At 32.7% G+C, this 72,089-nt stretch overlaps 1 protein-coding gene across 1 annotated transcript; it reads left to right on the plus strand.

Moving 5' to 3' along the window:
- The first annotated feature begins 19,972 nt into the window (after positions 1–19,972).
- On the plus strand, positions 19,973–40,346 carry LOC145254701 (high mobility group-T protein-like). Its single transcript, XM_080113371.1, has 5 exons — positions 19,973–20,306; positions 26,718–26,889; positions 28,092–28,249; positions 31,449–31,623; positions 38,553–40,346. Exons 2-5 carry the CDS (start codon positions 26,737–26,739, stop codon positions 38,823–38,825), a joined length of 759 nt encoding a protein of 252 aa, XP_079969497.1. The 5' UTR covers positions 19,973–20,306; positions 26,718–26,736; the 3' UTR covers positions 38,826–40,346.
- Positions 40,347–72,089: the final 31,743 nt, after the last annotated feature.

The following is a 72,089-nucleotide window of genomic DNA, read 5'->3' on the forward strand; positions in this document are numbered from 1 at the left end:
GTTTTTAGATGGTGTCTAGTTGAGCAGGGAATAGTGTATTTGCTGAGAATGTTATGTATGTTAGTTATGCATTTTTGTAAAAAGAAAAAAAACTTTTGATATTTTTCTTTAACAAGAGTAATTTTGCAAATATTTTATGCACTGATTATTAAAAAGGTATGAATTTGAAACCTCCCCTCTCCTCACTGTGGGTAAAACAGCAATGTTTTATTTAGAGTGTCTTTCCAAGTTCATTTTTTAGATGGCAGGAGTTGTCTAACTTGTCATCTGATTTCCAATGTGTCAGCATTGATATAAAAATGATGATAATAAAATAACATAAAAAGGGTTGATATGTAGTAAAGCAGATAAACCAAAGCAAAGATAATTAGTTTTGTCAGAAGACATATTTTTTTAATGTTCATGATACTGTGCCTTCATTTCATTCCGAACGCAATATAATGTACAGTTGGTAATTTCTACACATATACACACACACATATATATATTATGTATAATGCACATAGGCATTCTGACATAATTGAAGTAACGAAAGATACCTTCATTATAATTGATTAAACTAGCTTCCATCTCTTTAAAATAAGCACCTGTCTAGACACATAATTTTAAGAAAAAGTCCCCTAAAACATTTTTCCTTTTTATTTATTTATTTTTTTTCTATTTTGTTTTCATTTTCATTAAATGACTGGCCTCAAGTTAGAACAGAGGTTTATTTGTCTCCTGGCGACGTCTTTTTAGACTGAAACAGTAGATTTATGTTAATGGTGATTTTGTTTACCTAAATGGAATAAAATAATATACTTATTTCATGGAGCATTATCAATAACCTTCTTGTTAAAATTCAATGGTTTTTACTTTTGGATATTTTTAACATAGAAAATATGTATATAGATATATAGATAGATATAGATAAACGAATGAATCTTAAGGACTATAAAACACATGTCCATAAATAATCAATATATATCTATGCTCTATAATAAGTAAAAGATTTTTTTTTATTCTTATTACTTTGAAGTTTAAAAGATTTCGGTTTATTTTTATCAACATTTTTCCTTCATCAAATTTTTTATTCCTAAGAAAACAAAAAACTCTTCGACTGTTCACCCCACCCCCGAGAAACATATATTATTTGTGTCCGAGTTGTTTGGTGAATTTCTGCTATTCACTGAAACACGTATAAGGCATGAATGCATCCTTGCAGTCATTCAGTTTCCATTTTTATAATATTATTGCATAGCTCTACAAAAACATTTAGAACACTATTAAATTATATGCTAATAAATAACAACTTTATATTGAATTATATTAATTTGGTTATATATATATATATATATATATATATATATATATATATATATTAGTTATGCATTTTTTATGAAATGTCTTACGTGTGTTCCATTGAATAGTGGAAGCCAACCAAACAACTCTTTAGAGACATGTATTTTACTCAAAAAAAAAAAAGAAAACGGAAATTTTTTTATATGAAATGAAAAAAGATTTAGAGAAGAAAAATATAAATAAAAGAAAATCAAGATATTTAAAGTCTGTAAAAACATTTAAAGAAAAAAAAAAAAACATTTATTGCAGTATTTATACCCCCCCCCCCTTCTTAAAAAAAAAAGTTGAATTCAAAACACATAAGGAAGCCATCTTATGTTGCCATATTTATTTTTATATAATATATGTGTGTGTTTGTTTGTGTTGGGAGAAATAAGCCAAAGTGTTTAATTGCATTTATAAGAATGTAATGTATTTTATGCTATATCATGCTACAGAACCCATTTCACATAATGGTTAAAGTGTTTTTTAATAGGCTGGGAGACCAGGGTTCGATCCTCTGTTGAGTTGTACCAAAGACTAATTAAAAATGTTTGGTGCTCTTTGTTAAACACTCAGTATTATAAGGTGAGGGTAAGCGAATCAATCCACAAATAAGTGTTCTCCCCTAAGTCCCGATGTAGTGGCCAATGAAGAGGTAGATTTCAGATTTTCTTCAACTAAGATCAGTCACAATAGCTGTTAACCACTGATTCCTCATTGGTAGCGACCCTTGGTTGTCACTGAAATTGGGGGGGGGGGGGCAATAAGCCTCCCCAAGGTCCCAGTCCCTTTCACACCTATCCAGTGGATGTCTGCTGGTTAGTGTTTTCTCTCCTCGGGTTTTTCCATCCTTCTTGATCCTCTACGACATTTTTGTGTGTTGCCGACTTCTTTTTTGGGAGGAGGGGAGTAACTTAGAATTATATTCAGTTTTCTTGATTCCATGTGGTGTTACTATTATTGTTGGAAATCTATTTTAAGAAAAATTTATTATGTATTGTTTGTTATGAATTTGGAAGGGGGAGTCAGTCAAACTTTTTCTTTCTTTCATTGGGCATTTTCATTTTTAAAATAAATTTTCCAATAAAGGGCAATAACCAAAGAAAGGCAGCAATATCATTTTTTTTATGCCAGTTTTATCAAATTTTGACACATATTTTCATATCCTTCCGCTTTTTTTTTTTTTTTTTTTATTTTGCTCCTCGTAATTTCATGACAGATGTAAGCATGCTTTCTTGCACAGGCGGCTCAGAGTCCTGCACCAGTTTTAAAGTTCAATTACCCAAACGATACAACAAAATAAAGACTATAAACAACACAACTTGAAAGCAATAATCATACACCCTGTAAATATGTCGGGTTAGAAATCTTTTGAATATTCTTCTTCTTTTTATGACACTTATGCATAAATGTACGCATCCAACATGCATCCAAAACACATTTAATAACTTCTATTATTTGGATTCTTCGGACTACTGTTCTCATCTTGAATGTTATTTTTACAATGTTTTGGTTGATGTAACCTCCGACCTTCTTCAGGGATATCTTGCCGAACTCCACAAGGACATGTGACATAGTGGATAAAGTACTTGGTAAAATTCAGTTGTAAAGGTAAACTCTTTTGGAAGTAGAAGGTTCAATCCTCAATTAGGGCTACACTCAAAATACAACTGAGAATTATTTAGGACTTCTACCCAGCCATGTCTGATTGAATGAGAGCATTCTACACTCGTAGACTAAATAAATGGTTCTATTCAAAATTCCCGAATGTGCAGATTCCTCGAGTTTGACAAGTTACGACTGAAAATGATCAGGGGTTACATTGACTGAAACATTGTGAAAATGACGCTCAAGATGAGAACAGTAGTTCAAAGAATACAAATAATCAATCCTCATCTAAAAAAAATTCAGAAACATAACGTTTCATAATTTTCATACCGTTTAGAGAAAACGAGCCTCACTTATAACTAATTTGAAACTTAGTTTTAAAATGAGCCTATAGACTATAAAAACTTTGAAACTTAATTCATTGTAAAAACGATTTTTTTCATTTTTTGTTTTTGTTTTTTTTCTCTCAAATAGACACTGGGTGTTATGTTAAATTAAAAATGTACCACTTGTATTTAGGGCCCATAAATGAGGGTTTATTTTCGAAACAATTTGTATTTGAAATGAAATGCATCGTTGAAAGTATGAAATTTAAAAAATTTGTTTTTTCATATTCAATGATAAACTGAAGTAATATATTTTTTTTTTCATTTGTTAGCAAAAGCTTTAGAGTCTTAATGATTGGTCTGAATTGCAAACATATAAACAATGTATCAAAACTAAAACTTATATGTTCAAACAAATTATACTTTATAAAGTTTTATAATTTTGAGTAATTAAACTTTGAAACAGTACAGGACTTAATGGAAATGTCCAAGATATATTTCCTTCATTTAATGGGAGAGGAGGGATGCCAACATTTTCCCGCCTATTTTCATCTTTTTAAAAACATTTTTTAGACTGCCATTTTTACCAAATGATTTTTTTCTTATTTTATACTTTTTTCTTTACATTTTTTTTTTAAACTAGTGTTTCTTTTTTTCTTTCTTTTTTTTTCTTTTATTATTTTTTGTGTGTATTTTTGCAAGGTTTTATAAACTTTATAATATGATTTCTTTGTAAAATAATTTGTCTTCATAATAAAACTTTTTAAAAAAATAAAACAAACGCTTTTTCGTTTAATATTTTATTGTATTTAATATTTAAATTGTATGCTCATGGTTGAGGAACACATGGATTCCAACACAGACTATGGAATAGTTTCAATTATGTTGGAATAATGTTAAGGAAATGTATAAGCACTCCTCTCCAGCTAAGTAGGGGTGTGTAGCAAATGTGTTCAATTAATCGTTCATGAACATCGAATTTAAAGATAATGTTGACATTCTGTAAAACGGACAATCTAAAAAGACATTGCAAAGGCTGCTGCAAATAAAGTGGGTTCCCTCTACTGTATTTGAAAATTATTCCCACCAACATTGATCATTTTCTAGTGATTCCATTTACAAGGATCGACTCTTTTCAAAAATGTTAATACAAAAATATAATACAACCATAAACAGTGTCTCCTGTATCTCTACAAGGCCACCATTCATCCATGCATGAAATATTGTTGCCATATTTGAGCTGGTACATCGACCTCTAATTTCTCTCTCTCTTAGACAGGGTCCAAAAAGGATTCGCCTGCACTGTCAAAGTTTCAACCCCTGTCTCATCGACACAATGCTGCATCTCTGTGCCTGTTTTACAAGTACTTTGATGAAATATACTCTGATGAACTCATTGCACTTGTACCCCCTCCACATGCATACCCCCGACAAACCTGTTTAGCATGAAAATCTCATTTCTTCATTGTAGAGGGCCCTAGATGCCAGAAAGCCTTTTACTCTTAGAGTTGCTTCCTTCAGATTGCTAGACTTGAAATTTCCTCCCTGTTACCTGTTTCCCTAACTGTACTGACTTTCAGTGCTTTACTTGTTCTAACCAAAAGTCATAGATGAATCCTGAATCGCGATTCCTTGGTTTATGACACTGAAACTTTAATACTAGCAAGAATACCCACCTTGGATGGTTCGTTATGCAGTCTAAACATTGATCATTTTCTGGCGATTCTACCCTTTTCAAAAATGTTAACACAAATGTTAACACAAAAATATGATATGACCATAAACAGTGTCTCAATATGTACTTTGCAAGACAGCAAATATTAGAAAGGGAGAGGCATTACGTCACCTTAACCCAGCAGGAAGTGTGAGAGAGAGGAACAAAATTTTAAAATTGCTATAGTCTGGAAGGATTTCTCCATTACTGTCTGAGAGCAGAATTAACTAAGTATATCAGCTGAACAGGCAGTACACTTTGGAGCCATGCATTTATGCTAAACTAGCCTGGGTGCCTGGCATTGCCCAGGTGTTTGGAGGTGTGTGTAAGGGTGTTGGTTGAGCAAAAAAAAAAAAATTGGTAGTAGGCGGGCAGACTCCAAACCCATAATGCGAAGGAGAAAAAAATATGACCTGATATCTTTGCCGTTGTGTCCATGGCCCGACCGAACGTTGAGAACGCCTAAATTAAGCGAAGTCAATCGAAAAGAAAAGATGACTTACAAAAAATGGTGATACAAAAACTGACCCCCTCCTTGTATAAAACTGAGTTGAGGGTGAAGGAATTAATGTTTTTGGCCAATTTTATGATATTTGCCGTCCGAGACGTCAAACTTCAAAACGATACCAGTCTCGTGAGGATCCGTCACGTGTGTCGAAAGTTCTTGGCAGACATACAAACACATATACATACACACATTTTCGCTTTTATATATATAGATTATGTATTTTTAGGAGGTCTGTTAATTATCTATTTGTTTGTGCATTCATTCTCTAACTTCTTTAGCTGTGTATTTCTTTTATTTAACTGTCTTATTTATCAGACTCATGACCGTCTAGTTAATGTCTATTTTAACGGCATGCTTGTCTAATTTCTGGATGTGTGTGTGTGAGAGAGAGAACATAGAATAATGCACATGCCGACATACCTATCTTCTGCTGGTGTTTCTTCTAGGAGGATTCGCTGATCATCTTGAGTGAAGCTGCAAGATATGGACCCAAGACAAAAGGTTTTTATCACAGCAGACTGGAGTGAATGGCGATCTTTTTGCTTGTGGTTCCATTTGACCCCCCCCCCCTCGTCGCCTCCTTATGGGGAGACTTGCTTTAACAAATCTTGTCTTTTCAATGTTCTGAACCCAACTCAACTAAAATTAACTAAGTTACTCAAAACCGGAACCCCTAACATGTAAGATTTGGTCCCCATTCGCAAACCTTTCCTATGCAACTTGATCGGTCACAGAGTTTGATTCATGTCACAGCATAACCGTTTGACCCTTCTGCACCTGCAATGGTCGCTCCTTATTGTTTCCCACAATTCAACTTTGTTATTTTGCTATATATATATATATATAGAGAGAGAGAGAGATAGCTGAATAATGCTTTCTAGTCGGCGTTACTCGGCCATTACATAACATTTAGCTAGGTTGTAACTTGTTGCATTAGGAAGGTACATTTGCAAAGCCAATTTACAAGAAAAAAAACAAATATGCTTGGTTCTTCTTCACACATATGGACACATACATACACACACACACACACACACACATATTAAATTGATAATTTGATGAGAGATACAGTAGGAGAAAAGAGGGATAAAGTTGTATGGGAAATTAGTTGCTTGTCATAGAATAGGTTTGCCTGCTTGCACTATGGTCTCTACCAAACAACTCTGTCAATATTTGATCTACAGACTTGAAACGATATATAGGAGATTTGGACCTATGTAACAAATTCCATTTGGTTTTTACCTAGTAAAAATAGCTGCTAAGAAGTAAAAATTGGAACTTGGCAGGTGTAAGTTGACTAAACATGTTACTTCTACACAAGCACAAATATACATTTATACTTTTAACAATGTTATTTTTTAAAGATTTTATATGCATATGGATTTAACTTGGATGGTAAAGAATAATGCTGGAGAGCTATATGCTTTGGTTTCGATTCTAGCTAATAGCACCCAAGCCATATATTTATATATTTTTGACTTTTTAAATCACTACTACAATCAATAGAGAATTGGATTTTTAATAATAAATATCAAATCTGTATAAATCAAAATATATTTAAGTGTATTTTACGAACAGGCAATGCCAGATGGCCTACTAGTAATATATAATAATTTTTTTATACCTACAGACAATACTATTTCATTTTTTTATTTTTTTTTATTTTTCTTCCTTTGAAGATTGTAATGCCGGGTATGGGGCAGCCAACCCAGCTGCCAACATTGCCCCGCTTTTTTATTGAAACCAACCGAGAGCTCTTTTTAGTATCCTCGCTGTTCCCTTAAGTGCAATTGTCTGAATCTCTTTTGCACTTGTTTCACCAGGAATATTAGTTAGGTAGGACTTCAGGTTCTTCTTCATAAGTCCTGTGGCACCTATGATAACTGGTATGATCGATATCCCCTTTAGGTTCCAGTTTCTTTTCATATCATACATGAGACCTTGGTATTTGGTCTGTTTCTCTCTTTCAGCTCTGTTAAGACCACCATCATTAGGAACACTCACTTCAATCAAGGTTGCAACTCTCTCTGACTTATTCCATATAACTATGTCAGGTTTCATAGCAGCATTTTCAAGGTAGGTAGCTGTAGGGATTACATGGTCGTAATGTATGGTATATAAATCATTTCCAACTGTTTTTTCAGATTGATGTTCCCAGGACTTGCTGCTACACTGTATGTTTAATTTTTTACAGATGATCCAGTGGAGGTACTTGCATACTCCATCATGTCTCGCTGTATAGTAGCCGTCCCGTAGAAGAACTTTGCAACTTGATATCAGATGACCAACACTTTCCAATTCTGTGTGGCAGAATCTGCATTTATTGTCATTACTGATCCCTGCCATCTTCTTGAATGCATTGGTCATCAATCCCTGGTCTTGGGCAGCCATTATGACCCTTTCCTGATCGTGGTGGAGGGATCCTCTTTTGAGCCAGTCCAAAGAACCTTCTTTATCTATGTATTCCCGAGAAAGTTCCCCCAGAAAATACTTTGCATGCTGATGTTGTTCCCATTCTTTAAGGTTCATCTGTTGAAAGGTCTCGGTATATTTCTGCCGGCTCTTTCTTGCTATTTCTGTGGCACACTTGTTTGGTGTTTCGTCCTCATCTGAGAGACAACTATGACCAAAATGTTTGGCCAGCTGGGTGACTGATGTTGTTCTGCTGGCTCTTGTCTCTTGATGTTCATATACTATTGAGAGGGTGTCATTCTGGGAGCTTCTCAGATACTGACCGGTGCTCACAATAGTTGCCCTATGTTGATGATTAATCTCTGAGAATCCCAGACCTCCTTCTCCCCTGGGCACATACAGCCTTGGTAGACACTGATTTCTATATATTATTTTATGAAGCGTTAGTAGCTTCCGTGTCTTTACATCTAGCCGGTTGATGTATTTTTGTGGCCAGTCAATGATACCAAAGCTGTATGTTATTACTGGCATAGCAAACTGGTTTATGGCAGTAATTTTATTTTTATTGGTGAGCTAGGTTTTGCATATTTTCCTCACCCGGCATACATATTCTTTACTAATCTTCTCCCTCATCTTGGCATGTTGTATGTTCTCGTTTTCCTCAATGCCAAGGTACTTGTAAGGCTCATGCTCTTCTAGATCCCTGATGTCGATGTTTTCATTAAGCTGCATATTTTCTGTGTGGGTCTTCTTCCCAGCTCTGAGTGTACATTTGGCACATTTATCAAGGCCAAACTTCATTCCGATGTCACAGGAGAATGTGTGTACTACCTGCAGAAGGTGGTGCAGATCGGTGTCAGAGCTAGCATACAGCTTAAGGTCATCCATGAAGAGCAGATGGTTTATTCTCTTGCTTGGATCTCGATGGCGTCCCTGACTCAAATTGTAGGCGCTCTGATTTTTATTCAGGAGCTTGCTTAGTGGGTCTATTGCCATACAGAAGAGTAAGGGAGATAAGCTATCACCTTGGAATATTCCCCTTTTGATTTTTACTTCAGGGATGATGGTTTTTCCTCCATTGTGATTTAATGATATTGTAGTTTTCCACATCTGAAGGTGAGCAGCCATTGTTTTTCTAATTACCGGGTGGACTTTGTATAACTCAAGGCACCGAAGTAGCCATGAGTGTGGCACACTGTCAAATGCCTTCTGGTAATCAATCCATGCCATGCTCAGGTTTTTGTGTCTCTTCCTACAGTCTTCTAGGACGGTCTTGTTGATTAATAGCTGGTCTTTGGTACCGAGGCATTTTCTTCTGCACCCTGTCTGCTCTTTTTCAAGGTAGGTCCCAGAAGATAGATGGTCATATATACCATCGGCTATCAGACCAATGAAAAGCTTGTAGGTAGTTGTAAGGCAGCATATTGGCCTGTATTTATTTGGCCGTTGTGTCTCCTTGGTCTTGGGTATGAGGCTGGTGTCCCCCTCTGTCAGCCAGGGTGGTGTTGCTTCTTCATCTCTTAGCATCCTGCTGAAGCAATCACTGTAGTGGGGGTGGAGTGCAGTCAATTGCTTCAGCCAAAAGTTTTGGACATTGTCGATGCCAGGTGCTTTGTGGTTGGATAATTGTGCCAGTTTTCTTGTTATCATACCAGGAGTTATGACTGGTTCTGGCATCTGAGGCTTGGTTTCATTGAGCCTAATAATATCTTCAATCCACTGGGCCTCTTGATTATATTTACCTTCTGTTTCAAATAGAGGTCTCCAGTAGTTTTCCAAGGCTTCCTCTGCAGGTGGACTATCTACAGTAATGGTGTCCCTTATCAGCTGCCTGTAAAAAGTCCTTTGGTTTGTTTTAAACTACCTATTTTGAATCTGGGAGTTGATCTTGTTCTCCTGGTTTTTAATTCTCTGGGAAAGTGCTGGTATTTTTCCTTCCAACTCCCTAGCTGTATTATGTAATTTCATGTGTATGCAATCATCGGTGCAGGAAATGATAAGTGCTACTGGTTGGGAGATTTTAACCCAGTCAACAAAGACAACCTTGGCTTTGTTGGTTAGTGTTTTTCCTCTTAGCCACTGGGAATTAACCTTTGAATGGAAGTGAATTTAAACACTTATGAAGTAATGTATGTGGGATTGTCATAATCAACAGCCATGAGAGTATTCAACAAATAGAAAGTTTAGAATGATGCATGTACGTGAATTGCTCTCTCTTTTCTCAATTCACTAAATAGGGCTCAATTTTAATTTTTCTTAAAGAGCTTTATAACTATAGTATTTTTTCAATACATATTAATAATTTTTATAACTACAAACACTAGTGTTTCATGCTTATGCAATAATTAGTGCAGAAAAAGAAAATCACTGTTTGTTGGGCGATTCAGGTCCAATCAACAAAGCCAACCTTAACTTTATGGGTTAGTGTTTTTCCTCTTGGACACTAAGGAAACCATTTAATTTAATGTTAATCTCACTTTTGTTATATAAGAGAATTGTGGTTAAGGTGATATACACCATTAATGTGATGACAACTGCTAACATGAATATTACCAACATCATAGTCCCAACCAATGTCATATTTGCTAACATTTAAAATTCTTATGTCAGATTCTTTTACAAATTCACGCATCCTTTTTTATGCAGATTAGCAAATATATATTCCTTCTTGCATATTTTTGGCTAGGCTGTATTGTATAATTGTAAAGGAAGTACATTCAATAAAGAAATATTTTGTTTCAATCTTTCAAATAATAATCAGTCCAGTTCAGAACCCTTCTTCAAACGGTCATCTTCCCAGTTTCTGCTGCTTACTTTTGTTATAAAATACTTTTACACTTCTCTATCTATGACAACATTTTACATAAACAATTATGCTTACAAGGTTTCTCCAAATTAGTTGTATATCATAATAGTATTTACAAATTTATTACACTAGCAAAAATATTCTCTCTTTGATCAAGTATTTTTGCTAGGATGAGAGGATTACATAATTATAAAAGAACTACATACAGTACATAGTGTGACATTCCTAATACCGGGCATCACCAGATTACCTTGCAATCAAATGCCACCATTGTCTTATTTCACTTCTTCATATAAGCAGATGGAGCTTTTGGAAATTTTAAGTCAGATGATAGAATTTGGCCAATCAAATTAACGTTTTTCGTTTAATGTATAGGCGGAAATTCATGCCGAGATCCAACTCAAGAAAAAGAAATTACTTCTGAAGCAGTAACGGAGACGAAACAAAGTCCCTTCATGTTAGCATCGTTGAGGGTAAAGAAAGAAGTGGAAATGAATCACATTGAAACACTTAATATCTGACGGACAGGAAAAGGCAGATGCAAGAAATGTAAAAGGTGTGTTTTGAAATTAATCAACCGTCTAGATGAGAATTTTATGAATACTTGAACTTTCCTATTAGGTTGGTGTAAAAATAATGTCGTTTTTGACGTTCAACTTCATGTCAAAAAACATTATTTTTGCACCAAACTAATACTTCCGAATTGGATGTCACAAGGCCTTACGTTTGGAGTTGCTAATTCCAAACAGAAAGAAATGGAAAGATATTTTATTTCAAACTGAAATAAAATTATGAACTTGGTCCAGCTCAATTTGGAAGTTAGCATCTTCCCACAACGACACCCTGCAACACGAGATCGTTGTGTTTTTGTGAGTCATGGATTTTACTTAATTTTTGCAAGCTGTGGATCCGACTAAACCAAGTAAAGCACAAGGCCTCAAGTTTTTGCAAGTCGTGGGTTTCCTTCTTTAGTAAGGAAAAAGAAAACAATAAAAAGGAAAAAAGAAATGAGGAAAAAGAAAAAAAAGAAAACACTATGGATGGCATGAGGTCATCATATGTGAATTAATATTCCTCGTATGGATTTAACCCCAGTGGAAAGGTTGCTGACGAATTCATTTTCATTCTCTATTTCTTTCAAGGTGCTCTCCTGTTAAATATCTTACGTGATGCTTTTAATGGCTGCTGGCTCAGCCTAAATGACTTTGGAACTGATGCATTTGGATGATTTCAATTTTGTTTGACTTTCACTTTGATATTCCGGCTCAATGATTAATCCTCCTGACTGAGGAAATTATTTGACTGTCAGCTTTTAATGCTTTGAGAATTTTAGTCACGTCGCACTATCCTGCAATTGAGAATTTTAAGAGACTTTCATTTTTTTTTTTTTTGCCTTTCTTTTCAGTTCCGTTGAGTTGTTGATTTTATATAAAAAAAAAAAAGTAAAGACAAACCACAAACCTATAAAATTTAATTCTCTGAATTTGTGTCCTCCTTTCCATTTTTTTGCATTTGTTGAACATTTATGCTTTTTACTAACCTGCCAATCTCACTGTCTTCTTGTAAACAGGAAGCTCCAGAGGCATATAAGCATATTAGCCCCGACCAGGCTTGATATCATTTGAAGATTTTCCCCACCGGTTTTTGTTTGGTGGGATAGAGCTGGGTGGCACATTTTCAGTGGTGGACTCCCCCATCCTTGATTAAACTGCAAAAGAGCAGATCTACATACCAATCCATGCATGGATTGAAAATAACCAGAGCGCTCAATACTGGATTGGAAATGTAACAGTAGCTAAAGTAAAATTGTTTGGAACTATTAAAATAATTTCCAACATTATTGATAATGTTGAACTATTTATTTACTTATTATTGCTTATGTTTGAAAAACGATGTAAATCTATGACATCAACTACACATATTGGTTTTAAGTTCTATTTATAAGAAAGTCCAAAGTTGAAGATCTCAAGGTCTCGGTTTCAATTTTTGGTCATGATATTCACTTTATTTATTAGGAATTTATTATTTACTATTAGGGTCATCATTCCTAAAATATAATTAAGATTTGTAATATTTCGAAATGAGACAAATTTTGCGATGTACGCAGTTTCTTCAATAAGCTTCTAAATTTTTTTTGTACGGGCACTTTTATTGATCGTATACACATGAAACTCTAGTCCCTTTCGAAGTAATCTCCTCTGGCTGCAATGCACTTGTTCTAGCGTTTCAACTACTTCTGGAAGGCCCCATGAATGTCCTTTTTATATGAGTGTGTCAAAGACCCTCATCACAGCGTCTTTCATCTTATCAATTGTCTCATAACGACAGTCTCTAACGTTTTCCTTGAGCTTAGGGCAGAACCCAAAATCGCAGGAAGTAAGGTCTGGACTATAGGGAGGTTGAGGAACTGTCTTCATGTCCATCTTGGTCGAATAGTTTGTGAGAAGTATGAAATTGTGGACTGGTGCATTCACGCAAATCTTCTATATTTTCAGTTATTCACGAATAATTATGTGTATAGTTCCCACACTGACATGAAACTGTGCACTTATTGTCTCTATAGACACACGACAGTCCTTACCTATGAACTTCTTTATTTGACCAATCAACTCTGGTGTTCTGACTTCCTTACTCCACCTACACCTCTCAAAATCCCTCACACCTACCTTTGTTGAATCTCTTATGCCACTCAAAATTCATTCAAGCAAGATTTTCCAAAAAACAGTCTTAAGCATTAGGTTTCTGCGGCATTTTCCCAAGTTTAAAATAGAATTTCATTGCATATCGTTCTTTAAAGTGTCCTTATGTCCGGATTGCATTTTTTAAATTCATCAACTGTGACAATCAAGTATGGTGTATTCCAATTCTTGTTGTAGCTGTTAATTTGAACCTGAAGTCATAAAAATAAGTCAGTCATTTCATAAGTAATAGTAATATAGAATTTTTATGAGTCTATAACAATTTTAAATGCCTATACAAAAAAAAGTCTGGAAACTTATTGAAGGCATCTTGTGTTTATTATGTTTAAAAACAATTTCCTAATGTATTTATTTTAAAAAAATGGTGACAAACGTACACAAAATCCTTTTTTGTTATTTTTTTTTTAATTTAAGAATTTGAAACTTTCTGTATATGTTTGTTCTATTTTTTGCTAACATGGGAGGATTGTATCATGAGAAACGAACATATACTACACTACCAAAACCCTTCCTAAAAAAAAAAAAAAACGGTGGTAATGCTTGGAAGGATGATATGACAACACAACTAATACTAAACTATCACCCGCCCCCCTGAAAAAACAGAATTTTATTATGATAAACGAGCATCCCCTACACCCAAAACAAAATAGAGATAATACCTGGGAGAGTGGTATCATGACAACAGAACGGATATAACGCAATCCCTACTCCCTAAATCGAGCATTGAAAGGTTGTGTAATTCATAGAAGTAATAGTATAGTTTTATATTTACTTAGATATTAAATCTTCATTGGTAATAGATTAAGTATTTATATACGGTATTTTATAAATATATATATTAGATGTACTTTCCGTGATTCAATGAAGTTATTTTAGTTTTTAGTTTTTATTTGATTATGCATTTTTATACTTACACAGGAAGACATACAGGCAGGCAGATACATAAAAGACAAGGCCATCAAACCAGATATTGTTATATGGAACAAGCTTGAAAGAACTGCACTCATTGTCGATGTCACAGTCCCAAATGATTTCGGCCTTAATAGAGCTGAACGGGAAAAGATAACAAAATATCAGGACCTAAAAAATGATCTAAAAACGACATGGTCTCTGAAAGAAAGAAATATTATACCGGTTGTGATAGGAGCAACTGGCTTAATAAAAAAGAATCTTCATTAATACTTAGAAACAATCCCTGGAAGACCAAGATGTAATGAAATACAGATAGCAGCCATAAAGGGAACAGTATCTATTCATAAAAGAGCCCTCGGATATAAATTTAAATCATAACGGAATCAAGTGTTAGCTCCAGGAAGGAGCCCCCTTGATCTCTTAAAACTTACTGAAGTAAAATACAAAAAAAAAAAAAACAGAAGAGACTTCCATTTGATGAGGAAAGACCCCTTGTAGCCGGGCAAGATCAGGGCTTAATCACAAATGGATTTAAAAGAATGGCTGGCCTACAAACAAATGGCCAGTGTAGGTTTTGCCACTCAGCGATTGAAAGCCCAAACCATTTAATGTCTGCATGCCCAATCTTATTGGCAGATGGCCATTACACTGCTTGTCACAACAAAGTATGTAACTACCTTCATTTGAAGATTTGTGGAGAGATACAACTTGACGGATCAACGAACATCTGAGAACATGAACCACCACTGATAACATCAAACAGAAAAGTGACCGTGTTCTATGACAAAGACATACAGGCAGGCAGATACATAAAAAACAAGGCCATCAAACCAGATATTGTAATATGGAACAAGCCTGAAAGAACTGCACTCATTGTCGATGTCACAGTCCCAAATGATTTTGGCCTTAATAGAGCTGAACGGGAAAAGATAACAAAATATCAAGACCTAAAAAATGATCTAAAAACGACATGGTCTCTGAAAGAAATAAACATTATACCGGTTGTGATAGGAGCAACTGGCTTAATAAAAATGAATCTTCAGAAATACTTAGAAGCAATTCCTGGAAGACCAAGATGTAATGAAATACAGATAGCAGCCATAAAGGGAACAGCATCTATTCTTAAAAGAGCCCTCGGATATAAATTTGAATCATAACAGAATCAAGTGTTAGCTCCAGGAGGGAGCCCCTTGATATCTTAAAACTTACTGAAGTAAAATAAATTAAAAAAAAAAAAAAAAGGGAATTGAATGCCTACTGGAGAGAACTTGAATGCCTACAAGACACTATCTGCGAACGTCTAAGTTTTCTCTGTCAGAACAACCTAGCATGTGGATACTTTTTCCTACAAGTAAACCCTGACTAAATATTCAAAATTACATAGTATTCGTGACCCAAATAAGATCTCCTTGGTATGGCTATCCAACACTGGCTTTTACGAGAAATGGTGCACCTTATCCAAGTGATGTTATCTTAAGTAATAACATGAAGTCGGATACCCCACCAGACTAGATGAATTCTTGTTCTAGAATCCAGTAAGACCAAGAGACCACCAGAAAGATATACTATAACATATTTAAATAATCAATTTTGGGAGAGGAAAATTATGTTTATAACTTCTTTACTAACTCAGTGTTTGAGATGTAAAGAACTTTAATGCAAACTAGTGGGATCTATGGAAATTCCACAGGGGACTGATTCATATGTAATATATTGATGTTGGCATTCTGTAGATATTCAGTGTAAATGGAGACGCTCTGATATTATTGCAGCTATTTTGTGGAAGCTGCAAAAGTACTTATCCAAGCTAGCAGGGACGTGCGGCGTAGTCAGGTCGTAAAATATGATATTTTAATTCTTGCAGATTTTGTATATATTATCATAGAGTTAATGTTCTATCGATTTTTATATATTATAAAGTTGTGATTTAAAAAATAAAAAAAATATATATATATATATATATATATATATATATATAACTTTAGTTCCTTCAGCTATAATCAAAACCAAAATCAAGACTTATGAAGAATTCTTGATAAATTATTTATAAAAAATAGATTATTTTGGTGCCATTAGCTATAATTGAAACCAAAACTTATGAGGAATTCTTGGTAAAATTATTTATAAAAAAAAGATGACTTAAGTGCCATCAGCTATAATCGAAACCGAAACCAAAATAAAATTATTTATAAAAAAATTAAATGACTTTAGTGCCATTAGCTATAATCGAAACCGAAACAAGAAATGGAAGTACATAACAATTAACCGACTCGGATGTAAGTGTGGCACAAAAAATAATACACATGCTATTGTATTAATATATAGATATCTATGTATGTCCTACAGAGATCAAGTGTTAGTAAAGAGACGTGTTGTCAAACTACTATCCAGCCTAGTTTGCATGCAGCACACACACAAACACAATGCACGACCACCTCCAGTTTGAGACATATATGGTTATCATTCCTTATTTCCAGCAGTTGCATATTTCAGCCTATAGATGGCGATATCGACTTCCTTTTCCTTTTCTCTTTCTCTCTGTCTCTTTCTTTCTCTCTCTCTCTCTCTCTCTCTCTCTCTCTCTCTCTCTTACCCCTGGGATACCAAGCTGAACAGACATGTTAAAAACATTCTCCTTCTGACTTTCTTATAAGCATGTCTTGCACTCGTTGCTCATAATAAATCCACCCAGTTTGTTAATCACGCAGTTAGTGAGCATTGTTTTTTTATTTGTTCATCTATAAATTTTACTTTTCCGACAACATTTAACGACTCTGCTACATTAGTCCTAGGAATTAATTTCGGAGAACTTTGACTGAACTAAAATGAAACAAAGGAAAATAAATAAAATTTTAGTTGTAAGGTAAACAACTCCTGTTATTATTCTTTGATTAACATATTAGTTATATCATTTGCTGACTTTTATTTTTAGCTGATTTTCTAAAATTATTTCATATTACCAGTCGTCTGGGCTGAATTATGTGATTTTTAAAATAAATTGTAGCAAAGTACATTATTATATTTCCAATAACATGGTACAACAATAATAAATGAAAATTGGCTAATCAGAAACAAAGTTTGCCTTTTCAGCTTAAATGCTACTTTGGTCTGACTTGAAAAACCTGTCAAGATAACTTTATATGTTAGATAAACTTTCTTGGATTCAGAATCCAATGCACACTCCACTCTCTACTACTGCCTGACTCCTGGTTTTCCCCCTCACAACCTGCCACTCCAGTTCCTGAATTCCTGAATCTGCTTCAACTCTGGCTCACTTTCAGTGACTCCAGTTACCTGCTCCAGCTATCCGTACCAGTGCCCGCTGACCTCCAGTTACCTGTAATAGTGCCCACTGACATACAACTACTAGTTCCTACCCCAAGGACTCAAGAATCTCAACCTCACGAGAGCCTGTTCTTGCTCCAGTTTATCCTATATCCATTGCCATACATTTTACCATTTATTTCTTGATAAAAATAAAACACAATACACATCGTCTTTAACCTATCATCTGTGTTTGTCATCCTTCTTTGCTATTACCGTTATGTGTTTGCCTTTTGTCTTATTATTATTGTTATTAATTGTATGGGCGATTGACACCTTCACACCACCTTTCAGCTCTCTACAACACAACTACATTATAATAGCGAAATTCGAAATTTTTAATATTGAATTTCAAGGCAAACCAATGGTCTCTACTTAATTGTCAAGTTACAGTAATGAATATATCGGAAAATTATGAAAAACGATAACGTAGAAAAAATTGTTGAAGAAAACATTTTTTGGTGAAAATTAGCGAAAATTAAATGTTTGGCTAAAAAATATTGGAGAATTCTAAAGGTAGCTAAATAGCGTGTAACTATTGCCATTTTTTTTTTTTTTTTTAATAAATTGTGCGTTTTGCCTTGTTTTTAGCATAACTGAGTTACTTCCTTTGTTATGTCTTCCCAAAGAAATATGGCAACGTTTTTTACAATAAAGATAGAAAACTCGTGCTTTTTTTAACAATGTGTTAATATTAAAGTATGGCATGTCTATTAAATAGATAGTATTGCTTTTAGTTGAAATTGGTACAAAAAGTCAGTAGATACCATTGTTTTTTTTTTTTTAATCAATATTTTCGTTTTCCAAATTTTGCTATTATAGTTTAGTTGCACCAAATACTTTTAGTTAACACGTTCCTGTGAAATCTTACTTGCTTTTGGATCATCTGGTGTCGCCAGGGATCTCGTCATATTGGGAATGAAGAGGAAAGTGAATTCCAACAAAGCGGAGACAGAAAGAGTGTAGCAATTCGAGCCGTTTGCATTTTTTACAATTGTAGAAATTGTGCGAGCCTTTTCTAGTCTTGCACAAAAACACACATTCACATTTCAAGCTATATTACTTGTCACATACATATGCGCACACAAACATACGCGCCTACGTCCACACACGTACATATATTCACGTTCGCGTACATACACTCACATTCACGTGTATATACACACACGCTGACGTACACACATGTACTCACACATGCACACACGCTGATGTACACACATGTACTCACACAAGCGCACACGAACACACACATGCGAAAAGACCACCGGAAACAAGTATAAACCAAAGAGCAATAACTGGTTTCTTTCTTTTAGGATCAGCTCTTGACCAGAGAGGTTGGGCTAACCAGCCGCCTCCCTTTCGGTAGGCGCACGCTCGCACGCGTCACGTCCCCTGCGACTATGTATGGGGCACGAGCTAACAGACCGTATGTACACATTCTCACTCTTTCTCTCTCTATCTACTACTGGTTCCTGAGAACACCTTCGCGTAGCTGACTACTAACTGATGTCAACTCTCTATCCTTTTCTTCATCTACACGCTGGACTATCATTCTCATTTTCACTACGTTACTCCTTTCTCTTCCCATGCGCGAACAAACGATAGTGAGATGAACACACATTTCCTTTTCTTTCTACAACACCAGTCCCGCAACGAACATTGGTTACACACGCGCGGACATGAACACATGTTATATCTAAAACATTCTTTCAACAGCAAATAAACAACGTTTATCTTATCCATCAATTGAGTCTTTGTTTCCTTCAATTCCATTCATTTCATTATTTTCTTGTGGCGAGTTAGCATATTATTATATCCTGGTCTTCTACAAAATCACTAAGCGATTCAGTCTCAGCTGCTCTCACATTCCTGCGAAAACCTATTTGCTTTGGAAGTAAGGAGGAAAGCGTATTTGCAACAGCCACGACAAAACGAATTGGAGAAAGAAAGAGAGTAACTTATGAAGGTATTTAATTCTTTCCAACTGCAAGAACTTAGACACCAGGGTCGGAAAGTGGGATTGAGAGGTCAGCCCCCCCCCCCAAGGAGAGGGACTCTGACCTGCAAAAAGCGCCTGGGTAGCCCCGTCGGCATTCCTTGGTAAGGGCGCCTCAGTTGTTTAGCAATAAACTAACTTCTTAAAGAGAGACAGCAAAGCCTGAGAGGGTGGACCTCTTAGAACTGCACACAACTAGCACCACACCGCAAAATCAGCAAGGACCAAATCATTACAGGAATGGTCTAATTTCTGTTGATTTTTTTTTTGGGGGGGGGGGAGGATAAAAATCCCTAGTCGGATACCTTTATGACGTCATTCCATTCGCCTTTTGTGACATCACCGAGTATGATGGATAACAAGATAGAAACAAGCAAGGAAGATATTATTCGCAGAGTTTCAGTAGAATAAGAAAGATATAAATAAATTGTTTGGGAACAATATTCAAACATATTTCACCGTAAATAATATCTAGCCATATATTAAGAAGTTACCAACAATAATAGGAAGAGTCCAAAGTATTAACATTGAATGACGAGACACAACTAATGCATGAATATAGTTAGCTAAATTATCGCTTACTTCCGACTGGCAGTCTCGTTTTCAACCTAAATGGTCGCTGACCTGGATTCCTAATCGACTAAAGAAGACAATATTTGACATTTTTGTTGTACATAGGTATGTATTTATATCAATGCATCTATATTATATTTGTTAATTTACTTGTGCATCTTCATTTTAAGCTTTTAATTATCACAAATTGGTATGAATAATTCATAAAAACTTGCTGATAATCACCATTTGTTTGTTTGTGGTGTTTACAAGTTAATTGTAAACATTTGAATTGTCAATTAAATTGTACTAAAAAGTTTTCTTTAAATATTTAGAAACATTTTTATTTATTTATTTCTAATAGTTCAAATATTCCTTATAATTCTGCTAGAATTTCAGTGCATTTTTTTATTACAAGTATTTAAAAAAAAAAAAAAAAAGGTGTTTTCTTTAATTTTTATTACGTACATGAAAACATTACGAGTATCGCCATGTTCTGTCTGTAATAATAGTAATAAATTACGGAAGCACAAAATGTTTACCATATTTGATGTTTATGCATGGAAAATAAGGCTCATAAAGAGAAAACCCTGAACGTAAAAAATGTTATGCGTTTCCGTAGTTTATAAAACTTGGCGTCACCCGAAAACGGTGCTAATGCAGAGAGTGATCCGCGCTACTTTTTAAATCGTATTTCTGGTTTGTATTACTGTACACATAGATTCGATAAAGTTGTCAAAAAACAAATATATAACAAATAAATGTTATCAAAGGTAAGATAAGTTATTTTTCTACCAAAGTGGACATATTTTTCGTGATTTTATTTAATGTAACATGTTTATTCAGCTCGAAAAGCTGACAGTGTTTACCGATGTATGTATTGGAAAATTCAAAATGGCGGCCGACTCTCTCTCAAAGAGGGCAAGTTTGGGAAAAGGTATTATAAATAATAAACTAGACAAAATACTGTTAGAAATTCGCTCAATATATGTTACCGTGACATAAGTTGACATATATTCGGTTGTTTTTTAATAGTATTTTGTCTAGTTTTTTATTTATAACATCTTTTGCCAAACTTACCGTGTTAAAGAGACAGTCGGGCGCGGGCGCCATTTTGAATTTTCCAATACATCGGTAAACACTGCATGTTTTTCGATCTGAATAAACATGTTACATTGAATAAAAACACAAAAAATATATCCAGTTTGGTAGAAAAGTAACTTCTCTTGCCTTTGATAACATTTATTTGTTATATATTTGTTTTTTGACAACTTTATCGAATCTGTGTATAGTAATACAAACCCCGTATTTCCACGTTTAATTAAAGTTTTTTTTATTTTTTTTTTTTTTATTCAATTGTAACAGAATAGGTACAAAACATCCTCCCCTCCCCATGTTAAGAATGGCTTTTTAAATAACGTTATTATTTCAGCACGGATTACTCTTTGCATGAGTACCGTAAAATCTCCACCTTAAAAAAAAAAAAAAAAAAGTTTCTCGCCACTTCGTGACATGTACACGATTAAAAAAATATGACTAATCGAATATTTATTAAAATAGCACAAAATAAAATTACAAAATTAAATCCACCAGAATGCATGCCAGTTTCTTAGTAAACAAGGCTGCAATTTAATCTTTTGTCAATGAATGAGTGACAAAATACACACACACACATATATATATATATATATTATACAGAACAGTAACACGGACCATGCTTTTTTTTTTTTTTCGATAGAATTTTCAAATTAAATTCATTTTTTTTTGGTATTATTATACAAACACCGTGACAGCGTTAGGGTTAGGGGTAGGGTTAATTCGCTGTCACGGTGTTTGTATAGTTTTACCTTTTTTTTTTTTTTTATATCTTTTGTTTATTAAATTGTTAGATGAAAATACAAAATAATTACAAAACGCCCCTTCCCATGTTAATAATCAGATTCTAAATAATGTTATTTCAACACGGTCCGAATTCTGCATAAGTACGGAAATGAATTTGTGAAATTTCGACATTGAAAAATAACTAGTAATTAAGCTTCTAACTAGTAATAACTAGTTAGAAGCATTTAATCTGACAAATAGGAAATCTTTCTTTTTTTTTTTTTTTTTTTTTTTTTTACTTCGGTGTCGCCAGTTATCAAGGCCTGAAGGCCACTCGAGGATAAGGGTTAATGAATGTAAAGTGGTGGTATAATCGTTAATGGTGTGAATTAGGTAGAATTTATCTACGACGATGGCTCAACAAGAACTTGTTTACATTGGATTTGAAGGCTACCATGTTGTATTCAACCAGGAAGCAGGCCAGAGCGGAACAGTGTTTCCACTGTTCCACAGGCGGGCAGTTATGGGAAACAAGCTTTGTTCATGGAATCTGCGTTTAGACATAAGCAGATAAAGAGTGGCGAAATCATATATAGTGATTGTAGCTAGTGGAGTGTTTTTTTTCTTTTGTGAAAGTTTGGGGAGGGGGGAACGATAGATTGGAGTTTTAACATTCTTAGCAATTCATTATGTATTAAACAATTAAAAGTTTTTATAGATTTGAAATCTGAAAGTAAAAACACTCGGACAGTGCCGAGCGCCGGTGCGTGCGGTGCGCCGGTTAGATATAGTTTTTAAATGAACAATACTTATTTACTTAATACTTATTTATCGAAATGAACTAAGAATTTTTGATCGAATAAAGGTGTCTATTTTGAGTACCCGCTCTAAAAGTTTAACAATAAAAAAAAATGTTGCATCTGAGTACACACACACCCACACCATATGCTAGTTCAGCCCAAAAGAAAGACTCTACACCCCCCCTTTTTTTTCGATTGCATATAAACAGACTGAAAAACTGGGCGATAGAAATAAATAAAACAAAATGTTAGTTTAGAGAGGGGGGGGGGCTTATAAGTTTAGCGTATAAATTTAGTATAAAATGAACACCCACTTTTTGATCAGATAACATTTTAATGGCGTGTTAACTAATTTTTTTTTTTTTTTTTTTTTTTTTTTACTTAAATCTTAGCCATTTTCTTAACTTGTTGGAAGTTGTCTTTTTTTTTTTCTTTAATTTTCTTAGCAATTCGTTCAAGCTGGGATGGAGCATCCTACCGGATGCAAAACATTCACCTGCTAACTCAGATATTCCAACCGAGAGATCTTTATAAGATTCTGACCATGTCTTTAAGTGCAATTGTTTGAAATCAATTGTGTGTGTGAGGTGTTGTTTTTGTTTTCATTTCCACCCGGACTTAGGGTTATGGTTAATTTTTTTATGCCTGTTTTTTCAATTTGCCATTTCTTGCTATATGTCCTTAAAACATTATCAAGTTAGAAACTCCTGACCAAAGAATCTGTAGTCATTTTGTTAAATTTTTATGTAAAACTGATCCCCCATCCTAAATTTTAAAATAATTTCTATAGTAAGTCTTGTTATCTCCAATGATCGATTCGACCTGTGTAATTGCTATTTTGAATAGGCAGCAATCATTCCACCATAAGTCTGCTAGAAATAGACAAAAATTTATGGCCTCAAGAAAATATTGTAACAGTATGATACCTGCAGTTAAAAGTAATGTGTACTGAGATGGCCAAAAAATACATGGAGTCACAGAAATTAGGAACGTGGTGTAAATTTTAGAAAATGTATAATAACATTATGAATAATGGGCAATCGACAATTTCCATCCAGCTTCCATGAGTTTGTTTCTGTGTTCTCGGTCATCTTCTTGCTTCTGTGGTAACTATAATAAAAGATAAGAATTAAAAACAATACACAAACACCAAAAATATTCTTGTTCAATGATTTTTTTTTTTTAGCATTTCTGAATTTTTGAGATCAGGTATGAATGTTTCCAATTATTTAGATTAATCGGACAATTGTTTTCACATCTTGAATATTATCTGCACAACGTTTCGGTCGATGTAACCTCCGACCTTCATCAGGTGTAAAAGTCGCCATGTTTTGGCAGGAAAAATAAAGGGACATAACTCTGCACTCTACGGTTTCAAATTTTTTTATCTAGTCGGAAGTAAGTTTACACGAATTATAAAAATAATTTAGTTATCAAGGAACCCCAAGGGATATAATTTTTAACTTATGATTCAATTTTTAATTAAATCCATCAACTAATTATGTTTTGTTTTACAGCACTGGAAAATTTATCATTCAAAAGCGTCAGGTGAAGAAAAAAAGAATTCAAATAATCAACTCACAGGTCACTTGCAAAAGATTTTTCTCTCTTCATCTGCAAGTCTTATTTCAGACTTCCTGTTCATAACGTTATATCCTGATATATAGTCCTACCATTCGACTCGACTTCTAATGAAATTTTCTGTTTAATTCCTATTCCTCTCTTTAAACTAACCTTATGTGAAAAATCTCATTTGAACACTATTTTTACATGTCCAAATCTAGATATTGCTGCACTGCGAATTTTGTTAAAATTGTTAAATAAATTTAATATTTGTTTCCTTATATTGTGTTTCTAATGAATGTGTCTTTAGTTTTTATTTATCTTAAAAAAACGGATTGTGGCGTATGAAGGTATAACTCCATAGAAGTACAAACATTCTGAGTCGCAGGAGTACAAACATTCTGACATTGACTCCTTATTTTTAAAGTTTTCCAATATTTAAACTGTCGATTCTTCACAAATTGAAAACTCACTTTAATTCTGCTTTCTAGCATTTTTATGACTCTGACTCCTACAAGTTCAAACTCTGACTCAGCAGCCCTGGGAAATAAAATAATGAAGAACCAAAATTTTTTTATTAAGAAAGAAAATCAGGCGGAGTCTATTGGAGTAGGAAATATGACAAAAGATGGTGTTATAAAAATTTAAGGTCAAAGCAATTAAAAAAAATTTGTTTTTAAACTATTTTATTTGATGTAATAAAAATGTTTATAATTTTCTTTTCTTTATACAGGGGGTGGAATGATAAATTTGTCACCCTAAAGAAAATAACATTACAGCTTTATTTTAAAACTTTTATTGAAAAAATCAATTCACATAACTTTATTGTGTAGTAGAGCTGACATCTATTGAGTGTAACCACCTTCAGCCTCAATTGCCGCATGAACTAGGAGTATACCTTTATCACAAGCGCCGGCTGGAGCTTGGTGATGGTGGCGATCAGGCTGTCTTTGGTGTTGTGGAAGGTCATGTTGGTGATGTTCTTGACATATCACCAAACGAAGTAGTAGGGTTTAGGTCAGAGAGGAGGGGGGGCAGTGAGAGAAGGGTACAAAGTCATAGCACTCCTTCTGAAGCAAAGCCTGGGTCTCTTTTGGACTTAAGTCTTACTGCCACACCCAGGGTCTGGCAGTAGCCACCTGATTACAACAGGGGATCACCACACTCTTCAACACATCTAGCTACACTTTAATGTTGACTTTCAAGCCAACTTCGAAGATGTGAGATGGCATAATGTGGCCCTCACTTGAAGCCATAACCGTGGCTCTCATTTTGAGCTGTGCCCTCAAGCGTTGAACTGCTCGGATTTGTATTTTAGGGGTCCTGGCAATCATCCTGTTGTAACTTGGATCATTAGAGAGCATGAGTTGTACAGTGAGGCATCTCGGATCTTGCTTGTTGAACATTGTGTCACTTTCAGACATGATAGGAGGCTCCTCTCACTCTTGGGATGTATACACAACTGGCCAACTAGTAGATGGTTTTCAACAACAAAAGAAAACTGGTTTTCATTAAACATGGCATTATGTCGTCTTTTCTAGGGCGACAATTTTATCGTTCCACCCTGTAGCATATTTAATTGCAGTTTTATCATCAAATGCTATTTAAAACCATGAATTTATCAAAAATCATCTTTCAATAGGCATAATAGGAGTGGAAAATAATTATGTTTTTCTTTGCTTAGTTAACATTTAGTTGCAGACTTTTTGATCATTTAATATGAACCAAGTGTAAATACAGCACCTCAATTATATTTAGAAAATCTAAACTTTCCAAATTGATTTTGTCTCTGAATACATATGGTTCTGGTTTGGAATTATCTTTTTATATTAAAAAACAAAAATAAAGAAAAATCTGTATGCACCAGTAACAAAATGAAAATATGTTCCAAAAATTACATAAATTGCTAAAGTATTTTTTATTTTTATAAAAATTTTTAAGCAATTAATGAGAATTCATAGGGATTACAACATTAATCTAATAGCAATGAAGTATTGCTGAGTTAAGTCCCTTTGTTAAGATTTTTTTTTTTTTAAATATCAAGATAATCACTTTTCAAATACTCAAATTTGATTTTCTTATTTAAAAATAAGACTACTTGATTAATTTATGTGATTTTTGGAATTTTTCATTTCGTTATGAGTCTATATACCATACAGATTTTTCTTTATTTTTTAATACGAGGGAATTCTGGACAAAAATGATATTAGTAGAGTAATTTGGTAGATGTCCGAGTCTGTGAATACGTTACTTGACTAATAGAGAGCGAGAAAGACTGACTCTTGCATAATACATTTTATTGAAATTCATCCATTTGTCTTTAATTCTAATCAGTTGATTCATTTATTTTCAGGTTTTATTAATCAGACCATATGGGTAAGAAGGCCGACCCCAAAGCTCAGGATACTAATTCCACAGCTTATGTTTTTTTCCTGAAGGCTTGCAAAGAAGAACATGAAATACAGCATCCTGGAGTTAAATTAGACTTTGCTGTCTTCTCTCGAAAATGCTCAGAAAAATGGAGTGTAAGTTGAATTTTTTTTTTTTTTTTCTTGACCATTTTTTTTTTCTTAAGAGAAAAGATTTTCCATATATTGAAATGAAAATTTCTCAAATAAGTTATAGTCAGCTAATGTACTTTTTAATTTCTGGCAAATCAGTTCCTCAGCTTACTCTCATGCCTATGTCTCTCCTGTGCATGTATTTTTTTATTTAATAATCATTGAAAAAAATTCTCGGTCTTATTTTAAGATGACACTGCATAACATTCGCAAGACATCCATTTATAAAGTCTTTTTTTTTTTTTTTCTTTTCAATCTCTTAAGTGGTTGGAAATAATTGTATACATTACATCTAATTCAGAAGCAAGTTCTCAAACAGTTGTGCATGGATTGGCTTCGACTAAGGCCCTTAATTGATCATTGTCAACATCTGATGGTTGACCATTATGCTCATCATCTTCAAAATTCTTAAACCACCATTGTGCTGTGCGTTCAATAGTGGTTCTTGGGCCAAATGCTTCGTTGATATCGTGAGCTGTTTCAGCAGTTTTTTGGCCTAGCTTGAATTGAAATAAGGAAATCGTGCGAATTTGCTTTTTCTATCTTGTATTCAACATTCTGAAAAGAAAATGCAATTGTTTTAAAATGATTGTAATTTACATGATCAGATAGAGCGAAATATGCTTTTTAAAATGATATATAAAGTAAAGGTATTATAACAAAAACTTATGTGAAAATGCATGATTTGAAATCCAAATTTAAAATTCTGCAAGAACTTTCTTGTCAACCTCATATCATACAGATTTTTCTTGTGTTTTTTAATATGGAGGAATTCTGGGCAAGTATAGATTTTTAAATCATTCTTACATAATATTGATTGCCAACCAAAGCTACAGAATCCAGTCTACTGTATTGATTTCTTACTCCTAACTGAAGCAACCTATCTAAAGAATTGATGTTGCTCTACTAAGGGTTAAGAGTTTAGTTTCTTCTACTTATAGCTGGAAGTAATGGGAAATATTTATACTTTTTTTTTTTTTTCCAATGATATTAGTTCAAAGTAAACATTGTAGTCTGTGCTTAGCTTGAACCTTGTTTGCTCAGTTTCAGTTTGCACTAACTAAACTGTCTACAGATTACACCTAAATACTTTTCTATGTTGCATAATTGAACCTTCACATTGTAAATCTGTTCCCCCCCCCCCGTTTTTGTTTTTTCTATTGTAGACAATGATACCTGAAGAAATAGATTTATTTGAAGAAATGGCAAAACGGCAGAAGATGCGATATGAAACGGAATTGGCCAGTCATATGCCTCCACCTGTCGAACAAAAGAAACCCAAGAAGAAAAGAGTCAAAGATCCAAATGCCCCAAAACGCTCCTTGTAAGAATCTGACATTTTGCTTTCTTCATTGATGTTGCATATGTGTGAGTGTGTAAGTGTTTAGATTTAAATAAAATCTGTAATTTTAGAAAGCCAGTACAATGCAAATTAAAAAGAAAAAAAGCATTTGTTTATAATCAGATTTTCAATGATATAACACCTTCTTCAGGAATAAGGTGTTACATCTTTGAAAACTTGATTATAAATAAAACGTTTATTTAAAAATAAAATCTGGCATTATTACTGGCTTTCTAAAAACTACAGGTTTTCAATTCAATAAATTTTGTAAAAAGAAAAAAATAAATAAAACTATCATGTTGCTATGTCTATCGGGGTGGGGTATCAGAAATTTATACAGAAGAGGATAGTGTCCTAATACTTGTCCAATTTTGCTTTGAACTGTTGCATCCTTGGTGCATTTATTATGTTTGTTAAAAGTTCAAGATGGAAAGTGAGTGAGAAAATGGCCCTCCTCTGGTTGGATTGAAATCCGTTTCTGGTAATTACCACGCAAATCTTTCAAGTGCAAGAGCGAATAGCAGATCCTCGAAAAGATAATAGAAAGTAAAGAGATTTTAGGCCAAAATAAGATCACCACATAAATGTTGGTATGCAAAGGAGAAAATAGTTCTCTATAGCATTGGTTTCTAACCTGTGGAACATGACCCCCACCCCCATTTAAAGTCATGACACCAATGCTATGGAGTTGCCAATTGATTTTGAGTCCAATATGACTTATATAAAACACAGTGGGGGGAAAAAAAATATTTATAAACTGCAGCTACAAGAATTTTGGGCAAAAGTTTCACAAAATTCCCAGTAATATCAAAAATCGCAATAAAGATTTAATGCCATTCCCAACAATTTATGTGAAGTAGCATTGGCCCAACTTCTCATCTTTAAAAACAAGTACTGAAATCAATTAAATGTGGAAGATGAATTGAGCTATGTCATATTGACAATGGAACCCAGAATAGAATTGCTGGCTAAAAATCTGTAATATAGTAGAACCCCGGATACAATGACCCTTAGATAGTTTTTTCCAGGGCACTATGTGGAATACAATGTTTTTCCAACCTCTGGTTACAGTATTTGCCTGGCCTTACGGTGTTATTTATGTTATTTGATTATATACATGTGTATTATATACTGTACTGTATTTTGTTAGTAATTTTTAATGCGGTATCCTAGGGTTCTACTGTTCTAGCCATCTCATTGAGGTCCGTTCATAAACATACTTTACATTGTTGTGGAAAATTTGTGTATTTTGAATCATTTTAAATTGATTTGCAATTTTTGTAGCAGATTTGAAATTTTTTTATGAATAAATTTACGAAATATATAGTTACTTTACAAATAATTAATCTATACTTCAATAATTGCAGTAAATGGCAGTTGGTTGGACTAAAAATGAATATATAAGATATTTTAAGGATTGACATTGCATTTTTTTTTTTTTTTACAAGGTGGTCACCATTTTATCAAGGCCTGGAAGCCACTTGGTGATAAGGGTTATTGCGTGTACAGTACATTAATGTTGAGATTTGATAAAGTGTCTACTTAAGGGGCGGTTCATCAAGAATTTGTTTATGTTGGACTTGAAGATATCCAAGTTGTAGTCAGGTGGGAAACAGGCAGATGGAACGGAGTTCCACAAGCGTGCACTTCTAAGAAAGAAGCTTTGTTCATGGAATCTACATTTTAATTTTAGCACAGATAAAAAGTGGGAAAAAATTTTGAGAGTGGTTTCATCTAGATGGGTGTTTTGTGAAAGATCTACGAGGGGGGGGCAGGGATTGGAGCTCAGACGAGCACCTGCCATGGAAGTAACGATAAAACAAAGACATGCTCGCAACGTCTCTCCCCTAGGAGAGAGGTTGCAGGGAAGAGAAAAGGGCATCCCCCACTAAGCCTATGTTGTACTCCGTCAAGGCAGGATAGAGTATTTTTAGCAGCTCCTACCCAGCTGTGGCAACAGTACTTCATCCTTGGATGTACTTGGCTTTTATACTCCTTGCTTCTTCTAAAATAGGTCACCATATTTGAAAGGTTGGGAACCACTGTTCTATAGTTTGCTTTCATAGGACAGTCCTTGCACTACCCGAGTCATCAAACGTTATTCAGATTCTGGATATCACATATTAGATGTGGAGCATATGTATAAGTTAGAAAAGCATTTTTTGCAAGACATGAAAATTGTTAAAGTTTTTTTTTTGTTTTTGTTTTTTTGTTTTTTTATTTAACTTTAGAAATTAAAGATTTAATTTATCAATTTTCAGAATGCACTTTTATAAACTTTACAAAGTAAAATAGAAAAATTTAATTTAAATGTAATCTAAAAATTACCTTGGATTTATGTTGTGTACATTTTGTTGCCTTTGAAAACAATTTTTATCTATTATTAGTAATAAATTTAGCAATTAATGATGTAGATGTATATAATTTTTTTAGCTACAATTTTTTAAAGTACAACAAATTGTACATAACATAAGATAAATCCGAGGTAATTTTTAGATTCAATTTAAATTAAATATTTGGTCCCCTGACAAAAGGAGGGTGAACCGGTAAATTCACCCTCATCTGTTCGTCTGTCCGCACTTTTCTCAATAACTATGCCTTGGAATTTTTAAAAAGTTTTGCACAAACATTAAACATGATATGAGTAAAAATGTAACGGAATGGATTTTCCGGGGAAAACTCTGGTTGTTTCACCATTTTCATGCCCTGCAAGAAATGCTTTCAGGTTATGGATATCGCATATTATTAATACATTCGGTGGTGCTAAATGTCAAGTTATAAATTTACTTGCTTCAGTGAGGTTTTTAACTTTAATTTTAGATTTACGTTTTTAAAAATTGTTATGAGGGTTTAAATTATTCCGGTTACTATTCTTATTTCGGCTAATGTAACTGCTGACCTTCAGTTACATCTTTTTGAACTCTGAAACCTTATAGTCAAACTTTGGAATCTGTATGGAATTTTGAACTGAACCCTTCATTTAATCAATTAAATAAATTCTGTATAGGTTCTCAAGTTCATGTGGAAGGTTTCCAAGTTTAAAAAGATGAACCTGCAAAAGGTGAATATAATCATCAAGGTGGAAATAGTATTCCAAATAATTGAAATAAATTGATCATTTTTAAAAAAAAAAATCCAAAACCTGTTGTTTTTTTCTCATGAATTGTATCTTTATTTTCAGGTCAGCCTTTTTTTTCTTTTGCAAAGATGAACGTCCAAAATCATTACAACAAAATCCAAACTTGAAACCATCCGAAATTGCCACAATGTTGGGTCAGAAATGGAAAACCATGAGTCCCGAGGTGAAGGGAATGTACGAAAAGAAGGCGACGAAGGACAAACTCCGATATAAAAAGGTGATGAAAAAGAAAAGACAAAAAATGCTAAAACTAAATGGTCAAGATTCATGACCTTTTAAGGTTTTATAGGTCTTTTTATTTTGTTATAAAATGATAATGTTGTTGAATAAAGTTAAAATGTAAGACAGGATAGTCTTGAAATCTGTCCCTGCATGTTTAGTGATTAAAATGCTATTTTCAAATTTAAGAACGACTGACAGAATCCGTTTTTTTTTTTTTTTTTTTTTTTTTGTATACTGATGAATTAGTTAACCGTTTATCAAGACTAAAAGCCACTTAAGGGTAAATGTTAACAACTTATGAAGACAGTTTATGGTAAATGTTTATTTACATTAAATTTGAAGAGAACAATGTTGTATCCCTCAGAAATAATCTTGTGGTAACGTGTGCCACAGGAAGTTCGTTTGATGTTAGGCACATGGAAGAAGAAAGGAAATTTTTTTTGCAGTGATTGTAAGAAGACAAGTTCTTATGAAAGTTTATTGTATGTTTGGAAACATATGAATCTCTTTCGTTCAGCTATAGATTAAATAGCAACTGATTGCATAAGGGTAGATCAGCCATAAAACAGACAAACCAGAGAAATCTATATTTTAAAACAAAATAAAAATAAAATGGTATCTTGATTGCTGCCAAGTAGGTTTTATATATTTTAAGCCAATCTTGTGTTTGAAGGCTGAAAGATAATATCATACTTAGAAGATTAATTATACGAATACTAATATATATATATATATATATAATCATTATATAAAATGGACGCTTTTGTCTATTAATTCTGTTTTTGATCCTTTCCAACTTGCAAATAATGGTCTTCTCTTCTGACAGGAACTGGCTGATGTGATTGCCATACTTATCATGTCTGAGTACTTTCCAATCCTTCTGGAGTCATCGTTAGGGATAGATGTTATATATATATATATATATATATATATATATGTAGTAATAGTGGTCACCGGTACGTTTAGTGTGTGTGTGTATGTATATATATATATATATATATATATGAGAGAGGTATTAAATGTACCAGTGACGACCACCACTACTATTTATTCTAGTTTAATGTCATTTTAAAATTCATAAACTGACATTTGTCATTTTTTTTTATCAAAATAAGTCTTTATTTTTATCTAATTGACGTGCTTGTTTATTGTATATCCAGGCACACTATGTAAATTAGATGGCAAAATAATTAAGAAACCATTCTAAAATAGATTTGCTCTTATCCTAAATAGTCACAGAGATATTAGAAATTATAAAATGGTTGAATCAACATACAGTAAATATTAAAAGTGAGATATGGGTGACTTGTGCTAATTACAGATGATTATAAAAATGAAAACAGATTTGTTTTCTTTGGTTAATATAGTTTTTGAATATATAAGGTCGTATCCATTTTCAATTTATAAATATCATAAAATGAAATTGTCTGGTATGAATGCAAACCCCACAATATTATTATATCCCCCTGCATCTAAATTACTTGCACTACTTGGATAAGTACAAGTTATATATATATTTAAAATCTTGGAATTCATGAAAAGACTGAAGGAACTACTTTTTTAATAAATATTTATTAAATTATTATAATTATTAGATGCCTCTATTATAAAGCTTTCTCTGAAAGGATATTATCAAGCCCCTTTTGTGTGCAGAATTTGCTCTGACTCCAAGTGATTGATATTTTTTTTGTTATTCATATATATTTATACTAAAAGAATACATGCCTTAGGACGATTTCACAAACAGAACAGTATTATATCACTTTTATGGCTTATGAAGAATAAAAACCATGATATAATATTACTAAACCGTATGTCTAAAATCCTTATTCCAATTTTTGATCAAAATGCATGATTTTGATTTTGAAAAAAATCTAAAATTTAAGGCTGAAATTAATTAAATTAGAAATTCAGGGAGATTTTCTTAATATCTAATTACTATGGATCAAGTTTAGTGCAAATCCGAAATATTTGAATTTTCAAGTGGGAGTTTGTATGTGTATTATATCTATTAAAACCCTTTAAAATATACCAAAGAAATGGAAACTTGAGGTATATTTATTAATGTCTAATACCCATCATTAAACTTTTACACAAATGAGACATCAAAATTTCCATGAATGACTTCCACCCACACTACCACTCCTTACACTTATCAGGTGTTCCAAAACTCATAAGCGATTAATTAGTTTAGGAGTAAATCCTGTGTGTACAAACATATACACGTACCTAGCTTTATATAGAGATATTAGTTCCATTTAAAACATATCTATAAAGGTTCTGTCTATTGATCAGTCTGTTATGCTTAAGTTTGAAATATCACTTATTTCTAAATATGTAGAAAAATAGATCCCTTTGTAAGATAATACTAATCTTTTTATATTATTTTTTTTAAATTTCTTTTTTGTGAAATGTCTTTTTTTTTATTTATGTTTAATATTTACAGAAAAAATAAATATTACAATTGTTCAAATAAATATTTAATTAACTGCTATTTTATACATTTATTCAAAGAAAAAATAAATCTTAAATCTATATTTTATTTTTATTTTATTTTTTTTTGTCAAATAAAAAAACAATTTAATGAATTTCCTTCTAATGAGTGGAAGAACTGTCGTATGTTTTTTTTTTTTTTTTTTTTTTAATTTATTTATTTATTTATTTTTTTTTTGAGATACTTTAATTTAATATTTTTCACAACATATAATACATAAGTATATTTTGTTTGGCAACTTTAAAACATTATTTATTTGAAAATACTTTCCTAGATGAGTAACAGATTTACACGGATGACGAGATCAAACATGTTGATATTGCTTTGAGTAAGCTTGCATACTACAAAAGTGACATAATGAAAAATAATTGCCAACCATTAAATATATGATCTTGTTGGTCTGTGAAGAACAAGCTCTACTAAACTGTTAATTTTTAGTCTACAGACTTGAAACTTAATATATATAGGGAATTCGGACCTGTGGAACAAATTCAATTTAGTTTAGCAAGTAAAAATAGCTGCTAGGAGGTCAAAATTAAAAAACTGGAACTTGGCAGGCATAAGTCGACTAAATGTGTCCCTTCTACACTTGCGCAAATATATATTTATACATTAAAGTCGGTTACTTTTTAAAGTTAAAATATAATAATCAATAGATTTATATTATATAAAAGTCACTTTGTGTGCGAGTTCCTTCCTCATGGGTTCCGAAATGGCTGAGCCTATCTTTTGTAAATTTCACACAAAATTGATTTATATCTGGCAGTGTTCTTAGATATGTTTTGTACAGAAATTCATCTGATAAGTATCGAATCAAAAATATCCAATCTTAAAAATAGCTTTTCTCTCTTCTAGATAAAATAGAATAATTTTCACAGGTGAATATTTTACACTTACACTAACCAAGGGAGATAATAAAATCTCAGGAAATCATTTCTTTAAAAAACAAAACAAAAAAAAAAAGCAGATTTATTATAATCTGGGAATATAGCTTTGATGGTAGAGCATTTGACTACAGATCAACTGATGTCCTGTTCAAACCTGGGTCTACCTCACCGTTTTATTTTAATTTTTTTTTCTCATTAATGAGTTCAATTTACAATAAAAGAGGTACCATTTTAAAATCGCCACAAATTATTTCTTTATTTGCATATTTTGAAATTAAACATTAATCAGAAGTGACTTTTCCAGGACATCAAATATCAGCTGGTATATTATAAATAAACACAAAAAATTTTTTTTCAAATCAGTCCACCGGCCAAATTAATCGTCATAATATATAATAATCATTAGAGGAATGATTCTATAATAATGCCAATGCAATCTGCATGAATTAAAATAACATGTTTAAGTGTATCATATGACCAAGCAATGCCGGGCTGCCAGCTAGTTGGCTCTATTATAATAATTATGAACCCTGCATAAATTAAAATTTACATATTTAAGCATATTTTATGACTGGGTCAGGCCAGTCGACTACTACTATATATTGGGTACAATCTAAGAATCAATAGAGAGTTGGCTGATTTAATAATAAATACAAAATCAGCATAAATTAAAATATCATATATAGTCATATTTTATGACCAGGCAATGCCTGACAGCCTGCTAGTGTCTATATTAATAAAATTGTGTGATCACTTCTTGTATATGTGGGTGAGTGCACATATTTCTCATGTTTTCATTTACTATTAATCAATTATTGAAATAAAAACTACAATAGTGTAAATAGTTTAGTTTTTACAAAATGATTGATTTTTGGTTTGTCAGTTTTCTCTTGTGAATCGTTACAGCATGTTGTTGGGAATAAAATGTAATTCGATTTGAATTCTTTGAGAAATTTAAGTTGGGATTATTTTAAAATGTGTAACGCTTTCAAAAGAATATTTTGGAAAACTTCCGATGACGCTCAACTGAATTTAATTGGAATAAAAAAAATATTTTGTTAAAAAATAAAAACAAACAAACAAAAAATCAACTCTGACATGGTTTACAAAAAAAAGAAAAGTAAAATAAATTGCAAATAAATGTATTGCTGGGCAATGCAGGGTAGGAACAGTTAGCTTAACATAAATAGTACCTGGTTAGCCATTTACAATTTGTGGTTTAGTCATATTTTAAGAAATAATTTTGTGGAAAATTGTTTAAAAAGAATTACCATCTCTCTCCTTCCATTAGTAAAGTATAAAATGAAAATTACCAATTGTGATCTTATGTTAAAACTAGTTATGCCTATTGTGTGTGTGTGTGTGTGTGTGTGTGTGTGTGTATATATATGTGTGTGTGTGTGTGTATATATTAGAAAGAATGATTTTGAAAATTAAATTAGTTATGATATTGTTTGATAATTAATTTACTCAATTGTTATAAAAATATACACTTTAATATGTGTACCCCCCCCTCCTGTAATCTTAGAAAGATCTCTGGAATGTTTCCAGTGATTATAGGAGCAGGATACAAACAATTGCACATAAAGTTCCTTGTTAGTATCTTAAAAGAATTCTTAGTTGGAATGTATAAGATAGTCAGGGAACGGCTAGCATCTCCAGCTAGAACAAAATAAAAACATTTTGGAGAAAAAAAGTGAATTGTTTTGTTACATTTTTGAAACGTGCTATTTTAGATGGAATACCACAATTTATCATTCAGTAGTAGTTTTAAAATTCTTACTATTTTTTTTAGATTTTTAGACTGTGAAAAGATGAAAATGGAGGAAACTTTTTGGTTCATTTTTTTTTTTTTTTTTTTTTTTTTTTTTTTTTTTGCTGTAGGTCTTTGGGTCAAGATCAAAGTGTAGTATCTGTTCTTCAGATGCTACACTTCAATTTCTTGTTTTCTGTTAGTGAAGGAGAAATCCTTCACAACTGAGACAATTTTTTATTTTTGTTCCTTTTCTCCACATTAAAAAAACGACCCTGGTGTCTAACTCTGTCCCGTGGGGAGGCATTGTAAATAGGAATTATTTATGTGAAACCATATTATTTAGATTAGACGTGTATTTAAATGCACAAACAAGATATGTAAGTATGCATGTGACAGATGACATATTTTTCACCTTTCATTTATTCTGCATGAATCAGATGATTCTATTATTGGCATTGGTTTCCCCAATGTCTTTCTAGTTAGAATCCTTTTTAGAAAGATATTGAATACTTATAGGAAAGACTGTGAATATCCTAAGTGAAAGTGTTTCTGTAGAACAGACTGGATTCGAACGTGACACACCCAGGTTTTCAGTCCGTATCGTTAACCATTCACTCACCATCACCTTGTCCCCGATTTCAACTGATTCGGTTTTAATAAAAGCAAATCTGTAATTTGCTTTGCTGGGAGTAGTTATTTTTCTCTCCGTCTTTCAAAATGGAGGGAGGTGCAAGTAAAATCTAGTATTTCTGTTATCTTAAGGCATCAAGAGACCCCCCCCAAAAAAAAAAATATACACTTCAATATGTGTACCCCTCCCCTCATGTAATCTTAGAAAGATCTCTATCATTCCGGTAATTATAGGAGAACGATACAAACAATTGCACTTAAAGTGACAGTATCCTAAAAAGATCTCTCAGTTGGAATGTATAAGATAGGGGGTGAACAGCTAGCATCCAGTAGGATGCCCCATCTCCAGCTACAACAAAATAAGAAAATTGAAAAAAAAGTGAATTGCTTTGTTACATTTTTGAAAGGTGCTATTAAGCTGGAATGCCACAATTTATCATTCAGTAGTAGTTTTAAAATTTCTTACTTTTTGAGATTTTAGACTGTTAAAAGATGGAAATGAATGTAACTTTTTTTTTTTTTTTTTTTTTTTTTTTTTGCTGAACCGGAAATCAAATGACTCCAGACAAGTAACTTGGTATAAGGAGCTAAAAATAAATACCACTTCAAGGTCAAAAACTAGCCAACGATAAGTGTTTTGTAGGCAGATTCCAACCCTGAAAACAGTAATTCTTCCCCCTTTGTCAGAAAAATTGTTCATAGAATGTGAGGACTAAAGGACAAATAAGGGAAGCGAGAGGTATGAGACTACCGAAAGTAAAGCCAAAGTGGACCTTATATTCCGTGAGCGATGTTTGACAAAAAGGGAAGAATTGCTGTTTTCTGGTTTTGAAAATATCCATATAACATTTATCGTTAGTGCAACAAGGTCTAAAACTAGCTATGTAATACATGAATAAGCAGAGTGAGGGAGAGGGTTGATAGATTCGAGAGAAAGAGGAATAAATAAGGACGTGACTAAAGATCAGTCAATTTCTAAAAGCCATCCAACATATGCTATTCATACATTTCCCAGATGTTATTAGTTGCGTCTGACATATTTGATATCCAAGCAATATTAAATCTGCTAATGTAACATTTTCAAGTTTATAAACAAGTACACGATTAATATTATATTATTAGTCAATAATTTATTAGTATTTTGGTTATGTTTACAGGAAATGGACATTTTTAAGAGCCGGCAAGCAATGGAAGCTTTGGCTGAAAAGCCACCTCCCAAACCGCTAAGTGAAGATGAAGATGACGAAGTAGAAGAAATTTCACCTCCACCTCCGAAAGTTGCCAAAATAACGAAACCAGAAATAAAAATTCCTCCGGTAAAACAACTACCCGAAACTGATGATTCAGAAGAGGATGACGATGACGACGATGATGATGATGACGACGAAAGTGATGATGACGACGAAGACGATGATGATGATGATGAATAATATACTAATGTACAAACAATTAAAACGAAAAAAAAACGCTATTCTACTTATTTGTGTCGATTCATGGTTACGTATTGATCTCGTCTACCAATTCTGTTCATTTATTTTAAAATTTTAAAAACTACTTTCTTTTCTAAACATGTTTATCCATTTATATTTGAAATTTTTAAAAACTTTTCTAAAACGAGTTTCAGTTTCATTTTAAATAGAACGATTAACCCTGACTGAATAGTTTCGGTAGAAGCATCCTGACCCCCAAGACGCCTCGTTTTGATCCATCCAGTATTTTGTCTTTGGATGGTTGATATATGGGTACTAGTTTAATTATTTGGTTCAAAATATATTTACACTTTACCTAGGGGTTTTAAGTTTCCTTTAAGTTTCCCTTGAATGCAGTCAATTACTTTGGCTTGAAAATTATTATTACAATAATTTTATCATGGATATATCTTCTGCAAAATTTGTGACTTTATGATATTTTGTAGGGAACATACAAAATTAAATGCTACCCGTGGAATCGTTATTATAATTCAGAATATTTTCTGCAATCCAATCATATTTGCTACAAATAAATTTCCATCTATGTTTGCCTTGTTCACCAGGTTTCAATCATGAATACTCAGCAGTCTTTGTTTTACTACCATTTAATGATAAGCATAGCTGGATATGATGTATGAAATTGTCAATAACTTTGATACACTCTCCTTCTGGCACTGAGCTGATTTTGGCTGTGATGGCCTTCTTCAGGTAAGGAATAGTCTGGGGATTGTTTCACTAAAAACTATCTTTAACATAACTCCACATATAAAAACCTGAGGGGGTTAGGGTCTGGTGAGTGTGAAGCCCATTCAAGATCACTCTTCATACAATCATCCTTGTGTAGCATTGACTGCTGATAAAACATGACTGGAATAAAAAAAATGTTCAGATTTTCTTGTTCAAAGTGTTGAGGCAGAAGATTTGGTTTTGATCAAACTGTATTTTGTTCTTCAGTCAGGTTAGGTCTATGAGCTTTTAAGCATTCTGATAAAATCTGAATCCAATTTTATACTTCCAGATGCCATAACATGTTTTAAAAAACAAACACCAATCATTTATATTTTTTCTCCTCCTTTTAGCATTTCCTAAAAAAAAGTCTTCTTTTCACAAGTTTTATTTTATTAGTGTATGGTAGTTATGCAGGTCGATAATAATCAAGACAAATACAGTGGTATAGTTAACAAAAAAATGTTACAGAAATGCATGTCATGATTCTGGGGCCATAGCTGCCATGAATTTCTGTCATGACTTTTACATGTAACAGTATTTATTGTCATTGGGTAAGTTCATTTATTCTTGAAATGGGTGGATCAGCTTACCTCATAACATTCTTATTGTTTTGCAAGCTGATCTGATTCATTTCATCTGTGAAGCTGTCTTAATAAAAATAAATCTATTTTATACAAAGTTTACATTTTGGTTAATATTAACTTTAAGGGAATCCTAAAATCATAATATTCAATAAAAAAAAAAAAAGAAAAACTATTTAAAAGTTTTTAATAAAATGTTTAATTAAACACCATTCAAACAGCTTTGTTGTCTATGCTCTGTTGGAATCAATTCAACATAGGTGCTTCTGTTTCAAACAAACATGGCAGCCATGATGCATTGCATTATGAAAACAAATAAATTTGCAGAAAAGTAAGAGTGAAAAAAAAATTTTTGTGCAGATTTTGGATAAAATTGTTCATATTAACTTTAGGTCCCTATTCTACAAACGTTTTTTTTTTTTATTTTCTGTAAAATTTATTTGTTCCCATAATGCCTCACATCAAAGCGGCCATGTTTGCTTGAAACCGAAATAGTTGTGCTGAATCAATTCCAACTAGCATAGACAACAAAACTGGTTACATCTATGTTTTGGAATTTGGAGATAAAGATTGATAATTTGTATTACTTCAATTATTTGGACTACTATTTTCATCTTGGATATTATCCCATATAAATTCCTAAGTTTAACAAGACGTACTTAAAGAAGGTCGGAGGTTACATCAGTCAATCGTTGTAAGAATAATATCTAAGATGAGAACAGTAAGCCGAATAATCAGATAAATGGTAAAAATTTATTAAATTACACATAGTTTTGTAAAAAAAAAAAAAAAAAAAAAAAAAAAAAACGTTGAAAAGCGTTGATGTAATAAGATGTTTTGGAATAATGCTGAAGAGCATATTATTTTAGGATTTCCTTAAAATTAATATTAACCCTCGATTTTTGTTGCAGGCATATTCTTGAGAAGACAAATAGTCATATTCACCAAATACGAATATAATATTTGGAAAACACATATATACTCACAAGTTAAAGGTGTTTGACAATAACATCTGAAAATCAAAAAAAATTTTAATATTGTCTAAAAAAAATTTTTTTTTTTTAATCTCTCTACATTTTAAAACTGCCATTTTGTTTTTTACATTTTATTCAGCAAGAGTATATTAAAACTTGTTGAAATTATTCAAAAGCAAAAGCTATTGCTTAATGTTCAGAAATAATTTTGAACAAAATTGTTTTTTTTATTTAGAAAAAGGAATAAGTTTTATAAGTCATTATTGAAGTAAAAATGTCATCCTTTATTTTATCTTTAGAATTCATAAAATAACATTTTTGACAGTTTTTATAGAGAAAGATAAATTCATAGTTATTGGATCATTAAAATGCTTTTAAATCGGGTTTATTTAATTAAAATCAGCATCAGAAAGATTTTCAAATTAAAAAAAAAAAATTTTTAATGGAAAAATTTTCTATTCTAAAATTGGTACTTGTTTTTAGGGTTGTGACATTCATTTTTATTCTTTCTTTATTCACACGGACTTTAAAAATTGTCACTGACGTAAATTGTTTATTTATTCATTTTCTTATTCATAAATTTTATTGATTTAGAAAACCTTTTATTCCCGATTTACTAAAAAATATGTCATAATTATGATCTAAAATAGCCTGGAAAGAAAAACAGATTTCTGAATAACTGAACTTAAATAGAAATAACAAATCGCTTGATTCAGAAGTGGCTGATGTGTTTTACTGTCATAACAGATTCTATAATTCAAGACTAGATGGTTACTATAGCTCGTAAAATTTTATTTATTTATTATGTTTGAATTATCTCGATTTTAAATCCATCTAATCATGAACTGTTAAAAAAATATTGGGCAGCAATGTTATTGTAAATTGGACCTAGTATTTTTGCATATCTTTGTTGGTTGTCTTGAGAATTAAACCTAATTCAAAGAAAAACAGCCTTAAAATGAAAATATTTCATAATGGCTGTTTTAATATATTAAATTGGGGTTGGGAGATCAAATCATGTTTGATGTTTTTTTTTTTTTCTTTTTAAAAGCTGATCAATTATAAACGATGATAAAGAAATTGACCATGTGTAGAAAGATCAGTGAATTGAGTTTGTACATAAAAGTTTGGATTTAGCAGAGAAGCCAACAAACGACTAAAGGAAAAATTAAATAAAATAAATTAATGTTATTTTAATACCTATCTGATTAAATAAAATATACTAAATTAAATTAAATATACAATAAATTAAATATTCAAAAAATTAAATGTGCAATAAATTAATGTTATTTTAATACCTATCTGGCTTTTTTTTTTTTTTTTTTGCTTTTGAAGTAGTTTTAAATTATTTTTTTTTTAATCTCAAATATTCAGTTTTTACAAGCGGTTTCACAAACAAGATTATGGCCTACAGTGTTCTTCATGGAAAACAAACCTGCCACCATCTTGTTTGTAAAACAACTCGTAAAAACTGAATATTTAGGATTAAAAAAGAGCATTTAAAACAACTATAAAACACAACAAAAATGAGTTGGGTAACTTTTATTGGCTATGGCAACATTTATTGCATATTTGATTTTTAGCCCTTTCTTTCATTTGTTGGTTTCTATTCTTTCAAAATTTTAATATTTAAAACAATTTCAATTCGAAAACTGGACATAGTTGATTTTCTTTTCATTAGGTTGTTCTTTTTTATAAATAACTTGAATTTAATTTGATATATTTGAAGAATCAATGAAAAGTAAATTCTATGGTTTTATTAGAAATTAGTAGTATCTACCTGTCATTGTTTATGTGTAAACTAAAAATGACTGACTTGTTTGTTGATTATTTTTATTTATTTATTTATTTTTTTTCAGAAGTCAAGACATTACCTCATTACCTGATTGTTTCTATGAAAAGGAGATATTCATGTAATGAATTATTTTCCTTGATTTCATTATTTAGTGACAACTAAAAAATGTATCCAATCTAAAAGTTTTCTTAATCAGAATAATTATTTTCATTAATAAAATTTACTTGAAATAAAATATATTCATGAAAATAAACATGGATTTTTTTCTTTTTGTTAAATGGCTAGTCTGAATCAAGTATTGATATGTCAGATGGCTTGCTACTTGGGCCTGAATTTAAAAAATTGATAATATAATTTTATAGATAGCTATCTATAATTAAAGAACAACATTTGAGAGAGAAAGTGCAAGCAAGCTACTTCCATCTTGCTGATTAAATTTATAGAGAAGTTTGTAGTTACTGCTATTAATATGTAGATGTTTTTAACAGAAAAAAAATATTAGGATTGACTTAAAAATCTAAAGCTATGCTAAAAAAATTATTTTTTGAATTATTTTTCCTGAAAAAATTAATATCATTTTTGCTAAATTTATTGCTTCCTTTATAAAAATTTTCAATATACAAAATGGCTGTTTTCATAAATCCAGATGATGATTTTTATTGGATAAAAATGTCATATCATTTGCTGTTTTTTTTTTTTTTTTTAATTTGATTGATGAGATCCAACAACATTTGTAAATGCAAATTTGTATGACTCATTTTCTATAAAATCCATTAATTTGAATGAATGGAAAGGGTGGATGGATATGTTGTATGGAAACAAATATATATATATATATATATATATATATATATATATATATATATATATATCTTTAACATAAATATATATATATAAATAATATATATATATATATATCTTTAACATAAATGTTATATATATATATCTTTAACATAAATGTGTATATTCAATAAAAAATGTAATATCTCAATTGACTTTGATTCTTTTTTTTATATAATCTTCTTACTGTTTTCATTGTGTAGAGTAAAAATAAAATAGATAAACCCCATAATTTATTATACCATACCTGTTCACACTGAAACACTTATCACAATATTCTGTGGATCTATATTAAAAAACCTTGTTAAACTTTGTGACATATTTACATTCTATGGAGGTCAGGCGCGAACGGACACCCCATAATTTTATTATACCATATTTCTTCAAACTGAAACATAATTATCAAAGTATACTTATGCAGATAGATATGAAAAGTCTTTATTAAAGTTTGTGCCTATTTCCATTCTATGGAGGCCAGACGCGAACGCAGCCCTCACAATTTTATTGTACCATCCCTATTTAAGTTAAAACATACTTATCAAAGTATTATTATGTACATCTATATAAAAAACATTTGTAAACGATTTTTAAAATTTTTTTATTTCCATACTTTGTGGACCAGGCATGTATGCAGACCCCACAATTTTAATGAATCATCATTATGCCAGATCAAACACCCATTCCTGTGTCTCGATACATCTTCTATCATTATATGTGATCAGTTATATATATATATATATGTGTGTGTGTTTAGTAATGTGATTGATAATTTAAAATTCAAATTAGAATTAAAAATTAAAAATCTGTTTCATAAGAAGGAACAACAACAAAGGCAATAATTAATCAACGATCGTACAAATTATTGACTTTGTTGTTGTTCCTTCTTATGAAACAGATTTTTAATTCTAATTTGAATTTTAAATTATCAATCACATTACTAAATATTAAAGTAGCTCTAGGATATTTGCCTATCAAGCTTCTTATCTGAATTACAACGAGCACTGTTCTTTTCTTGTATTTTAATTAAATTAGTAATTTTACTATCACATTAAAATACACTCTGCTCTTTAGACTACTGTTCTAACCCCCTTTAAATTATATATATATATATTTCCCCAAAACCTCTGACCTTGATAGAGGAGAGACTAAAACTTGCTGCTATGGTTTCAAATGATCTGAAATAACAGCAAGGGGAGACTTGATTCCAAATATTTATCATATGTTATATCTTCCCTCTTTGGTTTTCATATATCAAGCAAATTTCAGTGTATAAGGATTATTTGATACTGGGGATATTCATAATTGTACCCTATTTTCAAAAGAGGGAGATATAACATGAGAAATATTTGAAATGAAGTCTCCCCTTGCTGTTATTTCAGATCATTTGAAACAATGGCAGCAAGTTTTAGTGTCCCCTCCATAAAGGTCAGAGGTTTTGGGGAAATATCAGGTATTTTGTAATTCATATGCAAAACTAAGAAAACAAATAACTATGACTGAAATATTAGTAAAGGTGCAGTATCTTTCTATCCACAAAAAATTCTTTTAAAATTACCACTATTATAGGTTTTTGACGATGCTGAAAACGAAAATAACTGTTAAAATCCCGGGAAATGAGTTATTTCCAAGATATGAAGAAATTATAGTTTGAAAAATTGGGGGTTAATTTTTTTTGTGTTAATTTAACGTAAAATGAACACCTATTTATAGCCACCTTTTTTTTTTAAGGGTGGTGTTTATTTGGTAATTGTGGCCTGGTAAACCAACACAAAACCTACCTTTAAAAACTTGTTTTCAATAGGTTTTCAGGTGTGCTGAAAATGAATATCCCATTTAAATTTTCCGCAAATACATATTTTTCCGGATATTAAGCAATTTAATTTTTTATGTTATAAGTGGTGGCCATTGTGGTATGCTCAAGTGCATGCATATTTTTGATTAATACCCAGAAAAATACTTATTTGCAGAAAATTTAATTTAAAGATATCCGTTTTCAGCACACTCGAAAACCTATAGAAAACAAGCTTTTTAAGGTAGGTTTTGTGTTATTCTACCAGGCCACAATAAACATCACCCCTACAAAAAATAACAGACCTCCCCCCCAAGAAGTTGGTCATAAAGTGGGTGTTCATTTTACGTTAATATAGAAAACTGATCCCCCACTTTTTGAAACAATAATGTGCAATCTTAAGGGCGAATATCACAAAGCCAACTACACTATTCAGGTCATTAGCTTTCCAACAAACCTTCATTTATTAAATTCTGATCAATAGTCGCCAAGATTTCAAACTTATAAAATTGTTAAAAAAAGTGGTATATCTATCTATATATATACACTTGTGCCCGATATTATTCATACCCCTCGGATCTTTGAGATTTCTATAAGAATATTGCTCAAACCAGAAGATAGACAATATTAAAGGGATTTCAAACAATAAATCAAGCATAAGCATTTAATTTAAACTCAACAAATAAATAAATTATGCAAGTTTGAAACATTATACAAAGAAAAACAATAATGGCACTAGTTCAAAATTATTCATACCTCTCTTACTAATAGTCAATAGCATGCCCTTTATTCTTAATAACTGCCTATAACCGTTTGGGATATTTATCAACAAGGTTTTTACAAGCATCAACACTGATTTTTGACCATTCTTCAATGCAGTAGTTCTCCAAATCCCTCAAATTTCTAGGTTTCCGCTTTTTAACCTCAGTTTTCAATATGTGCCAGAGGTTTTTGATAGGGTTCAGGTCGGGACTCTGGCTAGGCCATTCCAAAACATTAATTTGATTATCCTCAAACCATTTCTTGACTATTTTGGCAGTATGTTTTGGATCATTATCCTGTTGAAGGACCCAGTTTGGTCCTAAATGGAGCTTCTCCGCATCCTGTCTAATGTTTTTCTGGAGTATCTCCAAATATTGCTCCTTCTTCATGGTTCCATCTATCTTGACCAAACTACCTGGACCACTAGCCGAAAAGGAGCCCCAAAACATTAGGCTACCACCACCATGTTTCACCGTGGGTATGGTGTTCTTTGGGTTGTAAGCTTCTCCTTTCTTCCTTCAAACGTAAGAAGCATCCATATGGCCAAACAATTCAATTTTTGTTTCGTCAGTCCACAAAATACTTGAGAAAACGGACTCTGGAGAATTCACATGGGTTCTAGCAAACTTTAGACGTGCTGCAAGGTGTTTTCCGGTGTGCAATGGAGTCCTTCTTGGTCTTCTTCCTTTCAGACCATTTTCATGCAGAGTCCTTTGCAATGTTTGCCTTGATATTTTTATGCCAGAAGACTCCAGATTTTCTAAAATGTCCTTATTAGTGGTGGTTGGATTTGCATTAACACTTCTTACAATATTCCTGGTGGCTCTAGCAGACAGTTTCCTTTTCCTTCCTCTACCAATCAAGTTGTTTGTTGTGTGGTGGCTCTGGAATTTTTTGATGATGCTCTGTACTGTTGCTGTAGGGACCTCAAATTTCTTGGAAATTGACTTGTAACCTAAACCATCCTTATGTGAATTCACAATTTTAGTCCTAAGATCATTACTAAGCTCTTTTTTCTTCCCCATTCTAATAATTTTTATTCTTTTATTGGTTTTCAGTTGATATCATTTTAATTTCTGAAAAATGCAAAAAACGAAATGAAATTAATCAAAGGTTGTATAAAAGCATTCAAAATAAGAATCAAACAGGAAACAAACAGTCAGAAATTCGATTAATACTGAAAAAATAAGGGGGTATGATTATTTTTGAACATTGCAGATTTTATAAATAGCTGTATATTTCTTTTATTACAAGTATCCCGAGATTTTAAAATGACGAAAATGATCAGAAGAGGTTTATTAAGAATATGTATCAATATGGACGTAAACAATAAATTCTTACAAAAGTTACACCTAATAAACTCAATTTTCAAGGGGGGTATGAATAATATCGGGCACAAGTGTATATATATATATATATGTTGAGTATTCGTCCAGTGATACTGTATGACCTGATTTTCCTGAGAAGACCTTCATGCCATACCCTGTCAAAAGCCTTAGATATATCTAGAGCTACCGTGCTACCCTCCCCTGCTTTGTCCAGTGAATGGTATATACATTCAGAGATTACAGTTAGAATGTCTGCTGTGGAACGGGCTTGCCTAAATCCATATTGTTGGTCGGTAAGAAGTTTAGCATCTATAAGGTGATGGACTAGAGCATGGTTAATTATGGACTCAAATATTTTGGCAAAAAGTGGGAGGAGGCTAATGGGACGGTAATTTGCTGGGTCAGTTCTTTCACCAGAATTCTTGAAAACTGGTACCACAGAAGCAGTTTTCCAGCAGGCGGGAAAGCAAGATTCATTAAGGCATTTGTTGTATAGTTTGGAGAGGATTGGAGCTACTTCGGTGGAGCACTTTTTTAATAGCACAGCCGGGATGAGATCAGGTCTACATGCTTTTGAAGTTTCAAGATTTTTTATAATAGTATGCACCTGAGAAGGGGTGATTTTCAGATTGTCTAGTGTGACGTCTGTCCGCAACGGAAAGTCAGGGAGGGGGTGGTTAGCAGGGTCCAGTATAGAGTTGGAGGCAAACCGACTGGCAAGCATGTTAGCCTTCTCGGTTGCTGTGCAAACAACCTCATGATTGTTGGATAGTGGGGGGATTGTTGATTGCCCATTATTTACTACACTGTTGTAGATTTTCCAGAAATCACGGGTTCCTAATTTCTGAGGTTCGATGTGTTTTTTGGTGGTTTCAGTAAATTCTCTCTTAGCTGTCACTATTTCTTTCTTTCAGTTACTCCCAGCTTCTATATACATTCATTGCAGTAGTCAGGAAACAAAATCGACGACTGAGTGTTTCTGTCGAATCCCTGTGATAGTATCTCTGCGCCTGGCTAATAGGCAAAGAAAGAATATGGAGTCTATCTACTCCTTAAGCAATTTAGGTTTGCAAACCGGTAATTAGTTTGAGTCATCAGCTCTAGGAAGTATATATAGTGCCATGGCAAGCCAACTTCAGTTTTGCTGTTTTGGGATCAATTTTGCTTGGGTTTTTTTGCTTGGTTGTCTCTGTGGCTTTTCCAGGCCACTAATATATATATATATATATATATATATATATAAAAGTGAACGTGTCTGTGTGTCTATCTGTTTGTGTGTCTATGTACATTTCTCTACGCAATAACTCTGTCAATTTTTAGTCTACAGACTCGAAATTTGATATACAGGGTACTGAGATTTGGGAAAATAGGTTCTTTGGACATGGATCTAACTTAATAACTCGATTTGAGCCCATAACAACAAATTTCAAGGGGTCATAATAGGAGTCAAATTTAAAAAATAATTTACGTTTTTTTTTTTTTTTTCAGCATATACCTCCAAACACCCGAGCAACGCCGGGCACACATGCTAGTATATCTATAAAAGTGAACGTGTCTCTGTGTGTGTCTGCCTGTCTGTCTGTGGGTGTACATTTCCATACGCAATAACTCTGTCAATTTTTAGTCTACAGACTTGAAATTTGATATACAGGGTACTGAGATTTGGGAAAACCGATGTGACCGGATTTTGGTCAGAAATTTGGCGATTAAAGGGTCAAAGTTCAACGATTTGACTTTTGAGAACTCTACCAAACTCCTCCGACAATTTTTGGTCTAAACACTTGAAATTTTAGATATAGGTTCCTTGAACATGGATCTAACTTAATAACTTGATTTGAGCCCAAAACAATAAATTTTAAGGGGTCATAATAGGGGTCAAAGTTTAAAAAATTGACCGCTTTTTTTTTTTTGTTCAACATACATCTCCAAATACCCGGGCAACGCCGGGCTGAAATGCTAGTATAGTCTAAAGAAGCTTTGAATAAAAAAATACAAAAATAAAAATAAAGAATGCAGTTTAAATTTTCGGAAGGAAAAAAAATATTAACTTTAACCTATCGCAGACTTACCACTTACATACTCCGACTTCTAAAAATTTTATAATGACAAAAAAGAATTCATTTATATGCGGAAAAAAAAGAGCCTTAACTAAAATTGTTAAATAGGAATAGACTTAGCACTTGCACACATATATATATATATATATATATATATATATATATAAAAGCGAATGTGTCTGTGTGTCTGTGTACATTCCCTACACAATAACTGTCAATTTTAAGTTTACAGACTCGAAATTTAATATACAGGGTACTGAGATTAGGGAAAATCGATGTGATCGGTTTTCGGTCAGAAATTTGGCTGTTAAGGGCTCAAAGTTCAACGATTTGACCTTTGAGAACTACCAAACTCCTCCGACACTTTTGGGTCTAAACACTTGAAATTTTAGGTATAGGTTCATTGGACATGGATCTAACTTAATAACTTGATTTGAGCTCAGAACAATAAATTTTAAGGGGTCATAATAGGGGTCAAAGTTAAAAAAAATTGACCGCTTTTTTTTTTTTTTTTTTGCTTAACATACACCTCCAAATACCCGGGCAATGCCGGGCACTCATGCTAGTATATATATATATATATATATATATATATTGTCAATGAATGCTAATATTGCCTGCTGAACAGTATCATCTTGTGATTACTGCATCCATGCTGATTCGCATAATAGATAGTGCCACATTGTGTTCAAATCACACGTATGTCAAGCAGTACCTTTTCTAGTCTTGTTTGATCATCCAAGTTAAGTGACATTCAGTGTGATAAGTACCACATGGGTGACCATTCGAGAATACCAGTATTTTGTGTTATGTGTTATTGACTCTGACATACAGCATAGGTATGAGGAATAAAATCTGACCAATTAACTAAGTGTCCAAAAGTGTTCTATTAGCTCGCTCAAATTGAGATCAAGAGAACGTGACTAACTAGTGATTTCGACTTCTGATGACTCTCATCGCCTTTTGATGAACTATTTTTTTCCATGTAAGCTATATATATATATATATATATATATATATATATATATATATATATGAGCAAACAGTTAATGAAATATGTTAAAAAAAACACTTTGAAATGAGTTAAAAACATATTTAATCTGAAAAGGAAACACTAGATAAATGGATAGTCCTTAATCCGCGGAGTTTCGAAGAAATACTCTCCTTCTCATCAGAGGGTAGGAATTAGCAAAATGCGGGATCGGATTTTGCATGCAGAAGTATTTGATGAAACAACAAATAAGTCAAAGATCTTACTTGAAAACAAAATAAGTTAAGCAGAGGGAATATGGTAAAGAAAAAGGTGATTACACATGAATGGATAGTCTGGTGGAAGATAAAAAATCCAGTGACGGTAAAATCCAAATGTAAAACTTCAAGAAAGTTAAAAGAATTTCCATTTGTACAAGTAAAATCCAAGGAAATCCTGTAATTGGAAGAAGATGGTCCATAATAATCCAAAGGCAGAAATCCATGAAATAATTCACAAAAATGTGTACAAGGAAAAAATAATATTAATAAAAGAAAAATAAGATGTGTTTTTCACTCTACTTCCGAGACATAACTATAAATAAAAAAAATCTGGGAAGAGAAAGGAGAGAAAAAAAATGATAAAGTTAAATATAAAATATAAAATAAAGGGAAACAAAAGTCAAACTGACCCAGACAGGAAATGTTAAAGGCGCGAAAATATATATAGGGCAAAATAATATAGGTCAACTGAAATGTACAGGTCATCACTTAAAAAAAAGGTCAGCAAGAATTGTTAAACGACATTAAAAGGAAAATAAAAAATAAATAAATATATAATAAATAAATAGAAAATAAAAAATAAATAAATAAAAAAATGAAATATAATAAAAAGTAAAATAGAAAATATAATATATAATATAAAATAAAGTAAAATAAAAATAAAAAATAAAAATAAAAATTATTTAAGGGGAGAAGATGGCCGGTATCTGCAATTTCAGAAAAAAAAATGTAAAAATAAAAAAATATAGTAAAATTTAAGTAAATATACATACAGGATATGAAAGTGTGGGTAGATTGATATATTAGATAGATAGGAAAGTTTAAAGAATAAAACATAAAATGCAGATAAAAAACCGGCCATGCAAAGAAGAGATAAAGATTTAAAATAAAGGATTATTAAATTATAAAGTATTAAGAAGTATGTCGAAAAACGATAAAGTTAAAGAAAAAAATGTTTTATATCTATATAAAGGGTAAAAGTAATAACTATGTAATTTCAAAATTGCCATAATTAAATTTGGACTTATGTTTACAGAAAGAGATCAGTTCATTTTTAGAATTTATTATATTGTTACTTAGAGGGGAAGTAATTATAGTTATAGCTTCGGTTGTGCAAATGCGACATGACTTAGAGCCTGGAGTATAAGACTTAACTTTTTTTTATAAGAGTCCATTTGATTGAGAAGGGAGTATTGTTAGAGTTAAGTTTTTTAATTAAAGTGGTTAGAGAAGTTCCTTGGTTATTATTAGAATTATGGTTGTTAAATGAAGAAATGTGGTTTGATATTCTTTTCTTAATTAATGTTGAAGTAGCGCCGATATATGTATGTACTTTATTAAAAGCTCGAGGTCTGGTATTAATATTAATTTGCTGATTTGTATTAGTTAAATAGTTTGAATTTTGTTCATAGTGTTCAACAAATGGTGGGACAATGTCTGTATGAGGACTATTTTGGAGGGGATAATGAGTGTTGTTAGTGTTAGGATGGTTATTAGGAGAAATATTATTATTCTCATTATTATTATTATTATTATTATTATTATTATTATTATTATTATTATTATTATTATCATCATCATTATTACTAGTTGTATGATTGTAGATGGAAGGGCTGCTCGAATGGTGTATTGGATTAGTAACTATATCAGATGGAGGATTGGAAGAAGAATAACTTGAAGACAAAATATTAGTGTCTGTTATGGGAGGATTGCATGGGAGCTCAGTAATAGTGTAAGAATATATAACATCTTTATGGATACAATCATTATTGAGTGGGCAAAGATGTTTGTTATTACAATTAGAGTTAGTTTTGGGTTTAATTGGGAAAGGGATTTTTTGGGCTGATTTAATTTTTTTGTTATTAGATGTTAAGATTCTTTGTGCTAAATTAGGCATTTTTGAATAAGAAATCCGGATTGAATTTTTATTGAAAATAGAACTATATCTGTGTGGTTATTTGAAAGAGTTTTGTACAATGTTGAAGAATTCCTTAGGTATATTAGTTTTGATATTTAGGCTAAATGGAGGATTACACCAAATATTTTTCTTTCTCCTGATGCGACTAGGTGGGTTATATATATATATATATATATATATATATATATATATATATATATATATGTATATATATATATATATATATATATATATATATATATATATAAGAACAAGTAGTTAATAAAACATGTAAAAAAACACTTTGAAAAAGAGTTAAAAACATATTTAATTTTAAAAAAGAAACACTAAATAAATGGATAGTCCTTAATCTGTGGACTTTCGAAAAACTACTTTCCTTCTCATCAGAGGGTAGGATTTAGCAAAATGTGGGATCGGATTTTGCTTGCAAAAGTATTAAATGAAACTACAAGTAAGTCATAGATCTTACTTAATAACAAAAAGTGAAGCAGAGAGAATAGGGTGAATAAAAAAGTGATTTCACGTGAATGGAAACTCTGGTGAAGGGTAAAATTTCCAATGATGGTAAAATCCAAAGATGCAGAATCCAAGAAAGTTAGTTAAATTTCCATTCGCACAAGTAAAATCCAAGGGAATCACGTAATTGGAAGATGATTCAAAGTAATCCAAAAGGCAGAAATCCGTGGAATAATTCACAAATAGGTACAAGGAAATGGAAAAGAATTCCAATATATTATTAAAAGAAAGATAAAATCTGCAAAAAAAAGAAATGGAACAAATATACAGCTCGACTGTCGAAGCAAGATTGAATTAAAGAAAATGGATGAAGAAGAAAGAAAAAGAAGGGAGAAAAAAAAAAGAAAAAAGTTGAATTGTGATTGGAATAATTTTAAGATAGAAAATAATGTCAAAATGACCCAGACAAGATAACGTTAAAAGCGCCAAAAATTTTAAGCAAAAAAGAGATCAACTGAAATTTAAAAGAATTTAAGAATTGAATTATCAGCAGGAGTTTTTGAAGGACAACCAAATGAAATAAGGAGAAATATAAAATAAATACGTACACATGTAAATGCATACATACATATATATGAATACATACAAATATACATACACACACACACACACACACACACACACATATATATACATATATATATAAGAGCAAATAGTTAATAAAACATGTTAAAAAACACTTTGAAAAAGAGTTAAAAACATACTTAATAAGTGGATAGTCCTTAATCTGCGGAGTTTCGAAGAAATGCTTTCCTTCTTCTCATCAGTGGGTAGGAATTAGCAAAATGGGGGATCGGATTTTGCATACAAAAGTATTTGATGAAACTGCAAGTACGTCAAAGATCTTACTTGATAACTAAAAGTGAAGCATACACACACACATACATATAAGTAAATAGATTAATTAAAAAATGAATTTTTTATATATATATATATATATATATATATATATATATATATATATATATATATATATATATATATCACTCAATGTAGAAGGGTTTTATCATTCAATGAAGAACCCCTCTCTGGACTTTAACCATCTAAATCTGTCCCGACTTATACGCTGCCATCTGGGACCCATGTGTTTTATCAGGTCGTTCCTCCATCTCGTTCTTGGTCTTCCCTTTGGCCTCTTATGTTCAATGGATCATCTGTTGCTATGTTGTCTGGCTATATGTCCTGCTCATCTGTGTTTGGATGTTTTGATGGCAGTATTGATGTAAATAACTCTTGTTTGTTAGCAGATCCAGATGTTTGTCTTTCTATCTTGTAGAGTGATGCCTAACATTATACGCTTCATCTTCCTTTGTGCTACTGCAAAGATTTCACTATATATATACAGATTTATACATATATGCACATGTGCATTGTTGTTGGTATCCGTCAGTCTTGGAGACTATATTGTTGCACCTGTAGAGATGAATGAACACCATCTTCTGTAGCTAAATAAGCCTATTTCCAAACTACAGTGTCAGTTGCAGACGTCGCAAGTGTAGGTCGGTGCATCACATGGTGGTCTGTTGAATTTTGTTGAGTGGCCTTCCTGAATAGTCTTTTGATCTTCGCTCGTTTTGCAATGGACCCTTTGCTAATGGCAAGGCCTTTGGTTACCGCTTGTCTCCAGATGTTGCAGACTTTAGTTTTGGGCTCCCAAATGGTAGGGTCAATATCACATGTTGTCATGTTGCGTTTACACACGTCGACACAACGGAGGTAAGGATGACCAATTTTCCTAGTGGTGAGTTCACCATGAAGTATGTCTTTTGGGATTCTCCCATTGTCCATGCGAACGTAGGCGTCTTTGGCGAAGGACAGTACACATGGAGGGGATACCATACCAGCCCTTGCGAGCACAGCATTGTTTGTAACTTTGTAATTTCAAGAAATTCCAAAAATTCTCCGCAGACTACACATGTGAAATGCGCCCAGTTTCTGTTCTTGGTGGCTGTAGGTTGTCCATACTTCACTGCCATACAGAAGGGTACATATATATATATATATATATATATATATACATACAGTCTGTTTAATATACAAACATTATTTGTTACATATGTGCATACATGTGTCAGTGGAATCTCAATTCAAAGAGATCACCTCATCAGACCAGAAAAGGAGACATTGAAATAAGTGCTTGTTTGTTTGTAAATAAACAAGCAGCTCGAGCACTGTAAAAACGGTGGGTTAGTGTTTATTTAAATGAGCATTTGTTGAGGCCATTTACGAGCACCAATCCCATGGAACAATGGGTATAACTTCCAACTATCAACGTGATGGTTGTAGGTTCAATCCCCAGCTAGTAAAAGAAGCTAGTCTAGCCACACTGATGAGTTGTAATACAACGAAATAGTACTGTATGTGGATGACAACAACATATATATATATATATATATATATATATATATATATATATATATATATATATACTAAACTACCTGTCACGCGTTGGGTCAGTATATGTCATGGCAAGCTATGAAAAACGAGATGTTATTGAAATAATGTCTCCTTTTCTGGTCTAATTACACTGAAACATGTATGCAAATATGTAACCAATAATGTTTGTATAATAAACAGACTATATACCAGCTCTGTCCTCGTTGAGCACCTTTAATTTGATTTACATCTAGGAAACTAATTTTTTTTTTTTACATTTTCACCCCAAACAAGGCACATTGCCACTTTGGTGTAGTGGGCTACTATCAGGGGCAACAACTATTGGGATACTATGTAGGGATTTGGGCAGCAAGATGTCGGTTCACGTTACACTTGAACTTTTGCATGTCAGTACAGTTGGGGAAGCAGTGGCCTGGAATGGAATTCCAGAGTTTAGCGGTTCTGGGGAAGAAACTACTTGAGTAGAAAGATCTTTTACATCTAGGGATCTCTGTGTGGGGGTAGGATTTAGCTGCCTGTCGCGTTTGTCGAGGGTGTCTACGGTGTGGGAGCACAAGTGTCTGCAGTTCGCCAGAGCATTCACCATTAAAATACTTGTAGAACAGGCAGAGGGATGCAACATTACGCTGATGGGACAGAGGCTGAAGCTTAGATGCCAGTTCAGGGCCTATCAGATTTGCGACTCTCTTTTGAACCTTGTCTAGGAGCGAAAGACTAGTAGCAGATGCACCAGCCCAAATGTGACAGCAATACTCCATACATGGGCGAATGGTGGCCTTGTAGAGGTACAGGATACTTTCGGGTGTTAGTAGTTTTCTAGCACGGTAGAGAGAGCCCACCTTCCTTGCAGCGGCCCTGGCAATCCTCTCGATGTAATTGTTCCAACTCATGTTTCCTGTGAACGTTAGGCCAAGGAGCTTGAAAGACGTATTCTCAGATAAAGAGTCGTTGGCCATTGCTATAGGTGGTAGAGAGGGTTTCTTGTAATTATTGAATGAAACTAGTTTAGTCTTGGCGGCATTGAACGTGGCCATCCATTTTTGTCCTCATTCCACTACAGATTGGAGGTCATCCTCTAGTGTTTCTGCCATTTCTTTAGATATGTGTTCATTTGTTTTCCTGTCGTGCCTGTTATAGAGTGTGGTGTCATCACCATATATACCCATCTCAGAGGAAATTTTGTCGGGGAGGTCATTTATGAATATTAGGAACAATAGAGGTCCAAGGATAGACCTCTGGGGCACTCCTGGATTTATATCATATTGTTTAGATGTACGACCGTCGAGGACAACCTGGATTTTTCTCTTATCTAAGACGGATTTAATTATGTTAAGTATTCTACCAGTGATACCGTATGATCTAATCTTCCTGAGGAGACCCTCATGCCATACCCTGTCAAAAGCCTTAGATATATCTAGAGCTACCACTCTGCCCTCCCCTGCTTTGTCCAGTGAATGGTATATACGTTCAGAGATTACAGTTCAGATGTCTGCTGTGGAACGGGCTTGTCTAAATCCATATTGTTGGTCAGTCAGTAGTTTAGCATCTGTAAGGTGATGGACTAGAGCATGGTTTATTAAGGTCTCAAATATTTTGGCAAAAAGTGGGAGGAAGCTAATGGGGCGATAATTTGCTGGGTCAGTTCTTTCACCAGAATTCTTGAATACTGGTACTACAGAAGCAGTTTTCCAACAGCCCGGAAAGTAAGATTCATTAAGGCATTTGTTGTAGAGTTTGGAGAGAACTGGAGCTATTTCGGCTGAGCATTTTTTTAATAGCACAGCTGGGATGAGATTAGGTCCACATGCTTTTGAAGTGTCAAGGTTTTTTATGACAGCATGCACCTGAGCAGGTGTGATTTTCAGATCATCTAGCGTGGCATCTGTCCGTAACAGAAAGTCAGGTAGGGGGTGGTTGGAAGGGTCCAGTGTGGAGTTTGAGGCAAACCAACTGAACAGCATGTTAGCCTTTTCGGTTGCTGAGCAAACAACCTCATGATTGTTGGTTAGTGGGGGAATTGTTGATTGCCCATTATTTACTACACTGTTGTCGATTTTCCAGAAGTCACAAATTCCTAGTTTTTGTGCTTCGATGAGTTTTTTAGTGGTTTCCATAAATTCTCTCTTAGCTGTTGCTATTTCTTTCTTAACGTTACTTCTAGCTTCTATGTACTTCTGTCTGTTTGAACTGACACACACACACACACACACACATATATGCGTGTGTGTATGTGTGTGCTTTCGTGCGTGTGTGTGTTTGTATATATATATTTTACATTTTTTTTTATTGGAGAAGTGATATTATCCACTGGAGAGCCATGTATTTAACAGCTGTCCTGTTTTTAAATTTCCGAAACAGCTACACGGTAAGCAGCTGATGATCCCCGTTTTCTATTTACAAAATTTTAGTTAAGGTTTTCTCTTTTCATCCGTATGTAGTTAAATTCTGTTTTGAAATTGAAGACTTTTGCGAAATCGGCTTATGCAAATGCTAAGTCTATTCCTATTTAACAATTTTAGTTAAGGCCTTTTCTTTTTTTTTTTTTTTTTTTTTTTTTTTCATCCATATATAAATGAATTCTCTTTGGTCATTATAAACTTTTTAGAAGTCGGATTATTTAGGTGTGATAGGTTAAAATTAATATTTTTTTTCCTTCCGGGAATCTAAACTGCATTCTTTATTTTTATTTATTTTTTTTTTTTTTGCATTTTTTTTATTTAAAGCTTCTTTAGACTATATATTTTGTTTGAGTTTAAGCCTAAATATATATATACTGCATAATCACGTTGACACACTGGTTCTTGTCAGATCACCGAAGTTAAGCAATATTGAGCCTGGCTAATATCAAATGGGTGACCATTTGGGAATTCTAGATACTGTATGTGCTTTCCGCTTATCTTGGCTATGGGAAAAAAGCTCCACTGCTGTTGTGGTAGGATCCACCTAATTAGCATATGTGGAGTGTTAACCATATAAATATGGTTGGTACCGTAAAGATAGGAGAGACCCATGGAGAGACTCGACGAAAGACTCTAAGAGACAATGAGATCGAGAATCAACGACTACCCAGCCGACGCCTTCTCCAGGGAGAGTTTCTCCATGACTCTACCAATGGACTCTATGTACATATTGTATATACTTTCTTGCTCTCATTATATCTGTTCTACCTTTCTTTTATGTTGTAGTTATTTATTTCTATGTGTTCAGTTGTGTTTCAACAACGGCCTTGTGGATGCCTTGTCAATTGCAAAAACAAAGGGAGAAAACCCTGACAAAAATCCGGTTTGGAGTCCTGATAGGCAGATGATGAAGCCCTGCAGCACCTTTCTGACAACTCCTGCAGCTGTGTTAGCCCTGACCATATTGGCTAGCCTTTCTATCAGACTTTGTCTGCTATGCCTAGAGGGGGACCCTGGTAACTGGGCACAACTAGATCTCCTTATCATCCACTGTGAAGAGGCAACTCCAGTTTCGACTGTATAGCCACAACAGGTGTTGCAGTGCATCAAATGCAGAAAGTCATTTTCTCGGAGGTTGGATTAAAAATGTAAACAAATGCGGACGTTTAAAAGTGTTGTTTCACCTCGCAGACACATGGAACTTTTTTTTAATATTAGCCTTCCCATCTTTTCTCAGCTCGTTCTTCTTAACGATACAAGGTGCATTCAATAAGTTTCCAGACTTTTTTATTTTTGTACAGGCATTTAAAATTGTCATAGACTCTTGAAAATTCAATATGTTATTGCTATATATCTTATGAGATGACTGACCAAACTTTTATGATTTCAGGTCCAAATGAACAGCTACAACAAGAATTGGAATACATCCTGCTAAAGACTGATTGTCACAGCTGGTGAATTTCAAAAATGCAATCTGGGTATGAGGACACTTTAGAAGAATGGTATGCAATAAAATTCTGTTTTAAACTTGGGGAAAAAATGCCACAGAAACATATTGAATGCTTCAAACTGCTTTTGGACCATCTTGCTTGAATCGAGGATCTGTTTTTGAGTGACATAAAAGATTCAAGGAAGACAGAGAGTTTATGAAGGATGATGAGAGGTGTGTGAGGAGTAAGGAAGTCAGAACACCAGAGTTGATTGGCCAAATAAAGGATTTCATGGATAAGGACCGTTGTGTGTCTATAGAGACAATAAGTGCACAGTTTTATGTCAGTGTGGGAACTTTACAGACAATTATTCGAGAGGAACTGAAGATGCAGAAGATTTGCGCACATACACCAGTCCAGTACTCCATCCTTCTCACAGTTTATTTAACCAAAATGGTCATCAAGACAATTCCTCACCCTCCCGATAATCTAGACTTTGCTCCCTGTGACTTTTGGTTATTCCCTAAGCTCAAGGAAAACCTTAGTGGCTGTAATTATGAGACAATTGAGGAGATGAAAGGCTGTGATGAGAGTCATAGACATTCTCACACAAGAGAACTTCCAGAGGCCTCCCAGAAATTGTAGGAACGGTACAACAAGTGCATTACAGCCGGAGGATATTACTTTGAAGAGGACTAGAGTTTCATGTGTGTATTATCAGTAAAAATATGAAAAAAGTCTGGAAACTTATTTAAGGTACCTAAAAGTTTTGTTGTGTTCAGTTTTGTTCCGTCCCACCAATTATAAATGCTTTTGTTAAGTCTTTTGCTAAATTTTATTTTTTGGAATTTTAAATTTGGTTAGTTTTTCTATGTGACTACTTTTAGCAAACCAACCAGCAAAACACGTTTACGACATAAAAATTTCGTCACGACTAAATGTCAACATAATAAAAGTGATGGCGGCAGCAATAGCGGTCATCGATAGTTTAGATGTAAGAGGAGATAAAAGACAAAAAAAATGTCAGCAGGTGTGCAGTGTTATCGCTGTAATCAAGGACAGTTTTGATACACCGAAACTCAACAGAATATTTTTTATGGATACGGTGATCAGGGTTACATTGCGAGATTCTGTCTGAAAAAATGGACAATGGATGACTATTGTGTCAGCAGTTACCCTATAGTGTGACTTTTCATACACAAGAGATTAGACGATTGTTTTTCATCTTTATTGTATCATGGCTTACGTTAACAATTCGAATACAATAATGTAGAAATGGATTTTTGAAACGGCGTAAACGCAAGCTTAGAGAATGCAACATATTTATACGGTATAAAATATTGCGTATGAGTGAATTGTGTTGCAAGATGGTGACGGGACCCGTTTTACAACTCTTAATCACCCCATATATGACATAGTCACGTTGACATACCCGTTCTTGTTAGATCACTGATTAAGCAACGTTGAACCTGGTCAGTACTAAAATGGGTGCTCATTTGGTAATACCAGGTGCTAAAATGGGTGACCATTTGGTAATACCAGGTGCTAAAATGGGTGGCCATTTGGTAATACCAGGTGCTAAAATGGGTGGCCATTTGGTAATACCAGGTGCTAAAATGGGTGGCCATTTGGTAATACCAGGTGCTAAAATGGGTGGCCGTTTGGTAATACCAGGTGCTAAAATGGGTGGCCATTTGGTAATACCAGGTGCTAAAATGGGTGGCCATTTGGTAATACCAGGTGCTAAAATGGGTGGCCATTTGGTAATACCAGGTGCTAAAATGGGTGGCCATTTGGTAATACCAGGTGCTAAAATGGGTGGCCATTTGGTAATACCAGGTGCTAAAATGGGTATGCATTTAGAACACAATATTTCGAATGTTAGGCAAAACAAACAAGTATTTTATATTTTTAATTAAAACTAGCAGGGAGACCCGACTTTGCCTTGGATTGAATGAGGATCAACGGATGTTTCATACTTCCAATTGTCATTGAAATAGGTTAAATCGACCATTTTTCACTCAGATTAATTGATTGCCTCCTCTAGTCGGGGACTCACCGCATGAAGCTTCACATACCTCCTCACAGTAACTTATTCCACAATACATTGTAGTCTACATTGCACTGTAGAGAACCTACTGTTGATTTTATATACAAAAAAATCAAATAATAGCTTGAATTAAACTTTCACATGCAAACGTCAAGTATCATGGTTCAGTTGTGCTCTGAACAGAAACATTTATTTTGAACGCGCCCTGTCTTTTCAAATGATCTACTATAAGTGTGACTTTTCTGGTTTTGCCGTGATAAAACTTCTCAAATGTACTTCTGATGTTAGGCTGTATAAGGATGTTAACTTTAATCAAAATTGGACTGTTCCTTCTTTAATCAGATTTTTTCGATTATTGGGTTTTGATAATTATAGGAAGCATTCTGATACAGAGCCTATTGAAGAACACTCCCAAACACATGAAGTACATTTGTGTGAAATTAAAATAAAAATCAGCCCAGCCCTTTAGGAGTCCATAGGTAACAAACCCACACACACACACACAAACACACATACACACACACACACCAAGTCCCTTACAGGATTCTTCCAGTCTTTGACAGACTATGGATACCCACAAAGGTGTGCCAGCGCGTGAAATTTTTGTAGCAGTAAGCGCGCAATCTCCAACCACACCTCTCCTGAGTCAACATTGTTAAATACCATGGCAAGTGAAGTGTATGTACTGGACGACTGGAAACAAATGCCGAGATAAGCGGAGAGCACATACAGCACCTAAAATTCCCAAATAGTCATCCACTAGGTACTAACCAGGCTCAACGTTGCTTAACTTGAGAATCGGTGTGTCAACGTGATTATGCCGTATATATACTTTGTATATATACAAAGTGCCGTATATATGCAAAGTATATATACTTTGTATATATACAAAGTGCCTTATATATATATATATATATATATATATATATATATATATATATATATATATATATATATATAACAATATAGCTATATTCCTAGATCCAAATATTTATTTTTAATGCAAAACAACTTCTCCAGCATGTTAAAATTTTGATACATTTTTTACAGACCCTTTTCGTTATGCAAAAACAAACGGTTATGATTATGTCAATACCGGCCCTTTTCGTGCATATACTCTTCCAAAAAATTAGAAATTCTTTGCTTCGATAGAAAAAAAACTGCATGACAATATAATGTCACAAGAAGAAAGAAACTTCATAGAAGAATCAACATTGTGTTTTTTGCCGGCAGCCATTTTGGTTTTTATCAAGATTTGCTGATGAAACTATGCCCTTTAATGGATGTGAGAGTAAAACGAATTCCCACACATCCAATGCAATGGCAAAATCCCTAGAAAACGACCTTTAATCAGTAGTGGAAAGGTACCATAAGTGGTAGCATTTAATTCTTAGACTAAGCTTCTTTCCTTTAACAACTACAAAAATCCTCACCATGACAAATAACCCTATCTTTAGCACATTATTCAAATTTCTCGACCTAACATTCACAAGCAACATGAATTAGAACAAATACATTGCGGACATTGCCAAGGCTGCTGCAAAAAAGGTGGGCTCTCTCAACCTTCAGACAAAATTACTCACACCAGAGAGCATCTTATATACAAAGCCACAATTCGTTCATGCACGGAGTATTGTTGCCACATATGCCAGGTGTCTTTCAGTCTTAGACAGCACCACAAAAAGAGTCTCAAATCTAATAAATCCTGCACTATCAGCCAAACGCCATGTCCCATCGCTGCAATTTTGCATCCTTGTGCCTGTTTTGCAAGTACTTTAATGGAATGTGCTCTGATGAACTTAAAGAACATTAATGAAATTAATGTACATATTCCCAATTAATCTGACAAGCAGTAATATCCTACCTCTTTACTGCTGAGGTCTCTAAATGCTGGAAAGCCTTTTACTCTAATAGTTTCTTTCCTCAGATTGTTGGAATTCCCCCTTTGTTTACTGCTTTCCTTTCTGCAGAAGTTTAAATGTAATGTGAGCAAACATCTTGCTGCTCAACATCCTTTAGACCTCTGATACACATTATTCTCAATAGCAGACCCTTACGTTCAAGTGACAATATGCCTTGTTTGGGTGTGAACATCAGTAAAAAAAAAAATTAATTGGATGTTCGAGTCACTTTTTTTTTGATTTAAACAATTTAAGCCGAGTTCAATAGGTGACCCAATGGTTCACATTTCCTAGTATTATTTTAAACTGAATTGAGACTGATCAACCGAATCTCTCAGAGAAATACATGGACGCATCTAAAAAAAGTTTGCTGAAGAAGAAGAAGAAGAAGAAGAAGAAGAAGAAGAAGAAGAAGAAGAAGAAGAAGAAGAAGAAGAAGAAGAAGAAGAAGAAGGAATGATATATAAAATGATTGGGAAAAAAAGAAGATGTCATTAATCCTCTTATGTTCCGAGAATCAATGTGAAAATGAGTAAAAAGAAAAAAGAAAAAGAAAAAAGAAAAAGAAAAAAAAGCATAATTTCATTTAGTTACGTGCCAGATTCCTATCCATGTTTTCTTTCTTTTTTTATTGCAGAATTTTCATTTTTTTTTCTTTTTAAATAATTTACGTAAGATTTTTTTTTTACTAAAAAAAGGTTCTGTTCGACTTTATTCAATAGTTTAGAAAAATATCCAAATAATATTTTGTCCATTTGCAATGGAAATCAACTTTGTTTAAAAGAGAAATAGATTTTTAGTCGCCTCACTATTTTCAATCAATTATGGTGAAAAACATTTGAGAAAAAATAGAAAGATGTATTCGTGTAATGTACGCATGTTTCTCCCACAAGTGACTTTTGCCAAAATATATGCGCACATCATATTATTTCATCTATTTTATTGTCAGAGTTGAAAATAAAGAACTATCCATGAACAATGAAAGTAAATGTTACTTTGTGTTGTATATTTCTGGGTGTCTCTGCGATTGCTATCAGAAGACATTACCTTGAGATACAAAAAAGCTTTTGAGAAAGTATACTTCTAGGAAGAACTGAACAAAACGTATGTATACTTTGAAGGACTATCCAGAGAGAGGTAGTTTATTTCTGAATTCCCACACATGAGCAGAATACGTTTTCTTAACTTCCAGATAGAGGAATGCATTCTGTAATGTTGGTCAAAATAAATTCAAGGTAGATAACTCGTATTTAAACCCAGGAGAGATAAGTCAGATAATTACCAAACTAACAATTCTTTATTTCGTCGCTATTTTATCAAAAACAGTTGTTATATTATAATTGTATAATTATAATTGCACATCTGTTCTGCCAGTGATATGGCATATTATATCTGGATGAACACCCAACCAAAAACTCTTGGAGTGTTGCTTCTTCTATCTACTCTACCTTTCTTAATTCTCAAACTCTTTTTAATGTCCACAAAGCATCCAGCTTGCCCGTTTGATCTTGGATAAGAGGAGTAGGAGTAGGAATAGGCGGAATTATTTTTTGGATAGTTTACTGTTTATTCTCAGTGAAACTCTTCAAACGCTGTTGCTGCAAACTATTCTATTGTTTATTAAGCAGTTTTAGAAAACGGGTTTTAAAGTATTTTACTGGTACCACTTCCTGCAACTTTAACAACTAAGAAAACCTCTCCACTACTACAAGACTAAAGCACCTTTTTTTTTCTTGGTCTGCAGAGTCAGTATGCCCTTGTAATGTAACAGAAATCTAAGCTATACTAATCGTCGGTTGAATCACTGAAACTAGAAATGTTTACAAACATAAATACTTAACAAACGCAGATAGTTCGCAAGTACATAAATACACATTTTTATTATAAATTGACAAACATGAAAGTCACGTAACATAACAATACAAAACAAAAATCATTTGTTACTCACTTAGAAGTGGTTAAAATCCTACTTTGTCTCATAGTGGGACAATGTTCTCACCCGGGTAAAACCTTACATTTCTTGTCAAGGCCGAAACATCTCTTTTCTAATTTTTTCAAAGGGAAGTCACTCCCCAGTGTCTATATAAAATGGTATTCTTTGCCTAAATTCTCCTACATCTATTGGAAGTGAACGAGTCTACTACAATACTAGGGATGTGACGGTGGTTAAGTGGCTAATAATAGGGACTGATAACCTGGGGGTGCAAAGTTCGAATACAGTTCAATTCACAGAAGCACTTTCACTTAGTTGGGCAACCCTCAGGTGGTCCCCTTCCGTAAGTATCCGCTGCCTTTCTAAAAAGAATTCCAACTAGAAAGATAGCAGAGAAACAAATGACAACAATAGTCATCTGATTCGTACGAAACAAATAAACGATGTTGAACTCCAACGATAACAACAACTACAACAATATTCAAATGATCAAACAATTTAAATAATCGATTTAATTAATATGTATTTTATTACTACAAAATGCTGGAACACAGCAAGCAAAACCAAGCCAAATGTCTCTGCATCATTAATATTTATTATTTCAACACTACATGGACTGCGAAGGACTCTGGTAATATAATGCCTTAAGTTCACTTGATAGGATAGTTTTGTGTTAGATTTGGTTGCATCTATACATGCACACAGTGTGAAATATAAAGAAATCACTGGCAATTCAAGTATACCTATCGATTGGTGATTGACTGAGTGATTGTGTGAATAAGAAAAGGATTACATGATACCAAAGAAAACCGAGGAAACTGATGACCATGCGTAATGCAGTACACCCGAAAGACGATACTGATCGGTCCAGGTGTATCAGAAATTTGGGGGAATTTTTGACACTCCTAACAGAAAACTGCGAATAAAATATAAAAAAAAACTCGTAATTTATCTCTTTAAAGTGGGTTGTTTATTTTCTGTATGGAATATACTTCCAAAATAAACTATTAAAATTGTTTAAAAAATAATAGAAATATTATTTTTTTTATTTAAAAAAAAAACAGTGTTTACAAAATGCCGGCGCGCCTTCATGCAAACATTTTTTTTATGTAATGAAATCAATTGAATTTTACGAGTTAAATATTTTTGAATTTTTAAACTTTAAAAATCTATATAAATTTTTCTATTGGTTCACTGTTTTCGATATTTTCAGGGTCAATGTGAAATTGTCTGCTCTTTCTAATAAACCGAATGTAATATTTTAGACAAACGTTATCTTTTAAATTCACCCCGCCCTATTTTGTAAATGTCTATTAAAAATGAAATAATTTATCTACCAAAGTTTTATATATCACAAATTGAAGATAAAAGATCAATAAATAAAATATTCTAATTTAAAACAAAAAAATAAAGTGTTTTTTGGAAATTTATCTGTAAAGTCCAAAGTGTAAAATCTTTTTTTTTAACCACGTTGATTTTTTTTTATTTTCTAAATGAAAGCTCATGTTATGCTTATATCGTCAAGTAAATACCGGACGCTGACGGCAATTTTTCCTATTTCATTCAATGTTTTCTTTTTTTAGATATTAAAAAAAAAAATCAGTCGATAAAGAAGTATTAAAATATATCAATCAAAAACTCGTGTAATTCATTAAGAGAATTAAAAAAAATCGGTCAACTGGATTTTTTGTTTTAGGGGAAAAACTTATAAGTGAATGTGTGTGTGTATGATTTTTTTTTAACTATGGAGGACCAAAAATACTAATTTTGGTTTACATCCTGCATTAAAAAGACATATAAATTAAGGCACAGAATATAAATGCGAATAAAATCAGACTTGTCTCCCTTTATTTGAACAGTTAAAAAAAAAAAAACAAATGAAAGTTCGCATTTTTTTAAATCCTTGTTTACAAAAGTATTTTATTTAAAAAGGACATGGAATATAAGTATAAATATGAATAAATTCTTAACAATGAACAATTGAACTACTCATCGAATAGTAAGTTTTATAGGTAAGTGATTTTTTGGAATTTATATATATTTTTTATAATCGAAGGAAGTAAAATTTCGTTGATTTTCTTTAAATCTTTTTTAAAGAAAACAGATTAAAAAAAAACAAATATTACATAATTTGCTATTAGACCTGTTATTTTTAAAATTTTGGTCTTTGCTCCTTTAATTAAAAAAAAATTAGGGTTTGAATTACATTTTTCAAGAAGTTATAAACTTCGAAAGACAGTAAGTCTAAATATTCCAGTGTTTACCACCAATTTTTACTGACGATTTCTGATGCTGCATAAAATCGGCTATACATGAAAAGTAATGAAGGAGGAAGAGGACTGTTGATTATAGAAAACTATGTGGAAGACACAAAGTGATCGAGAAAAATACACAATTCAGAACACAGAAAAACTGATTACCGCAACGTAAAAATGAAAAATGCAATAGACAATGAAACCAGAAATTAAAAAACAAAAAAAGAAAAGTGGTAAGAGAAACAGCTACATGGATAACTCATGAGAATAACAAGAGAAGAGAATCATGAAAATACCTGGACATGAGTAAGAAAAGAACCAAATCTATTGACAGCTGCACAGAACAACACAATTAAAACTAACTACATCAAAGCGAAAAAAAATAGATAAAACCCAGGTAAAAATGTCGATTATGTGTACAAAGGAACAAAAAGGTGAAACCATAATAAACAAATGCAGCAAAATCGCCAAAAAAAGATTACAAGAGCAAACACAACTGCGTGAAAAAAAAAACAGTACACTGATAACTCTGCAAACGACTGCAGTTCAAACATACAGACAAATGATAGAAGCACAAATTGGAGACAGTACTGGAAAATGAAAACCACAATATCCTTTGGAACATGGAGCTACAAACAGATAAACTCATCTAAGCCTTATAATGACGTCATAAATATTAACAAGAATGAAAGAAATTGTCAAATTGTAGATTTTGCCATTCCAGCAGCCCAGATAGTGAATATCAAAAAGATTTAAAAAAAAAAAAATTAAATAAATATGCAGAATCTACCAGAACGATATAGAACATGAAGACAATCAATATAAACCAATAATTGTCTCAATGAACATGGCTAAAAGACTAGGTGAAATCGGAATCAAGGGTAAGATTAAAACTATACAATAGACGATAATGCTGAAAACAGCAAAATTCATAAGAAAAACACTTGAATAGGGAAATTAACCCACATGAGCTGCAAGCACTAACTAACCATAAAAAAAAAACATTAAAAAAAAACATAAAATAAAAAAAAGAGTACATGCACAGGAGAGATATAAGCGTGAGAGAAAAAGTGAAGGGACTTATTTGCCTTGTTTTACCGCTCAGTGTATCGCTACACCGGAAATTAGGAAGTAGGTTAGCTGATTATAACCTTACAAAGGCTCATACAAAAGTGAAAAGTGTGCGATAAATTTAAAAATGGACAAAATAGATTACGTGTAACAAGTAAGTATCATATCCGGGTAAGAAGTATATGTTAGCCAATTCAAAGTGATCCGGATATTAGAGCAGGTATGTTTAATAACTCCAATGCCCAGAAAAAACAACATCACTCTGTTTTGTTATGCGATTTTATACAAGATAACTTTTTGTGCTGCCCGGGATTTATAAAAGTAACAATACTGTACCATATCATAATAATGAAGTACTAGCGAGACCTTTCATATTTAGTATATTGATGTTGGCATTCTGTAGATGTTCAGCGTAAATGGAGACGCCCTGGTATTATTGTAGCTCTTTTGTTAAAACTGCAAAATATTTATATAAGCTGGTAAGGACGCCCGGCATAGCCCGATCCCAAAATACGCTTAAATATATTTTAATTTATGCAGATTATAGAGTCAATTTTCTATTGATTCTTATATATTATAAAGCTGTGATTTCAAAAATAAAATATATATATCCATATGACTTGGGTGCATCAGCTTGAATCGAAACCGAAACCAAAACTTATGAAGAAAATAAATATATATGTATATATACTGATGCAGATGTAATTAAAAAGCACAAGATTTTTTTGTTTGATTATTTTCTTTTTTACCTAGAAAAATCTGTGTACTGGAAATGTGAAGATGAAGCACTAGTTGTTCATTGGAGCAGCCTTCCAAAAGCTCCATCAACATTATTCAACTTAGTAAAGTGTAACTGTAAAAAGAGCAGCTGTGATTCCAGGCGTTGTTCTTGTGTTCGTCAAACACTGTCTTGTACCGATCTCCGCCAGTGTGTAGATTGTATTAATGTAGTTGAAAAAAAATAAAAAAATAATAATAATGAAATGAAGCTACCTAGAAAAATCTGTGTGCTCTCTGTTTGGACGAAGAAATTTTTCTTCTGTAAATACTGACCGTTTTAATATTTTTCACATGTCTGGAAAATTTGATAATATTTTATTACCTTGTCCAAATAGTTTACGATTACATGCAGAAAGACCAAATCATCAGGCTGCTATTTGGCGGCAATGTCTTCGCATTAATATTAATGCTTCTTCTCAAACAAACCATGGCTGGAAATGTGAAGATAAAGCACTAGTTGTTCATTGGAGCAGCCTTCCAAAAACTCCATCAACATTAATCAATTTAGTAAAGTGTAACTCTAAGAAGAGCAGCTGTGATTCCAGGCGTTGTTCTTGTGTTCGTCAAACACTGCCTTGTACCGACCTTCGCCAGTGTGTAGATTGTTTTAATGCAATTGAAAAAAAAAATAAAATAATGAAATGAAGCAGTTCAATAAGATGCCTTGTACCGACCTTCGCCAGTGTGTAGATTGTATTAATGTAGTTGAAAAAAAAAAAAAATAATGAAACGAAGCAGTTCAATAAGATGCCTTGTACCGACCTTCGCCAGTGTGTAGATTGTATTAATGCAGTTGAAAAAAAAATGAAATGAAGCAGTTCAATAAGATAGAAGATTCTGACTCTTCAGATAGCGAATGATGAGATAAGCATTCAAGATTAGAGAACAATCAATTATTTTTCAATTTCTTTTATAAATGTATTATTTCATAACAATTTTTTCAACATAACTGAAAAAAAAACTCTTATTACTATATACTTTTATATATATCAAAGTCAGTCTAAGCATTAAGGTTTGTATATCAGTCAATGTGCATGTGTGACAAAATTACATTAAAAAGTGAATAGAAGAAAAGTCATTCAATCACCAGAAATATTTGAAAACAGTTCTTCCATCTATGGTTTTTAAAAAGCACAAGATTTGGAAACATATATAAATGCTTTTCATGTTTTTTATTAAATGAATATAAACTGAAGTGGTTTATGATGATATTTGCAATTTGAGAAACTGATATGACAATAGAAAGTAACGTTTTCGTTGATATGGCTTTACACAAGTTATTTTACAAGTTAGAAAAGCATTTCATCCTAGGCATGAAAATATTTTAACAAAATGTTTTTACTATAGGCTTTAAAAATAAAGGTACAAGATTCAATTTCAAATTTATTTATCTTCAAAGTGCACTTTTATAAATTTTACAAAGTAAGGTATAAAAATTTAATACCTTACTTTGTAAAATGTATAAAAGTGCACTTTGAAGATAAATAAATTTAAAATTGAATCTTGTACCTTTATTTTTAAAACCTAAATTAAAAACATTTTGTTTAACAATTTTCATGCCTTGGATGAACTGCTTTTTTAACTTGTATCGTATCTTTTTAAGATTATATTCTATTTAATTTATTAATTTGGATTTAAAAAAATGAATGTGATTTTGCATGTATTTATAAAAACTCTCCTGCTCTCTATTTCAGATTGCATTTCTCCTCACACCACAACTCATTTTTGCAACCCCCTCTTTGTATTATTACAGGTCTGGATATTCTCTCTGTTTCAGTTCGTAATTCTCCTCACATCACACTCTTTTTTGCAACTCCCTCTTTGTCATACATGTCTGAATAATGAGAAAATCTGAATTTTTTTAACAAAAACTTTAAAATAACTTTTTTAGATTAGATTTTTTAAAACTTCTTTCAGAATAGAAAATCTTTACAATTTAATAAGGAATATATTTCATATAGGTTGCATTAAAAATATTCAGTAGATAACGAGAAAAATAGAGATGAAAATTTAAAAAGGACTGTATAATTGGTTACGCTCAATAGTAGTCCTCGCTAGCGAAAGACTTTGTTATTGTTATTATATTATTATTATTTTGTGTCGTGCGCTTTTGCGCGAGGACTAATTTGCTAAAAATTTCTAATTTAATAAATAAAAATATCATATAAGAGAATAGACATATGAACTTCTTGTTGATAAACTTAAATGTGTTAAACAACATATTTAAATGTGTTAAACAACATACTTAAATGTGTTAAACAACATATTTAAATGTGTTAAACAACATATTTAAATTTCACTCTATATAAAGTGAACCATGAAAATGGACTTTTTCCGTAAATGATACACCCTGTATTATCTTCCTTTTTCTGAAACAGTGCGCACATTTAGTCTAGAGATCTCTTCAGATTTTAAATCAGCACGGAAAATACTACTAGAAACATGAAATTTTCTCATATGAATAAAATG

This window comes from Euprymna scolopes, chromosome 3, assembly GCF_053919585.1.
Source record: "Euprymna scolopes isolate OS-2025 chromosome 3, ASM5391958v1, whole genome shotgun sequence".
Taxonomy (NCBI): Eukaryota; Metazoa; Mollusca; class Cephalopoda; order Sepiida; family Sepiolidae; genus Euprymna; species Euprymna scolopes.

Excerpts from the sequence above, each read along its gene's own strand:
- LOC145254701 (XM_080113371.1), top strand. The coding sequence starts at position 26,737 with ATGGGTAAGAAGGCCGACCCCAAAGCTCAGGATACTAATTCCACAGCT. Across the intron at positions 26,890-28,091 it reads AATGCTCAGAAAAATGGAGT|ACAATGATACCTGAAGAAAT; the intron begins GTAAGTTGAATT and ends TTTCTATTGTAG. Across the intron at positions 31,624-38,552 it reads ACAAACTCCGATATAAAAAG|GAAATGGACATTTTTAAGAG; the intron begins GTGATGAAAAAG and ends TTATGTTTACAG.